This window comes from Panthera pardus, unplaced genomic scaffold (assembly GCF_024362965.1).
Source record: "Panthera pardus isolate Hobbes unplaced genomic scaffold, ASM2436296v1 HiC_scaffold_25, whole genome shotgun sequence".
Taxonomy (NCBI): Eukaryota; Metazoa; Chordata; class Mammalia; order Carnivora; family Felidae; genus Panthera; species Panthera pardus.
In genome coordinates this window covers 33814131-33876216 of record NW_026526821.1, presented here as the reverse complement: position 1 = coordinate 33876216, position 62086 = coordinate 33814131, and the positions used below count along the sequence as shown (strand labels likewise).

Here is a 62086-nt window from a genome sequence, read left to right as displayed (position 1 = left end):
CTGCATACCTGTCGAGTTCTATGGTTCAGGTTGTGCAGATTGTTGTGTTAATCCTCAAATCAGTTTCCTAGGTGTGCAAGATGGTTTAGTGTTGATCTGGCTGCATTTCAGGGATGAGAGATGCAAAAAAAAAAAAAAAAAAAAAAAAAAAAGCAAGGTGCTTATAGTTTTAACAATTATTAAAATTGTAATGAAAATGTGTTTTAATCTGCAAATTTTGAATTAATTCTTAGCAGAATTAAGATTCCTTAGTCAACTTTCTCAGTAACTTCAGTAACTATAAAATTGAGTTATGTTTTGTAGGACTCTCTTATCATATTAACAGATGTTTACATTCCAATAGCAATTAAAAATTTTTTTAATGTTTATTTTTGAGAGAGAGAGACAGAGCATAAGAGGGGAGGGATAGAGAGAGAGAGGGAAACACAGAATCTGAAACAGGCTCCAGGCTCTGAGCTGTCAGCACAGAGCCCAACGCAAGGTTCCAATTTGGGAACAGCAAGATCATGACCTAGGCCAAAGACAGATGCTTAACCAACTGAGCCACCCAGGCATCCCGTTCCAATAACAATTTTAATGTCATTTTACCTATTGCCACACTGATGCAAAAAGTACTTTGGGAATGAACCTATGTTCAATTCAATGCCCAATCCTGACAGCTTAAAGCTTTTAATTAAATTAAGGGGTAGGAAAGTGAGCCCACAGGGTGGTTTAGCAACCAACTCATACTGTGGGCAACTGAAGGCTGCAACAGAGAATACACACCAAGGAGGGATATTTATGGGTATTTATGTACCAGCTCCCTTGAGTCTTTGATTGAAGACTTGATGGAGGGCTGTCCCTTGGAGCATTGACTCCATAGCACTGTGGTATGACAAGTGGATAGAAAAGTAGGGTCCAAGTCGAAGAGAACATTCTTGTGCAGAGACAGGCAGTTGGAATGCAGCTGCTGAATGGCTGGTGAGCAGCTTAAAGTGGAGACTCCTGGACTGAAACCCAGGTCTGACTGATGTCAAAGCCATTTTTTCTAATTCAAATCTTCCCCCAAGTATTCCATGATTGAGTGAAATTTTAGATGGAAACCACAAGGTCTTTGGAATGGCACCTCTCTACATATTCCCCAGAGTGAGACAAGACTCTTTAAAATTAGCTGTAGGAGTGCCTGGTGGCTCAGTTTATTGAGCATCCAGCTTTTGATTTCAGCTCTGTTGTAATCTCAAGTGTAATCTCAAGTGTGATCTCAACGTTCATGGGATGGAGCCCCCTGTTGGGCTCTGTGCTGACAGTGTGGAGCCTGTTTGGGATTCTCTCTCTCCCTCCCTCTCTCTCTCTCTCTCTCTGCCCCTCCCCCACTCACACGTGCATACTCTTTCTCTCTCAAAAGAAATAAATAAACATTAAAGAATCATCTGTTAAATGTGGGCTTACTGTTCCTTGCTAAAGCCAAATTTTTGTAATCAGCCGAAATCGTATTACATAGAGACCCTATTTTTACAGATCCTCCATTCTATAAGCTCTTTGTCACATGATATGTTCATGGTCCAAATGTGGAAGAAAACTGAGCCAGCAGCCCATTCTAGGTTCCAAGCAAAGTGCAAACATACATATTGTGTGAAAGAAGCAGCCTTAGTTAGAACTGAGCCAAGAGGGGTCATGCAAGTACTTCTCTAGATCCTTCAGTTTTGATATAACAGCTAATCCCCTTCTGCTCCTCCCCAGGCCCTCCTCATGGCTTAGATGTGGCTGTTCTTTGGCAGACAGCTGTTACATGAAATTGCAAAATCTAAGCACATATTTGCTCACTTAATGTAAGCAACAGAGAAATAAATCTGAACTTTGGAAAAAGTCTATTAATAATTAACAGATAGTGAAATTATCAAGATATAGAATGCTATGCAGGAAAAAAAATCCCAAATCTTGGGTTTGGAATAAACTGTGAAAATGTTTACCCGGTTAGTTTGTATCAGTGATTATGAACAACATGCTAAATCAGTACTTCAGAAGTCTGTATATGACTATTACAGGTCTGGGGCAAATGATCAAGAAACATTGGCTGATAATGTTGCAGCATTTTCCAGGTAAGAAAATTTATTTATTTTTAAATCATGTTTTTTGTAATTACACGAAGACATTCTACCAAAATAAGACCTCAGGTTTTAATGTTGATGATGTGAAATTATCTGTCTAGATAGATGCTTAGTAGAGAGGGAACAATTCTTGGGCCTGTGAGAAATTTTGGGCTATCAAACTGTTTAAAAATATCCCAAGCCTGGGAATCTCAAACCATTGACTGAAAAAGCCAACCCTAATTGTCCTCACATGGAATTATGTGGATAATTAATTTGACTACGTATAGAAATAGTGATGCATTCTAAAGACTCTATTTTCTTTTTCTCTGAGTTGGACAGTGAGGGTCTATGAGCATGGTGTAGGAAGTGGTTAGCACTAGGTTCAAGATAGCCATCTTACCTGGTTAAACCAGATCGGATTTTGCCTCAAATGTTCCCATCCTGCTGGCTTTCCCTTATCATTCATTTTGATTATTGTTGTCTCAACTTTCACTTTAGATTTCAATTTGTCTATATAACATTAATCTTTCAACGTTGCTGTTTCATCCATCATCCAAAGTGCTTCACCTACCTCTGTTTCCAAATTAGTTTTCCCTTGCCTTTCATATTTCAAAGCACAAGATGGTAGGTGTCACGGTTTATGTTTTCTGTTTGTAATAAAAACAATAAACAAAATAACTTTAAAGGAGTGTTTTTCTCTCAGCAGTTACAAAACGGTTTATTTGCTGGAGTAGGGGAGGAGAACCCCCCATACACTATACTCTCTCAGGCTCATCCATCTTACATTATAGCCTTTAGTAAAGCTAGTGAATATTGTGGGTGTTCATTGATGGTGATAAATTAAAGAAAAAGGGTAGAAAATATCCAGAAGAAAGAATCTGCTTTCCTGCTTGGCTTCTTCTGTCTAGAGGAAAATCTCTCAAAAATCACTTTTCTATGTGTAAATTAGGAAAAATGAGATGATTCTAACCAAGGTGGTCCCTGGCAAACAGCACCGATGTACTCTCAGGAGTCTGAGAATGAGGTGAAGGATGGGGCCTCCCCCAAACTTCTCTAAGCCTTGACTTTGTCTCAGTCCTTCCCTGGAACCCACATGAGCTCCACCAATGCTAGAAGAGACACAGAAAGGGAAAATTTGGCTAAGAGTGGAGGGGCTTAAAATTCTGTATGATCTTTTTCAATCATTTAACATTCTGGGTCTCTCCAAACTTTTCTGTTCCTGGAAGATGTCCCTTCCTGGGCCCAATAGCAGCTCCGTTCACCGGGTAATACGGCTTACCTCCTTGTAATTTCCTGAAAACAACACTTTAACCCAAAAAGGTTATTTTAACCAAGGAAATTTCAGGCCCTTGACAGGTGTATGGAGTTGGTGTCTCCTTGCATTTCTTATGTCATAATGCTCAGGTGACCATCTATTTCCTCAAACCCCCTTTAACACCCTTCCGCTCATGCTACTTAATTAATGGACTCATGCTTATTAGGAATCTCTATAGGCTAGGTTCTATACTACATGCTGAGGATAGAGCAATGAGCCAGACAAAGCTCCTGTTCATAGGTGCTTACATTCCAATGGATGCACATTGACCTTTGACTTCCATAATGCTGGTGGGTTGAATTGATGCAAAATGTACCCCGAACAACTGGCCAAATAGAGGCCTTAAAGAGAGAGCAAAGGGGTGCAGCACATACAGGCACCTCTGCAACCCTAGAAATTCTGGAAACTTTGTCAGACATAGAAGGCATTGTTGACTTCCAAGTTGTGGACTGGAAGAGTGCCTCATGCTTGTGTGGGTTTCATGGTACTCCAGTAAGTATTCCCACCCTGTGCATGTACTCAGTAACTTCAGGACAGAGCATAGATAATGAGAAAGTGTTTGCAATGCAATCCTTTCCATGAACCTTGATCTTTCCTTTTTGTTCAGCTTGAAAAGGAAAAAAACATGGATTAATCAACTTTCTCTGGAGGTTGGCTGATGCTATTTTATGATCAACCATTTGAAGAGTTTTTATATTGCAACAAACGTTAGCGGCCATTGCTTATCTAACACCTCAATTCCTCTTTTCTTGTGTAACTTTCTGGGTGACCCTTCATTCCTCACCTTGTATCATTGAGCTGATCACATGGAACTAAGAATAGATTTTCTGCCAGAGTTGTGGTGGCTTTGGGTTGACGGGATGAAGGAAATCAATCTGAACTCTCTCATTCTGATTCAAATGAAGACTGCAAAACAACCAAACCTCAGATAACCTGTTGTGACACAGTGTCAGGGCATTTTAAAGACATTTATGAAATGTGTACACTTTCCCTCCCACAAGCACAACAAAAGGTCATTCACAGTGACAGCTGTTATCTCTCTGTGCTCAGCTCTGACAATCACATTTTGGAGTTTTGGGGATATGGCTCACTTATGTGACCTAGCAGTTGCTTGTAAACGTTTCTGGGGTAAGACTTGTGACTCTAATGTTATCATGGCTAAAAACTGATAAAATAAAATAAAATACAAAAAGACACATGAAGTCAAATAGATGGAACCATACTGAAGAACAAAGTTACCTATTGTAAACATTTCGAGAACAGTAGGTGTTAGCTTGCAACATTTTGCATGATTGGAATCATCATGACCTGATTGGAGTTAACTTAAACACACACACACACATACACACACACACACACACACACACACACACACACACACAGTATATTGTTTCTCTTACACATTAACTCAGTGTATCCTTCTCAACCATGGTCTGCACTTTGTGGCTTCTGGTGAAATCATCACTAGTGGAAACTTAATTCTATAATTTGGGTGTCTAGAAGTCCTGATGAAGTTAGAAAATGAAGCTCCTTTCTTTTCTGTTGTGTCACTTACTGACACTGAAAATGGGGTGATTTTCTTTTAGATAACAGGTGATAAAGTGATGTCATTATTCCTTTATTGCAGTGCCTCACAGGTTGATAGTGATCCAATTAAATGTTTTAAAGATGTCACAATATTAAGAATTAAGGGTAAAAAATAAGATTACAGGGGCGCCAGGGTGGCTCAGTCGGATAAGCGTTGGACTCTCAATTTCGGCTTGGGTCATGATCTCAATGTTCGAGAGTTTGAGCCCCAAGTTGGGCTCTGTGCCGACTGTGAAGAGCCTGCTAGGGATCCTCTCTCTTTGCCCCTCCCCTGCTCTCCCTCTCTCTCTGTCTCTCTATAAAAAACTTAAAAAATGTTTTAAAAATAAGATTACAAAAATTGTGCTGTTTTGTATACGTATTTACATACATTTTATTTGCTTTAAATAGTTTAGAGTAAACGATTAATGTGAAGAAATTGGACTGCAGTATAATCATCTTACAGGACTTATGAAACATTAATTCACTGTGTTCAGTTGATGGGATTCAGTAACAGCACTTGGCTTTACAGCTGGGTGGTAAGTGTCTTCCTTCAAATACAGTATCCCATCTTGGGGAGTGTGTATATCACCAGATTTTTTTGTAAATTAAATGTGAGGCTTTTGTTGGATGTGAAGTGTGGGTCAAAAGTTCTGTGAAAAGATCCCCACCTTTACCCCCTACTTCCTTTACTCGGTCATCTTATTTTCCATCCTTCGAAAGAGGTTTATTATTTGATTGGTTCAATTGTTTCGTCCATCTTCATATCCTTTTTCCAAAGTAGAGGTCTCACAAGAGCACAGTCCAAGGTTATATTCAGCTACTATTTGATGTAAGACTGTGAAAAAAAAAAAATCACTTCTATTGGGGGTGGAGTCAGGTGGGACTCGGAAAGCTATTGGAACTACTTGACAAGGTTAGTTGTAATTGTTCTTTGGAAAATATCAAAAAATGGAAAACTTTTTAGAGAACATACACTTCCCACTCCATTGATCTTATATAATTTTGCCTGAAACTTGCATTTTGTGCATTGGTTGGTGAGTCTCCGTAATGTCACCATCAGAACAGAAAATAATGTGTGTGGGAAAGCCAAGAACACAGTTATTAAAGGGACTGCGCCACCACGTGGACAAGCATAAATAAAGCTACTGTCTGGAGATAGAAGGGTTGAGCCTTGCCTTCTACATAGGAATTAACATTTAACAATGTCCTTTCACACACACACACACACACACACACACACACACACACACACACGATGCCCAGCAGCTCTGTGTGTGCTCTTCATAAAAGCTTTCATTGTTTCCTCAGCTCTAAGTAAATATTAATGCCTTCCAAGGCCAACAGCTGCTATTAAAATCGTTTTCTCTCATTCTCATAATACACTTAGAGATGATTGGTAATAAAAACTCTCTTCAAGGCTTCTGCCTTTCCCCCTTCAAAATGGAGATCAAAGAAGCATGCTGTGAGGGTCAGTCCAAAAGAAAAGACTTCCAGCAGCAAAGCATGTGGTGTGACAGAAAATAATGACAATTATGATGTTCAAAGGAATTGCAGAGAAATCACACAGTAAAACTTCTTTATTATGCTTTTCAAGGGCTGGATGTTTTTACTTTATTATGTGGGGAAGGGTTAGATTACAGACCCAAAGCAACATGAAGGCAGAATTTCTTCTTCCACTACAGGAAGTAGGCTCCAGTTAAGACCTTGGAGGTTCAATTTATTTTGGTTACTACATTTCTAAATCACACTTCAGTATATTAACTAAAAATCTTGTTCTCTCTGGAAGCAAAGTAAAATCTAGGTAATAAAAGGTGAGGACTGGTTAGGTATGTATGTATGTGTTACACACATTTTTGTTTCTTAGTGCTCATTAGAAAGACAGCTGTATTTTCTTCAGTTCTAATGAGTTACTAATGAGAAAAATAATCCTGAACAAATAGGACATATAAATTTCGCTGAGAGGAAAGAGAACTTGTTCTCCTGTAAATTTTACAAGTAAAGTTTGTGGTTCTTGGTTTATTGATAGTTTTCATTACAACACAAAAGAATTGCAGGAAAAGTCATTTAAGATCGTGTTCAGGAGTCAAAAATTCTTCAAGCCGAAAGTCCAGTTTCTGCCAAATACCCTTTTAGAAGAAAATGCACAATTAAACTAAAAAGAATTATCTTCCCTCATCACCATACTTCAGTGGATACTGACTTCCATTTAAGAATTTTGAGGAAACCACATTATAATTTTATTTTTTAAGTTTTTTTAATGTTTATTTAATTTGGAGAGAGAGAGAGAAAGAGAGACAGTGTGAGTGGGGGAGGGGCAGATAGAGAAGGAGACACAGAATCCAAAGCAGGCTCCAGGCTCTGAGCTGTCAGCACAGAGCCTGACCTGGGTCTCAAACTCACCAACCATGAGATCATGACCTGAGCCGGCATCAGATGCTTAACAGACTGAGGCACCCAGGCACTGCACCACATTAAAATTTTAAAAGTAATTACCTGAAGTTACTGTCTGTAATTTGAAAAGAAAAACAAAAAACAAAAAGGACAAACTGTACATAATATATCTTTTTTTTAATTTTTAATTTTTTTTGAGAGAGAGCAAGTGCACAAGTTGGGGAGAGAGGCAGCAGGGAAGGGAGAGAGAGAGGGGGAGAGAGAGAGAGAGAGAGTGTGTGTGTGTGTGTGTGTGTGTGAATCCTAAGCAGGTTCCACTCTCAGTGAGGAGCCTGACTCAGGGCTCAATCCCACAACCTTGGGATCATGACCTGAGCCAAAATCAAAAGTCAGATCCTCAACCAACTGAGCCACTCGGGTACCTCTCTTCTTAAATTATAATCTAATCCATGTTTTTGTATACCATCTTCAAAATGACCTGGAGGAAGTGAAATGAAAGCTATGTTCACACAAAAACATTTACATAAATGTTTACAGCAGCTTTATTTAAAATTGCTTCAAACTGATATTTGCAAATGACATATCGGACAAAGGGCTAGTATCCAAAATCTATAAAGAGCTCACCAAACTCCACACCCAAAAAAACAAATAATCCAGTGAAGAAATGGGCAGAAAACATGAATAGACACTTCTCTAAAGAAGACATCCGGATGGCCAACAGGCACATGAAAAGATGTTCAACGTTGCTCCTTATCAGGGAAATACAAATCAAAACCACCTCAGATATCACCTCACGCCAGTCAGAGTGGCCAAAATGAACAAATCAGGAGACTATAGATGCTGGAGAGGATGTGGAGAACCAGGAACCCTCTTGCACTGTTGGTGGGAATGCAAATTGGTGCAGCCGCTCTGGAAAGCAGTGTGGAGGTTCCTCAGAAAATTAAAAATAGACCTACCCTATGACCCAGCAATAGCACTGCTAGGAATTTACCCAAGGGATACAGGAGTACTGATGCATAGGGGCACTTGTACCCCAATGTTTATAGCAGCACTCTCAACAATAGCCAAATTATGGAAAGAGCCTAAATGTCCATCAACTGATGAATGGATAAAGAAATTGTGGTTTATATACACAATGGAATACTACGTGGCAATGAGAAAGAATGAAATATGGCCTTTTGTAGCAACATGGATGGAACTGGAGAGTGTGATGCTAAGTGAAATAAGCCATACAGAGAAAGACAGATACCATATGGTTTGACTCTTATGTGGATCCTGAGAAACTTAACAGAAACCCATGGGGGAGCGGAAGGAAAAAAAAAAAAGAGGTTAGAGTGGGAGAGAGCTAAAGCATGAGACTGTTAAAAACTGAGAACAAACTGAGGGTTGATGGGGGGTGGGAGGGAGGGGAGGGTGGTGATGGGTATTGAGGAGGGCACCTTTTGGGATGAGCACTGGGTGTTGTATGGAAACCAATTTGGCAATAAATTTCATATATTGAAAAAAAAATAAAAGAAAAAAAAATAAAATTGCTTCAAACTGGAAATGTTCCCAATATTTCTTAGCTGGGGAATGGGCAAACAGACTGTGGTACTTCTGTACAGAAGAATACTGTTCATCAACCAAAAGGAACAAATTATAGATGCACATGGCAACATGGATGAATCTCAAATGCACTGTGCTAAGTGAAAGAAGGCAGACTCAAGAGGCTACATACTTTATGATTCCATTTATATGTTCTTGCGAAGTAAAACTATATGGACAGAAAAAATATCGGTGGTTGTGAGGGGGTTGGTGGGAGACAGAGTTTCACTGTTAAGGGAAATGGGGAAATTTTTAAAGATGGTGAACTGTTCTTGATTGTCTTGGCACTTATACGACTGCATGAATTTGACAAACCTTCCCAAACTGGACACTCACGTGGGTGAATCCTACATATGTTAACTACACCTCACTAAGAAGGATAGCTTGTGAAATTCATTATTATCTTATTGCTAACATGCTATCTTAACAAGCATTGAAATTGCCCCTTTTCCTTCAATTTTGTTATTTGCCGGGTGGGAAAAATACAAGAATATTTTCTCTTTTTAAACTAAAATGTAATGTCAAAGCTTTGGTTATGATTTTAAAATTCTGAAACTCTTTTTTAAAAATTCTAGATGGAAGCTGTATCCGCGGATGCTCCGGAATGTTGCTGAAATAGACCTGTCGACTTCTGTTTTGGGACAGAGGGTCAGCATGCCAATATGCGTTGGGGCTACTGCCATGCAGTGCATGGCTCACGTGGACGGGGAGCTTGCAACTGTGCGAGGTAGGAAGAAAGTCCTCATTCAAAAGGACAGAAGAGCACTAACATTTAGTGACTCTTTTCTGTGTATGCATCAAGCAAGCACTTCCCTAGATATGTTTATACTCACAAAAACTAAGCTCATTGACTCTGCCATTAATATACCTGTTTTTGCACCTTCTGCTCCTCTATTTTCTAGCTGTATGACTCTGGGCAAGATACTTGTGCCTCAGTTTTATCAGCTGCAAAATAGGGATAAAAATAGTACCCACCTCCTCAAGTTACTGTCAGGATTAAATGAATTTGCACAAACAAAGCACTTAAAATAGTGCCTTGCACAGAGTGGTGGTTCAATAGCTTTTAGTTATATTATGTGTATTAATACCCGTATTTCAGAAAATGGAGGTCTGAGAAATTGACTTGGCTCACCCATGGTCATACAGCAACATAGTGGCAGAGATGGGATTCAACCTCATGGCTACCTTATTTCAAAGCCCTTCCTGCTTCCCCAAACCATGTGAATCTCACAGGGAAACAGCAAATGCAGTGACCTGGTTGGTTGCATTTTCTGCCATGGCTTTGGACCATGATTCTGTTTTACGAATGGGTTAGATTCCCAATAGAGCATTTCTAACTGCCTTAGGAGAGAGATGAGAAATTCAAATATGATGTAAAGAAATTTCTTCTTAGGGCTAATTTATTAACTTTCAGTCCCCTAGCAACCATGAACATTTGAAAAGGTAGGTACAGTGATAAATCTACCCACCCCCCCCCCCCCAACTTCAAAACCTCCTATAAAACTCCTATCTGACTTCTTTTGATACTAAGCAGGTCAGGAAATTCAGGCCCAAGGAGCGGGAACTAAATACTATTTTAAAGCATTTCAGTTCTAAGTATTACCGATCTTATGGATTTACTTCCCTTCTTGAAATGTCTACCATAGAATTCTGCTAGGGACATCAGCATGACAGAGATTTTGCTGGACAGACTTAGGTTAGAGTCTAGAACTTTTTTTTTTTTTAATTCTAGGACCACACACAGAGAAGTGGCCTTAGGACCCAGCCATTTGTCTATGAGAAACCTGAAATATGGGCAGGGAGAAGGAGAAGGGAGGAGGAGAAGAAAACCAGTATCTGTCTATTTACAGTTGGAATAAGAAAGGCCTTTCCTTTCTTATGGCTTTCAAAGGCCATAGACAACAACCATTAAAACAAAAGCCAACAAATCAACACAAGAACCCAGAAACTTCTATGCTGTCAAAGTTCTACAAAAATTGATAAAACAAGTGGCAAACAAAACAAATTGAAATTATGAGGCTGCAAAGCGTTAATGACATTTCTGTGTGAAAAGCCCCTATACTTGAATAATGAAATAACATCTAACCCCAAATAGATGAAGAGATATAAGTGGAAAAGGACAAATAGGAGATTCATAAATGGACACATAAAAATGGCCAATAAACATATGAAAAGTATTCAATTTCCCCAATTATCAAATGCATATAAATTATAACTATATGTTTTATTTTCTGAATATCAAGTTACCATTTTCAGGTTATACAGTGTGATGCGGTTGTTTTCAAATATTGATAAGAAGAGTGTAAGGTAGAATCATATTTCTAGAAAATTGTTTGACAATTGTTTATCAAAATTTTAAAGTATGAATTCCATGTGATGCTGTAAGTCCTCTTCTAGGCATTGCAAGGAAATAATTATGACTTTGAAGAATAACATCTCTGCATGGATTCTCCTGCCTTTGTTATTTTTAATAGGAGAAAAGTTAGAAAAAAGAAAAACCCAAATGTCCCCATATTTGGAGATTGGTTGTAAAACAAAATAGGGTGCATTAAAAATGAAATCAATTTTTTTAGTGATATGAGAGAAAGAGTGTGGTGGTATGGAAAAATGTTGTGGCATGTTTTTTAAAAAGCAGTTACAAACAATAGTCAGAAAGATAAATATATGATTTCACTCATATGTGGAATTTTAGAAACAAAACAGATGAACAAATATTAAAGAATCCATCCTCAGAGCAGCCCAAAGAATAGTACTATATTAAGCCCATTTTACACCTGGGAAACTGAGGCATGCAGGAGATGAATAACTTGCCCAGAATCACACAACTCATAAATGGTAGAAACAGGATTCAGACCTAGACAGCTTGGCTGAAGAGTCGTGGCTCCTTACCTCCCTGTACTGCTTTTAATTTCCAGAAAATCCCATAAAATGTCATGAGAAGAAGCCCATTTATCTGTCAGTTACAATTCCCTAAAGATAACTGATTTATCATGTTATGCACATGCAAAGCAGCCCCCCCCCCTCCCAGGGGAGTGAGATACATGATAAACATTGGGACAGGGTGGAACAGTAAGAACGAAGAGGATGTTGTGACACTGAGGACACAGAGGAACTGGCAATGACATGTTACACACAATGCCCTTGAGAATCTAAGACCCTGGATCAGGTTGCTGTGAGGGCAGTGATATCACAGTTTAGATCTAGATTTGTAGTAGAAATCTCCTGTAAGGATTTTGACATTCCTAAGGTTTTTTTCTATGGTCCAATTACCATCTATCGATTGATGATTTATTTAATATTTAAATTAACCCTGGGGGTGCCTAGGTAGCTCAGTCTGTTAAGTGTCCACCTATGGCTCAGGTCATGATCTCACGGTTGGTAAGTTTGAGCCCAGTGTAGGGTTCTGCGCTGACAGCTCAGAGCCTGGAGCCTGTTTCAGATTCTGTGTCTTCCTCTCTCTCTCTCTGCTCCTCCCCTGCTTGTGCTCTCTCTTTCTCAGAAATATGCAAATAAACTTTAAAAAAGTGTAAAAAATTAAAAATAAAAATGTATCCTTAAATTAACCCTGAAAGACGATGGTGATCCCCCCATAACCAAGAGTACTCCTTGGTTGGTATGTTTGGGTTGTGAGATGGATAGGTTACTTGGAAGGAAAGAAAGTATATGTACCTGGAGCAGATGCTGTTGGTGTTCAGGTTACATCCCCTTGTTACTTATCATTTCTATAAGAACTTGCAACTTTTTTCCTGTATTTTCTCTGGCAACAGGAGCTGATAGATGGGTGGGTTGGGGGTTACCTTCCCATTAACACACCCTTCCTTGACTGCCTTCCCTTCCTTCTTTCACTTTCCTATTCTTCAACTCACCTTGTGATTATTCCCAAATAAAAGACTTGCACTCATATCTTTGCCTCATTGTTGGCTCCTGGAAGAATGCAAATCAAGGTGAGGACCATTCAAATCCCCAGGGAATGATCAGGCTTGAATAATTAGAATGGACATCCAGAAAGTTCTCAAAGCTGCCACAGTACCACAATCTTGCCTTCTCAATTGGCTCTCTAGACTTCACAGCACCTTGCTTAAAGGGTCTTTTGGGCTTTCTTTTCACCACTGTGGAGCACATCCCCAGTATAACTGGGCCTGAGAATGGAGCTCTATTTTCTTATACAGCTTTGTGGTTGTAGAGTGACCAATGGAGCTACTCTTTCTTTGTTTTCAAAATGGCAGTGAATATAAAGTTACCAAATAAAATGCAGGGAACCAGTTGCATTTGAATTTCAGATAAACAGCAAGTCATTTGTAACTGGGTCATCCTATATGTTTATTTGCTGTATCTGACAACCTTAGTTGAATAAGAGCTCTTACTTCTAGGGGTCCTTTGAAAATTACCTGAGAATAATGCTAGGAAAAGCTTCCCAAAATGGGGTGCACTTTTTATTTGCCCCTCAGAGTCCCAAAAATGTCTTCCAAATATTAAAAAACTTACTTTCAGAAAAGTATACTCCCGGGGTGCCTGGGTGGCTCAGTCAGTTAAGTGTCCAACTCCTCATTTGGGCTCAGGCCATGATCTCAGGATTTTTGAGTTTGAGCCCCACGTTGGACTCTGTGCTGACAGCGTGGAGCCTGGTTGGGATTCTGTCTCCCTCTCTCTCTGTGCCTCCCAAGCTTGCTCTCTCTCTCTCAAAATAAATAAAAATTAAAAAAAAAAAACTTAAATAAAAGTATACTCCATTTACACTTTAGTGGGAATGAAAGTTGCTCTTTTTACTTTGCTAAAGATATTTTTAATTTAAGCTTTATGCAGGGACCTCAAAAATGACTTTAAGGGTCAGATTGGTAACATAAATACCCAGAGAGGGATGAAGTTAGGAAAACAACAATGCAGGCTCGATGGTGGAGACTTCAGCAAACCTGAGATTGCAGGTTCCATAGAGGGGGGCAGCCACATTTTAGTGCTAGCTAACTACTGTCCCAAGGGATTGAGGATGTTGGGCTGCCAAATCTCCAAAAACTTTAAGAGAAGCCAAAACCCTTGATTTTTATGTGTAATCTCCTGGTTTTTAAATGTTGGCAAATAAATCAAAAATTCTCTAAAACACTGTTTGGGGCAGTAATGTGTGGGCCAAAGCAAATACTTTTGCGGGCTACAACTGTCCCCTGGGCTGTCAGTCTGGGACATCTGATTTATGTGGAATTCACCACTAACTAGTTTCACTTCTGTAGCAGGCCATTTTCACTCTCTAGGAGGATTACGTTTCGTCACTGATAAAGTCAGCTGCTCAAGCAAGATCAGTGGTTTGCTTATCATGTCGCAAAGAGGTTGGGATTATTCCCAAGAGTCTTGGGGAAGTGAGGTGTGTCACCAACCACAGAGCTACTTGTGTTGCATGTTGGGGTTCAAAAAGACAGTTAAAAAAAAGAGTTCTGCTGTGAAGGCAAGAATGCAGACAAAATCTCTACAATGAGAAAACTCAAAAACCCAAACCAGAAAATTCCTAACAGGAAGATGATTTTACCATTTTTTTTCAGATTAGAAATGAATGGTTCTGTCCTTTAAGATTTCATGAACTAGAGAAACCATTCAAGGTAGAGAACTGTCCTTCTGAAATCCCACCCTTATCCTCTACCTTCTTCCTCCTGTGCCAGCTCTGGAGAGTGTGGACGGTGGAGTGAGCATTTATATGTGATTGCTTTTCATTTCTCATAGCTGCATTCTTGGGATAGAGGAAAGCAAGTAGACCTATATATTTCCGGCTCTTGCTGAAAACACAAATAGATGTTTAATAAATGCCACAGAAATTAACTGTTGTGAAAAATGATGATAGCCAACATTTATTTGGCAATTCATGTATGTCAGGCAATTTGCATTTATTAACTTATCTATGTCTTACCCATCCTAAAACATGAGTGTAAAACTCTAAAGATCTTCTTTTTTAAATGTTTATTTATTTATTTTGAGAGAAAGAAAAAGAGTGTGAGCAGGGGAGGGGCAGAGAGACAGGGCAGAACCCAAGTAGGCTCCACACCGTCAGCACAGAGACCGATTTGGGACTCAAACTCACCGACCACAAGATCATGACCAGAGCTGAAATCAAGAGTCAGACGCTTAACTGACTGAGCCATCCAGGAGTCCCAAAACTCTAAGGATCTTTTTCCAATTCCTGTGGTTGTGGACACTGAGGCTTGCAGAGGTTAAATACCTTGTTCAGGGATATTAATCACTTTCTCAATGCTGTGTATAAGATCCTGATCAGTGACTGATATTTCCAAGTATCATTAACTACAGCAAGAAGCCTAAGGCAAACTCTATGTTATAGTCTCAGAATATTAACTGCAATTATGTTTTGCAAATATGTTAATTATGCAAATATTAACTGCATTCTATGTTTTTATAGTTTTATCCCTTTGATTTTGAGAGGATGGACTAAGCCACCGAATATGAAACTTATTAGGAAATATGAGCCTTGAGCAAAACTCAGGAGCATAAATAAAGGGGCTTGAATTTTAAGCAAAAATTAAAACTCCTAAAAATCTTTTAAGATGGAAGGAAACTAACCAAGAAACACTGAGTGGAGAGCAGTTTGTCATGCATTGTGTTATGAATAAGGGATTTATTGCAGTAGATGATTTAGTTAACATTTTAATAATTGACAATTGTTATAATATTTAAGGAGCCATATAAACACCTCTACTCATAAACAGCGCATCCATCTGAAACCCTATTAGATTGGTTTTTGATTTACGTTTTATTCCTCTTATGAGCTTCAGGGATGATTACAGAATCATTTCTACAAATACTTAAAGTAGTGAAGGAAATATCAATGATAAATATAAATGCTAGTGTAATATAAAACAGGTAGTCTCATTAGGTGAAATTTCCATCTTGCAAGAGAAGTAAAACATCTCTGACTTCTCACAGAGCAAATTAACAAAATGCTTACTATGCCACAGAGGCTTTTAGGACATTATCATAGAAATCTCTCTGGTTTTATGCACAGTGGCTGTAATGAAATTTTATTTCAGCCTCCATGGAACTACATTAGCTCCTTTGCTTCATTTAAACATGAGAAATAAGAGGAAGGAGGAGATTGAGTTACTAATTCATCCCTTTGCTTCTGACTGTTATATGTCCACGCGCCACATGAGGGAGTGCCAGGACCTCAAATAGAGAGAAATTGAAACCACCTAAGGCGTTCTAGGAATGCTCAGTATATTACAAATTCTTAGTAAAGTGTCAAAAAAAAAAAAAAAAAAAAAAAGAAAAAAAGATTTTAAAAGAAATTCCTGCCCCTGGATGCAATTAGAGGCTACCACACAGGATTTGATAGGCCATAAAACCATTAAATCTAAACACTTTCTTTTTGAGCCTAAAAGGCTAGAACATTCCAAAGTGAAGTTTTGGGACTTGGCTATGACTTGACCACCTATTAAGACGCAGGTGGAAGAGATGGCAGAGTAGCACAAAGAGCCATACAGACCCCAAAGAACTGAATTAGGGCATAGGTGAGAGCTTTAGCTGTTGGATTTTCTGGATTTTCCGAGATTAAGTGATCGATTTTGACATTGAGTGAAAGACCATTCAGCAAGAAAAATTGTCATTTCCTTTGCTCCAGACCCAAATGATATATTTTTGAAAGCTTTATTGATTTATATATTTATGTGTTGTACTAGGTGACCGAGCAGATATACATTTCAGCATACCTATGAGGAAAGTATCCCATTATTCTTAATTTTACCTAAATACAGGAAAGCGTGAGATATCTTTATGGAGCTTTTTTTTTTCCCCCTGAAGTGAGTGAGTGCCTTTTATGCACCAGATACTGGACTTCACAGCCCCATCATTAATCCTCACAATAGACCTGTGATGTAATTATCATTTATCATTCCCCTCATTTGACAGTGGAGGAGAAGGACGCCCTTGACCAAAGTCTAGGGCTGGCCCATGATCAAGATGGGGCTTGAACAGCAATCTGCCCTCTAGAGTCTGATCCAGTTATTTGTCTTAATCCATTAACAAAACTAAGGAGGAATAAGAAGAAAGGACAGTTCACTAAAACTTTGTCCAAATTATATCATTAAACATTTGGAAGAGAATACCTCTTTGCTTCATTGTAGTAAAAATCAACCAATTCTCACCTTTATTTTCAACCTATTTCAGCTCAATTTTATGTTTTGGACATTCTTTTCCCACAATCAAAATTCAGTGGACATGCCTATTCCGCACACACAACTCACACACAACACATAAGCATAGACACACACACATATATACACGTATACATATATATACATTCACACATATTAAAAGATTATGGACCTTTTTTATATATATACATAGGTATACAAAAATATATAAAATGTATATATGTGCATAGATATATCAACACTTTATATCTAAAAATTTTCCAAGAAGTGGTAGATTCGGGGTTGAAACCACTTTGCAGTAGGACAAACTTCAATCAAAAACAGCTAGTAAAAAATTAGCCTCCCACTACATTAAAGACCAACATCAAGTGGTATGATTTTTAGTATCTCGCACCAGAATTTAAGCTATTGGGCAGCTTTCTTGAGAACATGAGATTGCTTCTTCTCAAATTATAAGTGTGCCTGATGACATTAAAGCATGATAATCCAGAAGTCAGAGGCTCACGTGTGTGTTTCAACACCGAGGTTGTTATACTGAGGGAGGTTAATTGAGGTCAAGTGCAGGCTTGATCTGCCTTGAAACCATCATAAAAGGCATCTCACTATGGTGTGGTCTCCATGTGATCTGTCAGTTATATGCCAGGACCTGACAACTTAATAAAATGACAGAATAATAACCTGGGGATCATTACAGTAAAGTTAATGTTTTAGTCTAATGCAGAGTTCTACCCCAGAGACACAGTGGAAGCAAGAAAGGGAGGGCACAGATGTCATTGGGACTAGTTATTTCTTGGAAATCTTTCAATGCAGACAAAAAGAGCTCTCAAAGTTAGTGACAGTGTGATCACTCAAGGTTAAACTGCTCCGGATTTAGACAATGGACCATCTTGAAAGCCCTGGAAAGGTGAAATCTGGTTTTCTGGCCTTTCTTGGCAGTGTTGAAATTGCTTAAGTTCCCTAAATCATAAATTAAGATTTGTTTGACCACTTCTAAGTATTTCACAGATAATTATAGTGGAAGTTTCAAAACATTATTTTTCTAAGTAATCTCAAATTGTAATTTTAGACGTGCAGACAATAAATAATTTTTACTCCATCTTTAACAACTCTGTAAATGGCAGTTCCTGTGTGAAGAAAGGTGGGCACACCCAGTGGATGTTAGGGTGCACATTTATGCAAACACCTTAGTGTGTCAGACCCTGAGTTTTGAACCACACAACTGCTTGGTACTTTGTCATTGCATATTTTCCCCATTGCACAATGACTTCCTGTGCAGAGGACAGAATGCATTTTCTCAACATTTTCAGCACAGCTGTCTTGGTGACTAAGTTTTGCAGGAGCTTTTTAATCAAATGCACCTAAAAATAACTTTAGTCACTTTAATCATGTTATCCTTTTTTCCTTTAAAAACACAATTTTGGAAACATAACTCACCTTTCCCATAAAAGAGAGCTATTTTCAAAGAAATAATTTGGACCCAAAGTAGCACATTGCTTAACCATTCTGCTCTAATCTGGAAATATGATTGACCCACATGAATTAATGTTTCAAATAATAGACGTTTACTGCCACTGGTAACTACTAGTTTACAATTTCCTCTGTGGTGGTGGTGGTGGTAGCTGTGGATGAACATCATCCTCAAATGTATTATAATTCCCCTCCCTGTCAAGCCTAGCATGATAAGCTTTAGTTTTACTTGGTGATGCAGCATCTTATCTATATGTGTAAGATTGTTGGACAAGACATTAAACATTTGGAAGCTATTTTATAATTGGTGAACTATCTCATCTTTCAGTAACTTCCCTCTCTCTTATCTTCTGCAATTTTATTTTTATTTTGTTGTTAATATTTGTTTCTAACCCCAAATCTAGGAAGCTGGGCAAGTCCTAGATAAGGAAGGTTCTAAGATACGTCTGATGATGGGGCACCTGGTGCCTCAGCTGGTTGAGTATCCACTCTTGATTCTGGCTCAGGTCATGATCCCAGGGTCATGGGATGGAGCCCCTAGTTGGGCTTCATGCTGAGCATGGAGCCTGCTTAAGATTCTCTCTCTCTCTCTCTCTCTCTCTCTCTCCCTCTCCCTCCCTCCCCCTGCACCTCTCCTCTGCTTGAGTGCTCTCCCTCACATGCTCTCTCTCTCTCTCTCTCTCTCGGTATATGTGTATATATATATATATATATATATATATATATATATACACATACGTATATGTATATATATCTATATATATATCTATATATACATATACGTATGTATATATATATATATACGTGTATATATGTATATGTATACATATATATGTGTGTATATATATACATATATATGTGTTTATATATGTGTATATATGAGTCTCTTGGCACATTATGTATATATATGTATATATTATGTATATATATGAGTCTCTTGGCACATTTAACCATTACCATATATATATATATATATATATATGGTATACCACCATGGTGTATATACATACATATATGGTGTGTATATATATATATATATATATATATATATATATATATATGGTATATATGGTATATGGTATTTGATATATATGGTGTATATATGGTGTGTGTGTGTGTGTGTGTATATATATATATATATATATATATATATATATATATATATGGTAATGGTTAAATGTGCCAAGAGGCTGTTAGTATAATGCAATTTATTCCTTGACTTTAAAACTAGTAAGGGATGGGGCGCCTGGGTGGCTCAGTCGGTTAAGCGGCTGACTTCGGCTCAGGTCATGATCTCACGGTCCGTGAGTTCGAGCCCCGCGTCGGGCTCTGTGCTGACAGCTCAGAGCCTGGAGCCTGTTTCAGATTCTGTGTCTCCCTCTCTCTGACCCTCCCCGTTCATGCTCTGTCTCTCTCTCTCTCAAAAATAAATAAACGTTAAAAAAAAAATTTAAAAAAAAAACTAGTAAGGGATGAATGTATAAGAAATAAGAAAATGTGGCAGATTTACCTGTGCCCTCCTCAAAGGGACAACAATGTAGAAGACAGACAGATTCATTGGCAAGATGTTTCTGGCAACTGGCAAGCTGGGAGCCAGACACTACCCACCCTACCACCACTGGTCAGTTTGCTGTAAGTCCTAGCTTTACTTATGCCATCAGTTATATCCAACTAACTTGAATGAGTCCTTGAGAAAGAAAACATCCACCTCATTGTTCTAAAAGTATAGTCCACAAAACAAAAACATTAGCATCACTCAGGAGCTTGTTAAAAATGTTAGATTTCACATCCCACACCAGAACTACTAAGCCAGAATCTGAATTTTATCAACATCATCACATGATTTCTATGTATATCTGAACTTGAGAAGCACCGGACAGAGCCTAGAATGAAAGTCTTTGGTGGCTCCCAGCCAATGATGTAGTTTAAATCCTCAAAGATGAAACAGTGTTGGATGTAGCATGAATATCATTCCCACCTGAAGACCCTATAAGATCTTCTGAAAGCCTGTTGATACCAGGGTGACTCGAAACCAAGGAGAGGAATGTGTACAAAGTGGTTTTTGATTAAAGAATTTGGACAGGTAGGCTTAGTGTCCCCTAAAATTTAAGTCCACAGTAGGCTTCCTGTCTTCTCTCCTCTACATCCAGATTTCCTAGATAAGAAATGAACATTTTTATTAAGGCTTGCTTGATGGAAAGCAAAACACTGCCAAGATGTACAAGCTCAATTGCATTTCTTAGCCATACAGGGGATTCTGCCAGTTCATGCCACTTTGCAAAGCTACTTACTTGTTCTAGCCCAATTAAATCACTGTACATTGGAGCTTAGGGTTTGTATCAACTCCAGAAGTGGTTGCATTGATATCTAAGATGAGTTGATGTAAATAAACCTCAGTGGTTGATTATAGGTTCCATAGTGTAGGAAATTGAGTTAGATCTACTGAATGGCAGTTTGGGGAGGCAGAACTACATTTGACTAAGGTCAAATCTTATACCAGATTATTGAAGACCCTTGTAGCATTTCCCCAGACTAGGGCATGTGATTTCACTCTAATAAGAAATTTGTTGTGGGTGGGTTCTAGGATAACTTTTATTCTGTTAACCAGAACGCACAAATGTTTTTCACTGTCCCATAGCCAGTGTGGGAGGGACGGGATTGTGGGTGACAGTAAACAATGATATTAAATGCATTTATTTCCATATTATTATACTTATGGTTTTATTGCAAATAATGCAAAGAAAAAAATATAGTGAGAATTTCTTCCAGGTATTGCTGTTGTTGTCTTACTAAGGAAATGCTGACAGCCTCTCAGATCTACTCTGCAGACTCTCCTCAGAAATCTGTAGACAGATAAGGGATAGAGGTGGGGAGTGGGGAAAGGCATGTTTTTGTTGCACCTCTCATATTATTTTCTGTTGTCTTGTCCCTGGCTTTTCAAAGGAATGTACACCCTGGGAATGTAGGAAGTATCTGCTTTGATATTCTTTTCTTATATCAGCCCTATCATGGAGTTCCTTGGCCTGGAAAAGATTCCTCTCTCCTTTGAGAGCTTTCTTGTTTAAGGGAGTGAGCATTTGACACTCTCTTTGCAAAGAGGAATGGGTGTCTTGATCATCAAAACCAATGCTGGGAAAAGCTGGGTATAGAGAAGATGATGAGTAATGATAAGAAATCCAGGTCCTTGTCAAAATTCTGAGTTTATAAGGCTATCTAGGACTTCTTTTCCCATGTAGTGTTAGGCATTCTCTCACTTAACCCTTTAAAATCGCATGGCTTCAGAGTTTACACAGAAAATGTTCACAAACCTTGCCTCAGTGTTGACTGTCTAGCAGTGTTATGAAGCAGACAAGATAGCAGCTGTGGTTACAGATATTTTGCAGATGAAGGGTGCCTCATGGATGGCCAGCCTGGGACAGTAGCCCAGGCTTTCTGACTCTCAACCCATTATAGCTTGTTGTTTTTTCAAGAAATACATATTATTACCTAGGTCATTTCCAGGGCTTTATCTTCAATGCTTTATAATTTTTTAAATGTTTATTTTGAGAGAGAGAGAAAGAGACAGACAGAGCATGAGTGGGGAAGAGGCAGAGAGAGAGAGAGACAGAGATAGAGAGACAAAGAGACAGAGAGACAGAGGAGACCCAAAACTTGAAGTGGGCTCCAGGTTCCATGCTGTCAGCACAGAGCCTGACATGGGGCTCGAACCCACAAACTGGGGGATCATGACCTGATCCATAGTTGGACACTTAACCGACTGAGCTACTCAAGTGTCCCTATCTTTGATGCTTTAATGTCTACAACCTTACTAATGTCTCTTTTAGTGATATGTGTGTGTGTATCTCATATGCATTTTTTAAAAAATTTTTTTAACGTTTATTTATTTTTGAGACAGAGAGAGACAGAGCATGAACGGGGGAGGGTTAGAAAGAGGGAGACACAGAATCTGAAACAGGCACCAGGCTCTGAGCTGTCAGCACAGAGCCCGACGCGGGGCTCGAACTCACAGACCACGAGATCATGACCTGAGCCGAAGTTGGCCGCTTGACAGACTGAGCCACCCAGGTGCCCCTCATATGCATTTTTTATAACAATGGCATAATGTACTACTGCTGTCTCTAAATAAAGAAGAGGAAAAAATTAAAATACGAATACATCTAGAGCATTAAAGCTTTAGGTTTTTATTCTTGAAAATATATCTTAGGGATGATAAAAGAGGGAGTGGGTGAAAGTAAGGAAACAGAGTCGTGGGATGTCATATGGGATCAGTGTTTACTTGATTGTGTATCCTCCTGGATATTGTACCTCTAGGATATGCTGGCTATAATGAAAGCCAAGATTTTTAGACTTGGATCAACATTAGGGACTTTCATCTTGGGCAAGGGCCAGGCCTTGTCTTTACCACCTCAGATGTGATCTCCATTTTGCTAGGAGTTATGAAAATGCAACATACGCTGGAGTCTTCTGTTGCTACACCACAAGCTGGACACACAGCTCCACGCAAGTGAACCACTGTCCCTTGTAAAATGAAATCTAACAGTTGCTGCTTTTGAGAGCAGGTCAGAGTTTCATTGCAGAAAATTAATATGGAGTGAAAACGGGCTTCAAAAACATTTATGCACTGGACTAGGATAACTCTAATTAGAATTTTATAACAAAGTCTGACTATGCCAAGTGATTTATAAAATTAAAAAGCTTGTAGTTTTTGTCCTCAAAGAGCAATGTGGGCTAGAAGGGTATTTTCTTTATCAGGCAAAAATGACATTTGAAACATTTAGCAACCAGTACAACGAAAGACTTTAACCAATTAGAAGAGATGCTCAGATGCTGGTTTCTAGTGCTCTAACAGCATTCTGGATGCCCAGCAGCCCTGCCAGGCATTAACATTTGAATTTGTGGGTTGTAGGGGTGGGGGTCCAGGGATTCCTTGAGGAGAGAAGAGAATGATGCCACAATGAAGGGACTCAAGAAGGAGGGTCATTTCCTTCAGAGCCATGGTTATTTGCCAGTTAGAATGGAAGTGTTTCAATATTTTAACAGGAAAAGTTGTGATTGTCTCTCTGAATGGTCCTTGCAAAATCCCAGGGTGCTCTATCTCATTCAACATAAAACTGTGTTGAAAACCATAGATGTAATTCATCCATAATTGTCTTTTTTTTTATCACAGCATATGATCACAGGTGAATGGGGATCACAGTGGGCAGTAATATATGTTCCAAGGATCATGAAGCCTTCTAAGTTTTGCTCCTGTTCTCTCCTGGGAGTAATATATAGCCTCAACTCGTAGTATGTCAGCACAGTCTCTGAAATTCTCTCTGCATCCAGCATTTTCTCCTGAAGTAAATTCGTTAAATCACCAAATATTTATTAAATGCCTACAGCTTGAAACATTGGTAACTTAGAAGTTTAAAGGTCCCTGATTCTCAAAATTTCAGCCCCATATGATTTAATCATTGAAAAATAAACATTGAGCACCAATAGCTTCAGGAACCATTAGTATCAAAGCAGTAGACTCAGGAAATAGATTACATGAACTAACCTTGCTTTTCTCTGGACATACCCATCCAAGGGGACTAGACAAAAGGTTTATGAAGGTCAACACCTCTTGCACGTTTGATAGCTTAACAATTTTAATGGTCTTTGTGGAGTGTCTGTAGATATTTCTTATGAATTCAAGATCTTTTTGAGGATTCTTGATCTTTATTGACAGAGGAGCCGCTCACCGACATGATGCCTTTGTATACACTACAAAAAGGTGTCCTATCATTTGATGGTCCTCTTAGCTGAACCCCTTTGTATAGCCACACTCTGTACTGCAGTATGTGGTAGGCCCTACACCCTGGTTTCCATTTCCATGCCTTCCCAGAGCTGTTGGCATGGTAGCATCCTTCAGGGATCTGGCAAACCTACTCCCTTGGGGATGATGGCTCTGAAGGATTGGGAGAACGCATTTATCTATGCTTGATACCAGAGAGTCTTTTGGGCATCTAAGAATTCTATCTAGAAAGATCATTGCCCTGCAGAAGTAGTCAGACATGCTGGGTCCTCATCCCACTCAGCTCTCCATTTCTGTGCGACCTTAGAGCACATCCTCTTCAGGGCATATTTTCTCTATGATAAATTGATGGTTAGGGGATTCTGACCCAGTCAGCGTTCCCTGGTGTTCCTTCCAAACAGCAGTAGATGACCTGGAGCTATTTTCCATATTTATAAATCTTAATGAAAATCATACAATGGTCTAGATGTGCATATGTGTTATTACTTAATAAGATGTGGGTTGTGACAATATTTTGCAACTCATGAGCCTCTTGAGAGCAATTCTCAAGGCACACTTGGAGGGAACAAATTAGCTGCCCACAGACAAGATAATCTCCAGTTTAGGTCTTCTTTATCTGAACTGTCACCTGAACCACAAAAATGCAGCTCCTACCATAGGAAAAGTAACATTTGTCCAGAACAAAATCCATTTTATTACCGTGTGAATTTAGAATTTTACTACCAAATGATAATGCTACTACTTAAATTTCAAAGTGTGGTACAGGGGACTGGCAGCATCAGCACCTTTGGGAACTGGTTGGAAAGGCAAATTCTCAGGCCCCATCTCAGACCTACTGAACTAGAAATTCTGGGGGAATGTTTGCACACTATGTTTTCACAAACACTGAAGGGAGATTTGAAAATGCACGGAAGCATTTTAGCTTCTCAAAGTCGTATCTTAAACAGCACATCACTTGATCTCAACATCACCCAAGGAGTGTCACTTGGACAACTACTTTTACTGCCATTTGATATATGTCAGGCACACAGATAAGTTGAATGACCCAGGGCCATATGATTAGTTTACATATGGTTAGAGACATATTGTCTCTTGCCATGTTTGGTATTTGGCGTACAAACATTGTATCAGTTTCTCCTCCACTAAAGATGACCCCAATTCTACTGCCCTTTACCCTTTTTTCGTTGAAAAGCTTATCCCCCATGTTCTTCCCAGTTCTCTAAGACTATTGGTTTGGTGAATCTATCTAATTTATTACTTATTTTTCACTTTCACTGTGCTCATTTCTTGATATCTTGCTCAAAAGGTTGTGAGGGAGCTGCTATGTACTTGGGATGTCTAGCATACATATTTTATAATATTAAAAAGTACAACATAAACGGGAGAATGCACCCTTAACAAAATGTTTGAAGATAAAAGTTAAAAAGTTAAAAACAAAGAAAAAAATTAAACTCTCCAACCTCTCATTAACAATTAGTTTGTTTAGGTTTATAAACCAATAATCACACTGGTACAAATGTGGAATTATATGTGTCATTTTGTAGACGTTCAAAAATATATCTTGAAATTCTTTCTGTATCCACAAATAATATTATTCTTTAATAACTGTAATAGAAACAGAATATGTACATAGAAAGAGAGGCAAAGGTAGGGGGATTTATTTGTGGACCCTGGCAAGTCTAAAACCTAAAGGGTAAGCTGTCAGGTTGGAGACCTAGAGAAGAGTTCATGTTGCAGTTTGGGTCTGAAGGCAGTCTGCTAACAGAATCCTCAGGGAAAGCCTTCAATTGATTGGATGATCCCTATTCACCTTATGGAGAGTAATCTACCTTACTTAAAATCTACCTGTTTGAACGTTAGTCTCCTTAAAACATACCTTCACAGCAACAACCAGATGTATTTGAGCAAATCCTGGAAACCATCACTTAGCCAAGTTGACACACAAAATTAAACACCACAAACATATTGCCTTTAATGGGTGTGTACCTTTCATTTTATATATGTACTGCAGTGTATCCAATCCCCTAAGGTTGGAGATTCAGGTTGTTCCAAATTTTTTCATCCCTACCCATAGTACATCTTTGGCTATTTGACTCATTTTTCTCTTCAAGATCAATTCGGAGTGTAGAAAGGAAAGCATATTTCTAATTATTTAAAGAATTGACTTCTTATTGCCAAATTGCTCTTATAGATGTTTCCACCCCCTTGAGCCACAGCCTGAAGGCTTTGGAGTGAGGAAGAATGCTGGGCTTGCCTTTATCTTCTTTCTTCCTCAGCCTGCAGGTCACTGGGAACCGGGATGATGCTGAGTTCCTGGTCCACTTCCTCAATTGAAGAAGTGGCAGAGGCCAGTCCCGAGGCACTCCGCTGGCTGCAACTGTACATCTACAAGGACCGTGAGGTCACCAAGCAGCTAGTGCAGCGGGCAGAACAAAGGGGCTACAAGGCCATATTTCTGACAGTGGACACTCCTTACCTCGGGAACCGCTTTGACGATGTGCGTAATAGGTTCAAGCTGCCACCTCAACTCAGGTAACCATGGGTCTTTCATCACCTCGGCTCCTGAACTGATCTTCTAATTCTCTTCATTTTTGTCATGTACCAGCTCCAAAGGTTTTTTCCCACGTCTATTAAGATAAAAAGAAAGCTTTTTCCAGTGTCTATTAAGACTAAGTAGCTAAAAGAATGGAGACAAAAGAAACCACATGTTTGATTCCCTATCTCCTACTCTATTCAGCAATGTTCCTCTTTCATTGTGGTTTATCAATGGGTCAAGATTCATTCATTCATTCACTCACTCACTCATCTAGGCAAAACCAATTTATCTAGTAATCTAAAATTAAACTGTGGTGGTTTTATCAGGTCATTTAGCCTGTCTGTTAGCAAGGAATTGTCCTTTTCCCTGTAATATTTTAGGACTGGACTTATATTGTGTCAAAGCTAGGAACTCCTGGAGTTTATTGAGAAAGAACCCTCGTCTCTTTAACCTGGAGGCCTTTTTTCCCCTTTGTTTTTTCCTTACCCTAGTTCCCGCCAAAATCTGCTCTTAGGTTTTTCATATCAATATGTGACTGATAGCTTTTAGGGATAAAGCTATCTGAAAAGGAATCAAAATATTCATTTTAATGGAGGACATTTTGATGATGGGATTTCAAGGCATCCATCCATCAGAGTATGTGAAAAGATAAAGGATCCTTCCTAGGATCCTAGACCTCATTTTACAATGGGCCATTGCTTACTCTGTATATGAAGTGAACACTTCTAAAAGATCCAAATCCAAAAGATTCTAAATCAAATCAGCATTCCATATAAGGACAAGAAGATTGTTAAAAGGTAGGAATTCCATATATGGTATAGAGTAACATGTATCTCAACCACCACGTAAGTCCATGTATAGTCTTATCTGAGTGTCACAGAACTATTATATAGCTCTGCTGTGTCTATATCTATTTGAGTATAAACTACCATGCATAAAATTTTGCCATCATTGAACGATATGTAAATTAACTGTGTGGTGCTATCTCTGTGATACTTCTAGGCAGATTTAGGATATTGTTTGTGTATGTGGTACCTTCAATAACCCAATGACAGAAAGAGAAAGTACTCTCCTTGACAGAGCTGTCAATAAACCTGTTCCGTGTATCCCAGACACTGGGTTACCCAAACACTCTGTCTTTCTAAGAGAACAGAAACAAAAACAAAAGTCCTGACATATTCCCACTTCTTGCCAAATCCATCAGAAGTAGACGGCTTCAAATTTCCCTAATATGAAATCTGTATTCACCTTACTTCTCTATTTTGATTACCTTATTTATTAGACTTTCTAAAATAATTAGTTTCCCGCTATTCAGGCTTCTGACAGGAAACATTCTACGTTATTTTCCCTTTGGCCATTTGAAAGAGAATTTGGTATTCCTTTTTCTCCTCCCCTCACAACGACTACTACTGACAACAATAATAAATAATACATTAGGGTGTTATACACCCTACTGTATACACTTGTTAATTAATTCTGGCTGATATCGCTTGCTTCTTTGGTGCCAGGGCCACTCTGTCAGGAGCAGGAGGGTTGATTTGCTTTCTCCCCCTTGTCCTTTGCTCCTGGGCTCCTGCCCAGATGACTAGAAGGACCAAGAGACAAAGGCCCTTTTCAGCTGTCCATGTGCTCAGGAGTGGCCACGACTCCCCGGCTTGTCACATCTCCCATCTGAAGATGATCAAATAATGAGCAACACATCCAGGTTACAGGGAACACAGGAAACACCCCACAGCCTGGTGCCCTGGACCCCTGGAGTGCACACTGGCCTTGTTTGTTCTCCTGGGCTTCGGGGCAGGCCAGCGCTCTCTGGTCCGCTCCTCAGCAGCTCACATTCAGCAGTCGAAGGCAGAGTGCACTAATGGGAGGCCCAGGCTTCCGCCTGAGGCCACATACAACCAAAAAGCTCATCTGTTACAGCCTGATATGAAATCAGGTTTTTTTCCGCAACTGACCTGACTCATAGAAGGTGAAGCCGGGCTTTTCAGAAGTGAGGTTTGGCAGGCGGGGGAGGCAGGAAATCCAGAGAAGAATGAGTCTGTAAAGCAGTGGCTCCTTCCAGCCCTAGCTACTTCCTCTGCTGGGGAGGAGAGGGGGAAGGGTAAACAGGGTGGGGGAGGATCCCGACTCTTGGCATGTGAGACCAGCCAGAGTTCAGGAGTTTGGTAGTTTCTGCTTGGTCTATATGCAAAACACATGTATGTGTGTATTATGAATGGCATGGAGCTTCCTGAAACTGAGGGAGAATAAGGGGAAGTCTCATCTGCTCTTGGAAGAAACAAAGAATGGGGCCAGTTCACTAGATTGATTGCTCAGGCTTTGAGGCAGGGGCCTTCTCCTCTCTCTACCCCCTGGAGATGGTTCATTTACCCTGAGTAAAGATTTGGCTCTTTAGTGCAACACCAAGGCAGTTGAAAGAAAAAAAAAGAAATTTCCAGCCATTGACTAAGATCAAGGTAAATCATGACACCTATTCTTTTGGTGATTTGATTATAGCCCGATAGCCCTAAAAGGACTTATTAATCACACCAGCCAGAACATATCACAGGGAAGAAGATCAGATTGCCATTATCTTCCCAGGTCTGTCATGATAAAAGTGGCCTTCAGGGCTTCCCAGGAGCAGGACCCCGTTATCTCTTTTCCCTTATCACCTGGCACCCTCACCTCCATTCACTCTTCCCAGCTGTATGGGCTTGCCTACTGTTCTTTCAACATGCCAGGCTTGCTGGTTGGTGCCTTACAGCCTCAGAAATGACTCCTCTCTCCACCTTATATGTCTTTCCTCAAATCCATGCACAACTAACTTCCTCACTTCTTTTATACTTTGACATCAAGGATGGATCTACATGTCTTTCTAGTGGAAAACCCAAATAAAAACAAACAGTAGAAATCAGAATGGAGATACAGTATGTTTGGGAATCCTGGGTGGGGTTGAGGGGAGAGAAAGATTTGCAAAGGAGAACTTGATACAGGGCCAACAGCCTCTAAATTCTTTGGTTAGGAAAATATTCAAAATGTAACTGTGTTAAACAAAATAATAACCTCCCAAAGACATTCATGTCCTAATCCCTGGAACCTGTGAATATGTTAAGTTACATGGCAAAATGGCTTTTGCGCTTGTGATTAAGTTAAGGACCTTGAGATGGGAAGATTATCCTAGATTATTCCAGTAGGCTTAATGTAATTAAAAGTGTCCTTAGGGAAGCAGGAGTGTCAAAAGTCAGAGGAGATATGATGATAGAAGCAGAAATTGGAAGGGTATCATCAGAAGTCAGGGCATGTAGGTGTCTACAAGCTGGAAAAGGAAAGGAAAAGATTTTTCTCTAGGGCCTCTGGAAGGAAAACAGCCTTATCAACACCTTGAGTTTAGTCCAGTGAGATACATTTTGGACTTCTGACCTCCATAAATGTAGTATAATAAGTCTGTGTTATTTTAAAATCCTCATCTGTGTCATTTTAAAGGTTTGCAGTCATTTGCTATAGCGGCAACAGGAAACAAATACAATAACAATGCTCTGCTGATTTCCTCTACCAGGTACCTTCTCAGCAAGGCCAAGTCGGATTATGATATCTAAACTTTCAGTTAAACCTCTACCAGCTCACATCCCTCTTATTCTGCTTTACTTTTTTTTTTTAAATTTTACATAGCACTTATGTTCTAACATACTCCGTAAATTACTTATCGATTATGTTTGTTGTTTGTTTTCTGTCTCCCCTTGCTAGAATGTCAACCCTACGTGGCCAGGTATTTTTGATTGTCTTACTTACTGGTATCTCCTAAACATCTAAAACATATAGCAGGTGCTCAGTAAGTAATGTTGAATCCATCAATGAAAATGTACTAGATTACATGAGATTTACCCAATGAAACATGACTACTAAGACATTGAACAAGAATTAGAGCTCAAACTTAAAATCCATGCCCTGAACATTTCTTCTAAGTGCCCAGAACAATGAGGAAGAAATTAGCAGGGTTATGTTCTTGATATAAATGTTTTCCTAACCAGCATCAAAAGTTAGTGGCCCATGTACAAATTTCTATATGTATTATGAATCTCTCTCCCTTTCATATTGTGTAGATATCATGGGCTCTACTCGTTATTGTTTTATATTTTGTTTCCCACCATGGAGACACAAAGCTTTGTCTTTCATGTCACTCCATCAGTACTTACAGTAAATAATATTCTCAGGCATTCAAGGCACAATGAGTTTCTTACAAAGCCAGTTCTTTCCTTTGCTTTTGGGTCATTAAACAGGGTGGGATTTGGAGAATTAAGTCCCAAGTAATTGTGTTATTACTTTGACGTTGCTCCTCTCCTTCCTTGAGAAATGGAACACTTTGGTTATCAGCAGCCACTTTAAGTGTTTCTTGTGTATATGTCATAATTCAAATAAAAATAGTATTCATGGAGGTTTCCTTCAGAAGCACTGGTAAAACACTCCATCGTGGGTCTCTGTCAAGATATCTGAAAACTTTTTCTTGGCTTCTGGCTTTGAACAACGTTTTAGAGTAACAACAAGGCTTCATTGTGCACTGAATTTTCTGTAAGGCAACATTCATTCAAGTGTTGATCTGCATTTCACCATCCAAGAATAACAACAGTTATTTATATAATTTTATCCATGTTTCTGTTTTTTCCTATCCATTTCACCCTTCCACCCCGCCTCTGCTGAAACACTGTAGCTTGTTTGGGATGGGGGTGGGGTGCTATGCAGAGTATATATACATACAGATGTTTTTCTTCTTTTCCCCCCTGGTCTTGCTGTGGAACAGACAGACCTAACCTTTTTCTTATTAACAATATTATTTAAAAGTTCGGAATTTAATATCACTTAATACCATTTCTAGGTAATATTCTGGAATAGGTCTTCATAATAAGGGTATGTTTATAGACCAAAAGCTTAGCTTAATTCAAATGAAGATGAGCACAGAATACCAAAGGCTGTGATAAAATGTACAACCCTAAATGGTTTGATAAAAAGAAATGCCTAGCTAGGTATTTCAGCTAAAATCCAAACCAAATCTCAACAAATAGATGGGTACCAGTAAGACTCTCATGAAGTTGGAATTTTCTATGATCCTTAATGGTCAACTGAGTCAATGGTCTATAGGACAAGCTGTTCAATCCTTATTGAGAAAATGTTGCCAATGGCTTGAATAGAGTTAGGTGGGATATGAATGTTCATGTCCTTATGAGAATGTATGCCACTCGAGCCACACAAGGAGCTATTTTAGCTGAAAGTATACTAAAAACATTAAGCCTAGTTTGTATTAAAAGAAGTCTTATGATTCTTTTGAAAAAATTAAAAATAGTGTGCCTATGTACTTTTAGGTTTATATAAAAATTGTTAGAGTCGTTGCTTCAAAATCCTTTATATGTTCAATGGCAGAACTAGTAGAAAGAAAGAAAGTGTTATGACTAAGCCAGAGAATAATATACAGCTGTATTTTATCCAAATTGGAGATTGACTAGCAAGGTAATTTATAATGTGCAGAAAAGCAAGGTGAATCCAGGTCACTGTCATCATTCAAAGATACCCTTTCGGAGAGATGAAGTTTACAATTGGATTTGGGTCTGTAGGCAGCTAAGTCACAGGGGGTGATGCCATTGTATATCCAGATGGTCATCTACCCAGTTAGTGATCAAAGGTACAGGCAGAAAAAACTTTGTCCCTGGTTTAGGGAACTGCCAAACTGTAGTGAGGATATCAGGATATTAAGCCAAGAGAAAAGACTTCAGGTATAGAATGAGCCAGTAGCAGAGTCTTACAAGTATGTCAGAGAAATCCTGGTCTAAATTGGTTCAATAAAATTAGACACAGGGAGAAGCAGCAACTCAGTGAGGTTGTGTGTCAATTTGGGTTCCCCTAGGGGGAGACTGTGAGCCAGTGATTTAAATGCAAATAGTTTCTTTGGAAGATGAAGTGAATACTGAGTGGGGAAGTGGTGTCAGGGAAAGGAGGCAATGAACAAAGGGCCTGTTACCAAGACAACTCCAACTGCAGGCAACTGAAGCTCAATCCTGATTGGAAATTCTGGGATATGTAGAACTTATCTCAGGTTTAGCCTGCTTAGGGGTGAAGGAGCTGGGGTATTTATATGCCAACATTCCTGACACTTCAGATCTCCTGTGTGTGTGGTTACTAGGGCTTCAGGAGCAGAAGAAAGTCACATGTATTAGATTCTCCAGAGAAGCAGAATCAGTAGGACGGACACACACACACACACACACACACACACACATTATGAGGGATCCACTCACATTATTATGGAGTCTGAAAAGTCCCACAATCTGCTGTCTATGAGCTGGAGGCTCATAGACTGGTATACTTCCAGTCCAAACCAGAAGACCTGAGAACCAGGGGAGCCAAAGGTGTAAGTCCCAATGTGAATCTAAAGGCCCAAGAATCAGGGGATGATAGTGTAAGTTCTGGTCCAAATCTGAAGGCTTGACAACCAGATGTTTCAACGTCCAAGGGTAGGAGATGATGGATGTTCCAGCTCAAGCACAGAGAACACATTTGTCCTTCTTCCACTTTTTTGTTGTATTCAGGACCTGAACAGATTGGATGATGCCCACCCACATCGATGAGATGAGAGTTATCATCTTTGCTCAGTCTACTGATTTAAGTACTAATTTCACCCAGAAACATCCACACAGACACACCCAGAAATAACATTTTACCAGCTATCTAGGTATCCTTTAGCCCAATCAAATTGGCACATAAATTAGTGGTCGTACCACAGGCAAAGAAATGAAGATCTTGGTAATTGGAAAGCTCATGCCCTGCCAGGATTGTCTGAAAGATTGGTAAGTTTGAGTCGGTAGGCAGACAGCCTCAGAGGAAACAACTAAATGGAGGAGGAAAAGGCAAGAGCTGAGAACCCACATGCTGGGAAACACTTCCCACCACTCCCTGTGTCCACCATCACCACCAACAACATAATAGGAGGGCAGGAGAAAGAGTCTATAATGTTTGTCACACTTAGTCTGGAATCTTACCTCAAAACATGGGAAATATGCATGCAAGCAACCTATAGATGGTTGAAGAACATCTAATTGATTTGAAAGGCTGACATTTCATTTTTCATTGAATGAGTCTTTGTAAAATTATCTCTAACTCTGGGAAATTCTCATTTTATGTATCTTTATTTCAGAATGAAAAATTTTGAAACCAATGATTTAGCCTTTTCTCCAAAGGAAAATTTTGGAGACAACAGTGGACTTGCTACATACGTAACTAAAGCAATAGACCCATCCATCAGCTGGGAGGATATTAAATGGCTGAGGGGGCTGACATCACTGCCAATCGTTGCAAAAGGCATTTTGAGAGGTTTGTGTTTTTCTCATACTGTTCTCATGATTCTTTGTAGATATGATCATGATATTTTTAAGAGAAAATAACCAGGAAAAATTAATGTGGAAATCTAAGGAGACATTCCATCTCTCAATTCTCCATATTGTTGTTTGTGAGTAAATATTTCCTCATTCTTAGGTAATACACTGAAGACCTTGTCTCTCATGAAGTAAGAAGTTAACCTTTTTTAAAGTGTTGGGTTTCCGTTGCCTTATCTTGGAGCCATCACTAAATCATGGAGCTTGACAAGGTCTAGGCAAAATGTCTTGAGTTCATTGTTTTGGCTAAAAGCTACAACAAGCTGCTTCTAGACCAAGAAGAAACCCAAAGATGATATTATGACAGCCAGACCTGTTTTAAGAGCCTTTTCTATTTTTCTCCTGTTCCTTGCAAGTACCAATGACTAGGACTGATTTTTGAGTGTGGTGAATCCCACATGAAGAATGGTTGACTACAACATTAAAATCCTCAAATATCAAGCCATGATTATTAAGAAAACTGACTGCTTCTCCAGTATCCACATGTATTCAAATCCCACAGGGAAGTACCAATGACTTGGATAATTTGGAGTATAAGTATAAATGTATTCTCCCACAGAAATGTTTTCCTGCCTTTGAAAACATTTTTTTTAGTTAATTATATAGAAAACTGCCAAGACCTTATTATTTAAATGTGAATGTTTAAGTAAGTGGCTCTGAGATGAGATATTCTATTAACTTATCTCAGGGTCAACAACAACTTCTTTTTTTTTTTTTTCAACAACTTCTAATCAAAACATTTTCATCATATTTACTTGAATATGTGAGTCACATGGCCCCTATTTATAAAGCTGTAGACTTGCCCTTGGCTTTATCTATATAATCTTAAGTGTGCAGAAATAAAGTTAATAAAAGTAAAAGAATGGGTCCAGCAAAGCTTTAAAATAGTGGAAATACATTTGAATCCAGACCTATCTTCATTTGTGCTTTTCAAAAATATGGTTACATTCTTTCCTGTTGATCATTGTACTAGTTCAAAATTTCTGTGGATTCCACTTCAAAGAATAGTTCCTAGTGTTATAGACATCTTTAAACAACAGTTTCACTTACTTAACTGGCATACATGTTGTCATCCATGATAGTTGTTAGCACTACTTCCTATACTTACATTCAACTGTAGATACTATAGAATATTAACCCAAAGGTTCTGCCCCATTCATTCATGCATCTATTCAGTTACTCACTCACGAAGGCATTCATTTTGTAAATATGCATCATGGTTATTGTGTGCTGAAGTTAAAAATGATAGTAATTTGAGGTCTTTGGCCAAGAGGAGAGCCCATTCTTGTAGGAGACAGACATAAAAACAAGAATTTGGGGGCAATAAGATGTTACAAGTGCTGAGATAGAAATCTATGCGGTATTAGGGTGGGGTTTCAAATAGGGCATGGACACTTATAAAAGCAGGTTAGGGAGTTTCATTTTAGAATGACAGATAATGTTTGAGTTTTGCCACAATATCAAAAGACTCAGACTGAAATAATAGCAAAATAAAGCAGTTCTGAGTAACAATTTATAAAACATATTTGAGAACCACTGAGATTCTTAATCAGGGAAGCAACCTCATCAGATTAGTATCTTAGAAAAATCCAGCATTGTATCATGGACCTGATGGATGGAGGTGGCAAAATTGTGGTGAGGGAGACACTTAAGAAACTTGTTGCCTGGGCAAGAGATGATTGTGGCTGACCTCAGGAAACTGAGAAGGTGGAATTGAATTAGAAAATTAATGTAGTTCCAAGTATTTAATTCATTCTCATCACAAGTGTGGCCCAGGGCAAAGGGCTTAAAACACAAAGAAGAATGAAGTCTTAGTATAGTCCCATATTTGTCTAATAGAGAACATATATAAGAATGAGGTTATTTACATTTTAAACAAGCTTTTCAATTTAGGATTCCCAATATATATCATTTTCTCCAACTCTGTCCTCTAGGATATGATGTATGTCTATTTAATTAGACTTTACTATCATGTGTTATGTTGAAAAATACTCTGGCTTCTAGAACTTCCTTCTGTGGTCATCTTACCTAGGACCACCACCCTCACCGTCACTTCTCTTTTATTCTCATCCATGTGAATCATATCATTTGTTTCCACATATTTCATAATGTTTTACACATAGTAGATAGCCCAAATGTTTATTGACTAAAATCCTCAGTGAAAACTATGAGTCTATATAATTAGAGAGACCTCAAAAAGCAAGAGAGAGATGGAGCATTTGGCATTTGAAAGGAAATAGCTTATTTACAAATGTACAGTTTACATTGTCTAGTTCCTCTGTGACTATTTGTTTCATTTATTTAACAAACAAGAATTGTCTCCATGACAACAACTGCATCAAGTAGTGCAAAAGCTCAATCTTGATGGGGGCGGGTGAGGGGGGCAGTTCTGGGAAATCCAATTCTGTTTCACGGATCTTCTTCCAGAAGTCACATGGATAGACTAAGCATCACCCATCCTCTTTCGTTTTCTTTTGATGAAAAAGGTATAGATGATGTTTGCGGGAGCATGAATTCACATATGGTGGAAAGATCTCAGTGAAAATTCCCCCCTTACCACCATTTTAAGAATTGCATCTTAATGAACGCAAATTAAAGTGCAAGATGTAATCTCTTGCTGTGGTTAAACTCTGCCCTTGGAAAACTTCAATACAAACTCTAAACATGTATTTGAGACAGGATTTGGTCTTCACCAAAACTCATGCTAATAAACAAATGGCTTTATGAGCAAAGGCATAATGCTTTTCAGAGTTGTTTTAAAATAAAAAAAAAAAATTAAACTTTTCTGTGATATTTCCATAGTGGCTTTTTTGTTTCTCAAAACTGTAACTAGCTCTTTTCCTATACACGTTTTTTTCTGCAACACTCTCAAAGCTATTCAGAGTTTCTAGATTGTGCTCAAAACTGCTGCCATGCAACTAGGATTTAGTTACTAAATTCCTATGAGATAGCAGAGTCCTGAGTCAAAAACTCCATGAGCTTGAGGGTAAATCTTGAGTACTTAATTAAATATAAAAATAATATATCAAGAAGATAGCAAACAGTGCTATTCCCCATTGACTATTGCATTTGTCAATCAATTAATGTATTAACTGGCAAATTAACATATGTGGAATGCCATAGCAGTAAACGTTAAGGATTAATGAAAATACCAAAAATTCATGAACTTTTTGCAAAGCCAGAACATTTTCACCCTCCTATTAAGGCAACATTGTTTTTCTCTCTGGATTAAAATAAAATGTGAAACTTTGGACAAGGCTTCATAAGCAGTTAATGAAAGGGGTTCATATCTGGTCATAAATTATTCTTACTTTGCTTCTCCAGATACTCAGGATCTTATCTTCTGAGTAAACCATTCTATCATTTCCCCCTACATTCCCAGCACTGCCTAGAAGAACCTGGAAAACCACTTGAAATGATAGGAGATAACAAACTGTTACTTAAGCAGTGCTTACTTCAAATGAAAGGCTCTTTATAATCATAATCCTGACCAGGATGAAAATTTATTGTTATAAACAAAACTCAAACAGACTTGCCAAAGGCATCCAGCAAACGAATTTTCCTCCACTTACTCATCTGAATTTATACTTCCTGCACCATCAGATGAAATTAATAGTAACAGTTAATATTTGAGTCCTCAACATGTGTCAGGCACTTTCTAAACACTCATTCAACTACTTTAATTCACAAGCCAATCTTATGTGAATTACTATCCCTATTTTATGACTTAGGAACCCTGATGCACAGAGAGGTTAAGAAGCTTGCCACTTATGTAGCAGGCAAGTAGCAGATCCAAATTCAAATTCAGGTGGTCTAACTACTAACCCTAAGCAGTTAATCATTTTTTTTTTCATATTGTATAGGATCGGTTTACTGATAATATTCAGTTTCTGAGAACATAGGTTGTAACTACATGTATTTTGATTTTTTTTTTTTTTTACTTTTGATGTTTGGTATCATGCACACAATTAGATAACCAAAGCAAACCTCCCCAATCCCACATACACTTTACATTGTATTAAGGCCATATTTTTAAAGAACCATTTACCCAAACAGAGTTTAAATGATAATATATTGGGTTTCTGGTTCCAAATAATGGACTGAGTAGATATGTACCCTCTCATCAAACCCATTAAGCCACTGAAAATAAAGTAGAGACATACAAAACTGCATAAGTCTTATGACAGCAGAGGAATGAAAGATAAGGGACACACACAACAGAGAAACTTCAAGAGATTTATGAGAGACACAAAATGTAAGGGAACGTGTTTATAGGAGGAAATGCAAAGAAAACTCCCCCTCATGATAGGCCCAGAGGAAGCCCTGGAGGAGACAGGAGATTCTGTAATGATTGTCTGAGAGGCACCCAGGGTCTAGTCTGCAAGTGTGACAGAGATGGAAGATGAGAAGCGGAGAAGAAAGCCAGGAGATTCATGAGAGTTCTGCTTGTGAAGCTCTTACAGAAGCCAGCCATCCTGTCCTCCCTCATCGCTTGTGCAACAATGGGCCACTTCACATGGTAGCTCCATCCTTTCTAAAGAAATGAATGAATGGCTGGGACAACCTATGGGTGGAAAACATTGACAATATGACATGATGCTGTTCTCGGCTCTGACACTTAAGGAGCTCACAGTCCAGTAGCCCCTAGTTAACAGTAAAGTTCCACTGTGTGCTCACATGACGTGTTCATTGTTATGAGTGGAGATTGGGTGGGCAAGTAAGTTCTCTGATCTTTTCTTATAAGGGCACCAATACCCTCATGAAAGCCCCACTCTCATGAACTCATCTAACTTTAATCACTTTCCAAAAGCACCATCTCTAGATACTATCACATTGGAGGTTAAGGTTTCAACATACAGACTTTGGAGGGATTCAAACATTCAGTCCATGAACCATGAGTTTAACATTTTCATGTACATATAGTTTTAGAAGAGAAATAATACTAGCATCATTTATTTAAATGGATATACTTAAAAACTAGCACTCAATAAAACACAGGTTCGAAAATGATGGTTTAGCATACAGTTTAAAAAAGGTCAGAATTACAGATTCTCTTATGAATCTTTTTTCATTATTCTTGGTCAGGTCTGCCCTTGATCTCCATTGCTGGATTTATGAATGTATACAATGTTTGGTACCCATTTGGTTACATTTCCTAAATATGCTTTTCACTACAATCTTAGGCCAACTATTTCTGAGTGTTAAATTTGAGTATTAGTGTCATTTGCCTGATTCTGTTAGCAAATGTGTTTTTATTGGGAGCATGCTGAAAACAATAGTTTGAAATATAAAATATAAAAAGTGTGCTGGGAATTGATTTGAGAGAATGTTAATCTATTTTAAAACTGTATTTTCAGAAGTTGATATATTTTGAAGCATGATTAGAGACAGCATATAATTTTAATTTTTGTACATTTTCATATACTTCAATGGGTGAAATACATTTAATTATAGAACAATACAACTTAAGATAATTATTGAAGACATAACTTTGTATTAAACAATGTTTTTGGAATAGATTTGTCCCTTTTCTGTTACACTTAAGGTGCTTTCCACTGATGTATTCTTTTATGCTATGCAAATTGCAAAGGGGTAATTCTGCTAAACACTAAATGGTATTATCTCATTAATAATAATAAAAATGCTTAGTAGGAGTACTTCCTTGTGAGACTAAATAAATTTTAACTGCATATCAATTTGATATCTATTGAAAATTTTATGCCATCATTAAATTGTTGTCAATGCTAACACTTTGGTCAAGGAAACTATCACTACTATTCTAGACCTAACCCTTGGTGTATTCCTATGCTAAAGATTCTGAGCAAGGTATGAGGTCAGCCTCCCTTTGACTGGGACCTTTCAATTTCTAAACCCATGTCTTCTGTTAAATTGCCTTTTCATATACAATGGCTGTCTTTCTCTTTCTAGGTGATGATGCCAGGGAGGCAGTTAAACATGGTTTGGATGGGATCTTGGTGTCGAATCATGGGGCTCGACAACTTGATGGGGTGCCAGCCACCGTGAGTTTCAGCAAATGCTGAGATTTCCCTTTGGAGGTTTCATTTCTATCACAGTTTGGGGTATCTCTGTATTTACCTCTACCCTGTGTATTGTGTGTGTGTGAATACTCAAGGTAAAATATGTATGAATATATGAGATCTTTGATTTTAAATGTAGTGGCATATAACTACCTAAATTTGATCATTAATTAGTCCAGTACAGTTATTTGTAAACTTTTAAAAGTCATCATTAAAAAATAAGTCATTTGTGGGCAGGAATTATCCTTGTATTCATAGGTACACTGAGAGGTATAACGTAAATTAGAGTATAAGAGAAATGGTTATGTCCTGAGAGTTAAGAGGAGCTAACAGACTCATTGTAATTATAAAAGACTTGGGTGGAGTTTGACATCATTGGTATAAGTGGTCAGGAGGAAGGAAAGACTGAAATTTCCTGTGACTGTGGGAGTTGAACAGCTACAGAGAGAGGTTGGGTGGGTGGGGAAAGGAATAGAAATTCTACAGCCCAGGTGAGAGGTCAGCTGCAAATGGGCTACTTTGCTTGAGCTGTGCATGACCTTGGCTGCATATTAGAATCACCTGGGAAACTTCAAAGACTCCTGATGCACAAGCTGCATAATACATCAATTTATCAGAATATCTGGGGACAGGGGGCATAGGCACCAGTATTTTTTAAAGCTACCCACGAGATTCCAGTATGCATCTATGATTTTTTTAATACACTGTACAAACTGTGCCAGGCAAATCAGAATCCAGAATGTAGACATAAAGTAAACCAGGGACCCTGGGGTGGTTCAGTTGTTAAGCATCTGACTTCGGCTCAGGTCATGATCTCACGGATTCCTGAGTTTGAACCCCACTTCAGATGAACACGAACCCTGTTTGGGTGAACACGAGCCCTGCTTTGGGTGAGCCCCACTTCTCTCTCTCCATCTCTCTCTGTCCCTCATGGGATTCTCTCTCCCTCTTTCTCTGCCCCTTACTCACTTGTGCCCTCTTTCTCAAATAAATAAATAAATAAATAAATAAATAAATAAAGTAAACCAAATTGGCTTGAAAGCTGTGGGACTGAGTTAAAACTGTGAAGGAGAGCAGTTAGTCCCAAGAGGGCCAAAAGCATTTGACCCCTGTTATCAGAATCACTCAGTCATGGTTATTATATGGATGGCTTTAATTAGGATGACCAGTGAATTTACTCAAACAACTGGAAGTACAGTAGGAGAAATAATTTAGTTAAGTAGTAATGGATTACTCTTCACTGAACTATCAGGGAGATTTAGATAAGTCCATAGACTAGTTGTGTGGGTCTTGGGACAGACTAAATGATGACAGGGGAATACTGGATGTCGTCCATGTTTGTACTCCATTTTTCCTAAAGCATCAATGGTAGGAATGAACTCATCTTTGCACACTGTAGGATCACAGAGTCAAGAATCAAATCACAAAACTGGAAGTTTTCAGTCCTTTCTAATTCAGCTTTACTTATAGAGACCAGTCTTCTTAAATGTTGCCTGCAGGGAAAGGGAGGTGGAGAATGAAGACCCCCTCTGGGCAGGGAGGAGAACCTGGTCACAGCTCAAGGCTCTTTTGCAGATTTATGCCTCTCTTGTGTATGAAGACATAGACTTAGTGTGCAGGCCAAATTAAGTTTGTTTTCTAAAAATAAAATCTAAATCTACTGAAATCAAATCTAACTAGATTTTAAGGGGAAAATATCTAAATGGTGTGGTTTATTTCCCTCTGGCTGAGGGGATATGGAAACTTATCTAAAAGGGCTTTTTGAGCTGTGGTCTCTGAGACTTTTAAAAAAAACAATGACACTCCCCTTCACATGCTGTGTGCAAGAGAGGAGATGCTTGCTTGACTTTTGCCTCATACTTTAGAGCAAATTTAAGGCCCATGGTGGTGAGAGAAATGTGAGATTAGATTCAGCTTACACTGAAGATGTTTTTCCCTCAGTGTGTAGGTTTTGAGATGAAGAGCAAATAGTTACAAATTAAGTTTAGGCCAATGTCCTTACACTCAAGGTAATAATGTGGCCAATATCACTCTTGAAGAGGGGCACCTGGCTGGCTCAGTTGATAGACAATGTGACTCTTGATCTTGCGGTCATTAATTCAAGCCATACATTGGCTGTAGAGCTCACTCAAAAAAAAAAAAAAAAAGAAAAGAAAAAAGAAAAGAAAGAAAAAAAAAGATTGCTCTTCCTTTTGAAGTAATTAGAGATCAAAATGACAGCATCAAATCAATTTTCAAAACCCATTGTACTGGAATATCTCAAACTGGGGTCCAAGAACAGATTCTCTGGAGTCTTTGAATTCTAGAAGCATTTTTTTCAATTTTTCATTTTTGTTTTGATGCTAACTGGACCTAAACTACCTTAAGCTTAAAAATATTCTTGGGTCGCCTATGTGGCTCAGTTGGTTAAGAGTCCAACACTTGATTTCAGCTGAGGTCTTGATCTCACAGCTGGGAGATCAATCCCTGAGTTGGGCTCCGCATACATATACATATATATATATATATATATATATATATATATATATATATATATATATGACACTCTTTTTTTGTGAAAATGTTCGTCTACAAAAAATTTTCATAAAATAATATTTGGGTTGTTAAGTCAAGTGTTTCCAAAATTGAGTCCTTGAGCACATTCTATGAGATCCGAAATATATATATATTTTTTTAAAAGGGATCCATGTAATTCTACCTTTGAGATACGCTGATGTATCAGTTAGCCTTTGCCGTGTAACAAACCACTTGGAAAGTTACTGGCCAAAATTCAATAGCTGTTCCTTCATGTCACAATTTTGTGAGTTGGAAATTTGGGCTGAGATTGGCTAGGAGGTCTTTCTGGTCTCGGCTGGGCTCACTCATATGCACGTGGTCAGCTGCTGGGTTGACTAGGACAGGCTGGGGTGGGGTGGCCTCAGTAGGGACAGCTCTGCATTGTCTCACATTAGGTAGGTTGGTTCTCACAAGATGGCAGGTTTCCTAGAGGGTAATTGCAGACATGTAAGGCCTCTTCAGACTGAAGCTTAGAATAGGCACATTGTAGCTTCTCTCCATTCTATTCTCTCTACATTCCATCGATAAAAGTAGGTCACAAGGGTAGTTCAGACGCAAGGGATGGGAAAATAGACTCTCCTATCCCCATGCCCACCGCCCCCCTCCTCATGATGGGAGGAGTAGAAATGTCACATTGCAAGGAAATGAAGTTAGGGAGGAAAATAATTGCAGGCATTCTTGCGATAGTAAATAGTTAAGCCTATAGGAACCAGTGATTTCCTAAACACGCTTAGTAGAAACCCCACCCAGGGCGTCCTGGTATGATGTATGATGAGTGGAGTGGGGTATAGGGTCAGAGGAATATTTCCAGACAGTAATGTGAACGCTGGCTCTTTTGCTTTTAACTAAATCAGCTCTGATTTTATATGCTTTGTCTGTGTTCAATTGCTTTGGTTTGAGACCTTTAAAGGGTTCCATGCCCCAAACGTCAGCCATCAGAAGTATATTGATGGATGCTGTGGGAAGATAGAAAGGTGAGAGCTCCCTGTGAGTAGAAGTTTTGTGGGACAGGGAACATCCTGGAGAAGTGTGACGTCGGCAAGAATGGGAAAAAGTTTCATTGTGAGTCACAACCCTGTGGGATTCTTTTTGGCTCCCTTAGACCGTCTGCATACTGGTTTGAATAAAGCATGTCCTCAATAAAGTGTTTAGTAAGCCAGTGAATGGATGGATGAGTTAGCAAGTATATTGGGATTTTACCACATTTTCCCTTAGATTAACCCCACCAGAGGTGAGCCCACAATTAGTTGTCTAAAGAACCACTAAGGAAAGAAAAGCCAAAATGAATGGTCTCTGAGATGTGTAATAAGCTGAAAAAAGGAAACATAACAGTCATAAAATAGTGGATTTGTCTACTGTATTTATTTATTTAATCTCCTCTGATCAGAATTATTCTCTGAAATATATACCCAGCAGAACTGTAGCTACTGAAAGAAAAAAGGGGGAAGACAGAAAAACTCAGCAGTGGATAGAACATCCTTGTCCACAGACACACAAAACACCAATCTGGGTTCCGTTATACAGCCCAGAATTCACATTTTAAGTATCCTTATTAGTTTCCTTTTAGGCCAGGTTGGGCATTGGAAATAACGTAAACAGACTTGATTTGCGTGACTTTGAAAATGTGTATTGAACCCAAGCTAGCTAATATTTTTCTTTGGTTTTGGTTTCAAATGGGGAAATACGCTTAATTATAGCTTGCATCATCTCTTGGAAATTGTAGCATTTATATGTTGATGTAACTTGCCTGACTGTAAAAGGAGGACTATGTATAGGTAAAGGGGCACATGTAAATGGATCCAAAGCATGTTTGGCAAGGCAGAAAAGCCAAAAGGAAAAGGGGAAAATCACATTACCTGCCAAACACTTAGGGGCCGCATGCCAAAAGTTGCCTTCACTTCCTCCAAATGTGTAGCCGGGTTTGGTCTTCAGCCCTTTACATAAAACTCTATTTAAGTTTAGCCTCTAAAATTTCAGGGGAAAAGTGGGAAAGCCTTTGAGTGATTTCAGTACAATTATATCTAGGAAAACTGCACTCGAACATATGGTAGCTTCTTCAGCATGCATTTTAGATGTGGATTGGACTTAATTTTATACTTAAATATTTTGGAATGAATGTGGGTTATTTCTACAGATTTTGGCCTACAGGTCACCTTGTGAATTGTTTGCATTCTCAAGTGCAAAGATTTACATAAAAATAGACAACTGTATCAGCTATTAGCTACTAACTGTATTGGCTATTAGCCAACTGCATTAGCTATTACCACATAATACTATGAGACAACAGATTCCAGACTCAGCGACTTAAATCTGCAGTCATTTATTCCCATGAAACTTTGTGTCAACTGGAAGGGGGTGGGGGCAGGCTGTTGATCTGGACTTGGTACTGGTTAGGTGGCTGTGCTCCAAATTTCATGTCCAGCTGGGCTTAGCTGGGCTAGCTTTGCTTCCTGAATTCCTGAATATCTATTCTGGGGCCCCAGGAAAGGGAAAGCATTGCCCAGGAGGTTCTCCTCTCATGGCAAGTGGCACATGTGCCAGAGAAAGTTGAAATGTATGAGGTCGTTTAAGGTCTATGTCCAGGAATGGCACTCTGCCACCTCTGCTCACATGTTATTGGCCAAAGTAAGTTGCAAGGCCAAGGCCAATGTCAAGGAGTAGGCAAGTGCACTCTGTTTCCTTTAGAAGGAAACACTGCAAAGTTACCTTGGAAATGGAGTGGTTTCAGAGTGATGTGAAGGATCAGGAACAATATTGCCATCTACCAGATCAACCTCTATGAGTCTCTTGTGTTCTTTGGTGCTGATATAAGTCCGTCATCAATTGCCAATCCAGATGAGGACCTTCAAGGTGCATGTGGTCTTGGTCCTTTTAAAGCAAAGAAGGGCACTGGGTGGCTCAGTTGGTTAAGTGTCCGACTTCGGCTCAGGTCATGATCTCACGGTTCATGAGTTCGAGCCCCGTGTTGGGATCTGTGCTGACAGCTCGGAGCCTGGAGCCTGCTTGGGATTCTGTCTCCCTCTCTCTGTGCCCCTCCCCCACTTGCATTCTATCTCTCTTTCTCTCTCAAAAGTAAATTAGCATTAAAAAATAATAATAAAATAAATTAATAAACAAACAAACAAACAAAAAATAAAGCAAGAAAAATATTTTCATGGAGAGTTCCCTAATAGATGGGTAGATGCAAAATATATTGGATGAGGAAATCAGAGACTAGGTTTTTCATTAGTAGCCCTGCTTGCATTTTTATGTACCACTGCTTCCATGGACAATTAAGTATTAATTTTAACAATTGCTTTTCAACAGGTAAATAATATACAGAATAATTTACATGAGCTAGTATTTCATTTGTTTTTATACATTTTATAAAGCATAGCTATAAAAGGTCATTACATGTATTAAAATTATGCTTATATTTTATTAAATCATGGTCTTTAAATTTGAAAAAAATTTGAAAAAAGTTCAATTTTGAAATAAAAATAAGCCACTCAACTGAAAATTTAGTTGGTTTTTACTTACTAACATTTGCACCCTACTCTTTCAGGAGGGAAAAATTTTAGTGTTGATTCCAAACCTGCTTAGCTTCCTTAACGCTAAATCCTGTCAGATGGTCAATGGCTGTGGAGATTGAGTTGGGTAACAATTTAACATGCATACCGTCACATTATTGACCACTTCTCCCTACAGATTGATGCCTTGCCAGAAATCGTGGAGGCTGTGGAAGGGAAGGTGGAAGTCTTCCTGGATGGGGGTGTTCGGAAAGGCACCGATGTCCTGAAAGCTCTAGCCCTGGGAGCCAAGGCTGTGTTTGTGGGGAGGCCAATCATTTGGGGCTTGGCGTCCCAGGTAATTGGAGGATGAAGAAATAAATATATAAAACAGAACTACAGTGACATAAATGCATGAATTAAGTCAGACTGACTTACCTGAAAGATCTGTATCTTTTTACTTGCTTAGGGAGAGAAAGGTGTTCAAGACATCCTTGAGATCCTAAAGGAAGAATTCCGATTGGCAATGGCTCTGAGTGGTAAGACTGGCCATTCTCCTTTTCAACTTTCTTTTCTTCTTATGGGCTTTAGGCCAGGCTCCTTGGTGGAGAGAAGTAAACTTGAGGGGGAAGAAGATGGACTCATTTGGGCTGTAATTAAATTTGAAGTTGGTTCCATGTTTACATCTCTAGCGCAGAATCCTCTGAACAGAGGAAGTGCTCAGTGTACACAGCCAGCAACAGTCGCTAAGCCTCTACCTTTGACAGTCTCACCAGGGATATGTTGGCGAGTGTGAGTACCTGAAGGGTGAAGCCTACACTATACTCTTCCTTATCTCATAACACGTGAACAAAAAATCTAACTGGCTAGTCAACACCTTCACTGGGATGTCTAAGTGGCATCTCAAACTCTACCCGTCCCAAATGAAACTACAAACTTTTCCTATTGAAACTACTCAACCTGCAGACTCTCCAATCTCAGTTTATGTTAATGCCATTGTTTCAAAAACCTTGAGTTATTTTTGACTCCTCATTTCCCTCACACCTTCACATCCACAGGACCTCTATCTGCAAAATGTTGTCAGAACCTAACCTCACTCGCTATTACAAGAGTTTCTCTGTGTTTCTTTCTAATCAGTCCCTCTGTCCCCTTGATATTGCAGGTCTGTCTGTCTGTCTGTCCTTGCCTACCTCACCCTCCCACCCTGATCACAGCAGTCAGAATGATCTCTTTACACGTTAATTCAGATCATGCCACTGTTCTGATAAGGACCCTCCAATGGCTCTTGGTTTATTTACTCAGTGTAAATTCCAAAGTCCTTACAATGGTCTACAAGACCTTTATGTAGCTTGACCTCTGTCACCCCTCTGACCTCATCTCCTGCTGTCACCTTTGCTTATTCTGCCCAGGCCACATTTACCTCCTGCTGTTCCCTATGTCAGACATGTTTCAGCCTTAAGGCCTTTGCAGTGACCATTCCATCTTTCCAGATGCTGTTCCCGGGTGTCTACAAGGCTAACTGCCTCACGTCCTTCAAGTCATAACTTAGATCACCTTTTCTCAACATCCTGACCACCCTATGTAAAATGGCAGTCCATCCTCCACCCACCTGCTCAGCTTCCAGTTTTCTTTCCCTGTTACTATTTCATTCTTCTCCCACAGCACCTATCACCTTCTATAAACCATCTATCGTTTCATTTACTTTTTAAATTATTTGCATCATGTATTATCTTTAGCTCTGTAGAATACAAGAAGAATGAGACAGGGATCTTTGTTGTATTCAATTCAGCATCCCCAGTGTTTAGAGCAGCTCCTGGCACTTAAATAATATTTGCTGAAGAAATAAGTAAAAAAAATTAAAAAAAAATCACCTTATTACTAGTGGCTGTTTTGAATCTGACTCAGAATGGACCTTGAAATGCAAAGAATGACATTGAGTCCAATGATCAACTTCCAAAGGTAATGAGAGTTTCCTTTTCTGTGATCCATGTCACCCAGATTGTCCTCATGGATAGAATTCCTGAGATCAATGGTCTACTCCTACTGTGCTGAGCCTGTGTGGACACAGCCTCAGTGAGCAGCATGCCATTCTGTGAATCCTCACTCTGCATTTTAATTTGCTGCAGACATATCCTAAAAGAGAGCTTTCAGCCACTGACTCTCTATTAAATGTGGCAGAAAGAATATACTCTTTGTGTTAATAAAAATATGTGCCAGTCATTTTGTGTTAAGGACTGTTTAGGTAATAAAAATGGTCTCGTGCCACATAAGATTTGGCAAGCCTACCTTGAATCATAAACCTTACATTTGTCAAGTTTTACATTCCTTGGGAAAACGATTACCTGCCTGATTATTATTGCATTCATGTCATATTAAATGTATGCATTATTTTCTCAGGGTGCCAGAACGTGAAAGTCATCGACAAGACATTGGTGAGGAAAAATCCTTTGGCCGTTTCCAAGATCTGACAGTGCACAATATTTTCCCATCTGTATTATTTTTTTTTTCCGGCATGTATTACTTGACAAAGAGACACTGTGCAGAGGGTGACCACAGTCTGCAATCCCCACTTCAATACAAAGGGTGTCGTTCTTCTCCAACAGAATAGCAACCCCTTTGAGCTCATTGCTTTTGACTTTTCAATGGGTGTCCTAGGAACCTTTTAGAAAGAAATGGACTTGCATCCTGGAAATATATTAACTGTTAAAAAGAAAACATTGAAAATGTGCTTACACAACGTCATCCCCTGGCAGGCTAAAGTGCTGAAAAACAAAAGATATCCTTTGGTAAAATTGGAGGTAGCTACCACTGAGGTAAAAAGATAATGATCTCACTGTTTATTAATTTGCATTGTGTTTAGATATCCTTAAGCCAGGTTCTTAAGTTGTAAGCTCAGGTTCAAAAGGTTGGACCATGCCAGGAGAAACAGAAGATTTAGATTCCCAACACGGAGGAGGTAGCCCTTGATAGAATTGGGTCGAGCTGGTGGGAATATGTGACTTTCTGGATACTTTTTAACACCCTGACTTATGCTACTTCTTTGAACGTAGATTTCTGTTCACATCTTTAGTGCCTGCAGGTATCTGAATATTTTATGACATCTATATCTATATCTATATCTATATCTATATCTATATCTATATCTATATCTATATCTATATCTATATCTATATATATCTTCTTAATCAGAAAAAAATAAAGCATTTTTGAAAAGAGTGTATCTGGTCTATTCATAACAAGATGAAATTCAACCATTTAATCTCTGAACCCTAGTAACTGCCCTGTTCCCCCACTAATTCTCTTATACCTTCTAGCTCTTCTTTATTCTTTTGCTTCTTTTCCACTTAGAGTCATAAGCAGGGCCAGTTGCATAATTTATGAGGATTATGCCAGATGAAAATGTGATGCCCTTGCTCAAAAAGCAGGAAAATGTCCTTTCTTTCCTTCCACAGTTTTTCTCTTAACCTGTCGTGGTATCCTTTATTTGCTATTTAATGTCCTGTTTCCTTGGGTACGAGGTTACTTACAGAGCAAGTGTAGACCCTCACAGGTGCCTGAACACTGCTCTGTGATATGTTCTGACTCTCCGATGCCTGTTCCCAGGACTCAGCCAGAGGTGGACAGTGGCACTGTCACTGACAGGTGGGTGAGCCAGCTGTCAAGGACTCATTTAGGGGAGGTGGGCAGATGGCAGGAGATGGGACATTGTGTGATTCTAGGCTCCAAGCCCTTAACACGTTTCATTGTCCCAATGACTTTTACTTATAAGACACAAACTCAAAGGTAAAATTATTAAGAATTTGAATCCAACAACCACAGAGCATTAAACCCCAGTGTGAGGCCCCCTTCTGAGTGTGGAGGTACTGTGTAGCTGTACTGGCCTTGCACTCTAGAAGCCCTGGTCATGTGACTTTTAAATTTGTTCCTGAAACCTGGCATTGGCAGATTAGTGGTAAACTTGGTAGCCAAAATAACTTTGAAATTTAATTTTTTGCCATCTCCCTGGTTGTTCAACCCCTGTGAAATAGTAAATGAAACAATGGATAGAATCACTAACTAAAAATACGATTTTTATGTTACGTTTTATCACTTTGTTTTATTATTCTCGAATCTCTCTCTCTCTCCCTCCCTCTTTTCTCCCTTTAAATGCTGGGCCATTCCCAAATACTATGGAATGTCATAGTTGGAAAGATGGAATGTCATAGCTCTTTCTTTCTAAAATTATTGACTTAGTCTGATAAAAAATCGTTTAATCTGATAGAAAGGAATAGTTACCCCTCAATATTTTCTCCAAATGCAGAGAAGGAATATCATTGTCATATCATGTAACTGTTTAATGCCTGTACGATTAATGTTACTTAATAGGCATATAAGAAGCACCTCTTTGATTCCCACAACTGATTTTGAAATGCCTCTGCTGTCGGCAAAGAATGTCTACTTTGACTACATCATAGTATGTGGCCGAGAGGTGAAAATAAAAAGTTGATAACTTTCCCAGCAAATGGAGATCCACACATGGCATTCTAAGAAAATTTTATGCAACTTATGTGAGACTGGGGATTCGTGGTCTTAATTTTTGAATTTCTGGACACTTTTATGACCTCCTCAGCCATGCTACCTACTTGAATGTAGACTTTCAATTTTCCTACAGAGGTATAATATCACTGAAGCCTTTATGGTATATATTATTTCCATTACCAGAAAGATACAAAGTCATTTTTACTTTCCTTTGAGAGTGTCTCCAGTCCAGGTGTAATAATACTAACACTAAAGCTATCTGATGGCTGAGACAGAAATGGAGCATGTTGGTTGCATGTCTCCTGCTGAGAATTTGTTTCATGAACTTGATAGAAGTTCTCTGAAGAAGCCACATGACATTTCTGTTCTGAGTTTTCTGAAATATGTTGGGAAGGGGTCAAAGGGAATGGATAGTTGAATATAGACCAACCCTGCTTTCCTTGAATGTCACTAATTTAATGTGTATAGTGCTCTAGAGTAGTATTTCTCAAACTGTAGAGTGTATCACAGTCACCCAGAGGACTGATTAAAACAGAGTGCTAGGGGGGTGCCTGGGTGGCTTGGTCGGTTAAGCGTCCGACTTCAGCTCAGGTCATGATCTCATGGTCCGTGAGTTTGAGCCCCGCATCAGGCTCTGTGCTGGCAGCTCAGAGCCTGGAGCCTGTTTCAGATTCTGTGTCTCCCTCTCTCTCTGCTCCTCTCCTGTTCATGCTCTGTCTCTCTCTGTCTCAAAAATAAATAAACGTTAAAAAAAAAAAAAACAGAGTGCTAGGCCTCATGCCTATATATTCTGATGCAGTAGGTCTGGGGAGGGGCTGGAAATCTGCATTTCTAACATGCTTCCAGGTGAGGCTGATACGGCTCTTCTGGGCAGCACACCTTGAGAACCGCCCATCTAGTTGAGAAGGAAGCATCAAATCAGATTTGCCAGGCACATCATGTAATGAGCCAGTTGTTGGTTGTGGACCACGCCCCACCTATAAAGGGCAACTTCTCCTTAGCCAATCGATTATTTTTGTTGAATCTTATTCCTTATTGAGGTAGAAAGTGCTTCCAGTGAGGTGTGTAGAGGGTTGAAACCTAAGTGCATAGGTGAATGTATTTTACATATACACCCTTACCACCACCACTACCACCCAGATCAAGATGCTGAATGTTTCCATCATCCCCAAAAGTACCTGCTCTGCTAGAAGTAGACTTATGCTAACTTCCAACACCACAAATTAGTGTGGGCTGTTCTTAAACTTTGCATAAGTGAAACCTTACAGTGTATGCTTTTTGTTTTGGTTTCTTTTGCACCATGTATGTGAAATCCATTCGTGTTGTTGAGTATATCAGCTGTTAGTTCTATTTATTGCCCTGTAGTACATCCAGTGTAGAAACTACCACAATTTGTCTCTCCATTCTCCTAGAGCTACTTGGTTGGGTTATTTGCAGTTTTTCTGCTGAAAGCCGATTCCAGCTGAATATAAGCACAGTATTATTTTCTGGTTTTTCAAGAAAGGAGCTAGACATCGATGTTGTTACATAAACATTTTAAATGTTGGTGAATATTTAACATTTTGAACATTGAGCAGGTCATGTTAAACATGGTTGCGGCCCATGTCTGGCCCACGAGTCACAGGTTCTCAACGCCTGTAACATCTTGTCCTCACAAATGTTTCCCTCATGGCTAAAATGCCTCTTATGCCCCTGTACAGAGTCATGCCTGAGACATGTAACGCTGATGGGTGCCTGCCAGCAGAATTTCTCAGAATCTCTTTTGTTTAAGCTTACATAGATTCTGCTCCCTGGAAGATTGTGGGTGTGAAATAAACTTCCTTTGCTCCACCAGGCTTGGGGAGCCCAGGTTCACGGTCCTATAGGAATGAATTGAATGGTATTGATGCTTCTTAGCGTGCAGTTTGCAAAGTGCATTCTGTGTCATTGCTGTGTTATTCATTCATTTATTTATCTTGCCAAAACATTAGCATTTGTGAAACAGCTTTAGAGGGTTGTGGTGGATTAGTACAGCATGAAAGGAAGTTGTGGCTTGTTCTCGAACAGGGAGAAAAGACTTTTCATTGTAAAATTCATAATCTATTTACTGTCTGATGGACTGTATTACATGTCAGTTGCATAGCAACAAAACAAAGTTTGTCTGTTTAGGAAAATCTGAAGGTTTCTTGTAACATAAAGATAGAGGATGCTTTCTGAACTTACATTTGCTTCAACACGCACTCTGTCACATGCCAATAATAGAACAACATCATGATGAGAGTTTATTTTAGGTAATATAAATGTTAACCCAAATGATGGAAGGCTATTATTATATGTTTATGTGATGGGAAATCTTATCTATTTTAAAAGATGCAATTTCCTGTCTTTATCCAAATCTAACTTGAGCAATAGCTGTCTTCTTTTTTCCCTAATGTGGTTGCCCATAGTTGGTTGGGGGGAATAAGAAATGTTTATTTTTATCCAGTTTATCTTTGTTTCTCTACTGATTTTTTTTTTCTGAATATCATTTTAGATAATGAGCATAGGTTCAGCTGAAGATTTTCCAGGATCTTCTACAAATCAAGAATTGTGTTTCCCTGAATAATGTCAAAACAAGGGCTGAATTCAAGCAAACAGTGAATTTGATTTTGTTTGTTCATTTGATTCAGCATCACTGGGGCAGAGATTCTGACTTGGTTTCTCAGCTGTTATTCTCTGGTTAGATCATCCATCTTGAAAGCTGATTTGTTTTCCATTACAGTCAAACTCCTCAGTCTGTTTCTAAGAGTGGGATCTTCTCATTGATCGAGTTGTTTATGGTAATATGCTTCTGGTTATATGCTAGAGCCTCATTACTAACCTCACGAAATGGTCAGGGCCAACCTGCCCAAAAGCACTGGATTAGGATCCTGAAGATCTGAGTGACCTAGCAGAATGAAAGCTGTGAAATGAAGACATAGCATGGTGAACTATGTGAGAACAGATCATGGATTATTGGCGTTGCAAGTCTTATTAATAATAATTATTAACAGGAGACATAAGGTAACAAATTCTGATATGTATTTTGTTTTTATATTATTTATTTTGGAAAATTAACATTTTTTTGGTGAAAAATCTTTAAGGATTTCAAACAATTCAACAGAGTAGAAGAATCATATATTTTACCATGTAGAGGTAATTGTTACTTATGTTAGGTGAGTACTATTTCAGATATTGTTGTACCCATATAATAAATAGCAGTTGGATAGATAGAAACAGCTTCTATAGAATGGGACAACACAATACATTTTACATTTAAGTAAAATATTCAATCTAGTTGTACCTGAATTTAGTAGAAGAGAAAGTGAAATTGAAAGGAATTCTTAAAATTAAGGTAAATGCTTCTTTCAAAAAATAAATGCAGCATAAAAGTGCCTGTTCATCATATTTTTTAAATTATGAAAAACTTAACAGGTTGGAGTAATTTTTTGTTCTGGCACACACATGTTTCATTTGTAGACAGTATCAGTCAACTTGTTGCTATAAAAAATGAAGAAATTATCCTCTTATACCTACTATCCTCTTTTTCTCTCCCTTGCCTCTCAATTTTCTTAATATATTATTAGTCTTATACCATCAAAATAGAAAACATCTTCCTATGTAACAATAATTTCCAAAATTGTTGAATTGAGTACAGGTGCAGCTGGAAAAAAAATAACATATTTATCAATAGGTTACCAGTTTCACAGCTGGTAGTGCCCAGGAAGAAAAGGCATTGAATGAACGGCAGCCAGACTCATGCTGCAGGGTGAATGAAACTCCTTTGGCATGAACCCTGTGGAGAGGGTATTCAGGAGCCTGGAAAACAACCTTTAACTTTCTTTTAATGTATCAATTTTCATTGAAATGGGTTTAATACTTACTACAATATTCAGAGCTTCCACATTCCCTGGTTCTTGACTTTGATTCATGTGTTCTTGGTTTCTTGCATTTTTTTTGGAAATTGTATTTTCAAAAATAGCTATATACCTTGAGTTTGTGTGTGCTTAAAACTCTGCTGCATGCTTTTACATTTGAATGACGGATGAATATATTTTGGGATCACACTTGCTTTTTGTAGACATTTTGGATTGCCACCTGGCATTGAATCTGATGTGGAGAAATGGACATGGGCTGGCTTTCTTCCCCTTGCTGTTTACTGTGTCCTCCTCCCAAAACAAAACAAAACAGAACAGAACAGAGCCTGGTGTCTGAAAAACTATTTCCTTATCTATGAATTTTAATAGTTTCAGGTGAGGTAATGTGAAATATCACATGACTCAGTTTAAAAAGAGAACTATGCCAGGACACCTGAGTGCCTCAGTCAGTTGAGCATCTGACTCTTCATTTTGGCTCAGGTGATGATCTCAGGGTTGTGGAATCAAGCCTTGCATCAGGCTCCACACTGCTTAGTGTGGAGCCAGCTTAGGATTCTCTCTCTTCCTCTCCCTCTGCTCCTCTCCCATTCTCTCTCTCTCTCTCTCTCTCTCTCTCTCTCTCTCTCTCTGTCTTTAAAACAAAACAAAATAAAATAGAACTATGCCTAGAATGCTGTTTTATTTTTAATTTAAATGTGAAAAAGCCAACTCAACCAATATCAACTATTAACATATTTTTACAGCACAGCCCTCTATTTTTATGTTAGCTTGACCAATAATGGTATAACAATAGTAATATCAGTGGTTATTATAAATTTTTGGATATTTGTTCCATTAAAACAAAGTTATTTAAAGATTCTTATTATCCAGTCCAGGGCTACTCCATGAATGTTCAATGAGGATGAAAAAGTTTTATATATGTGTTGTCTAACATAATAGCCATTAGCTACATATGGCTGGCTATTGGGCACTTGAAATATACCCAATATTAAATGCTTCAACTTTCTTTAATTTTGATTAATTTAAATTTAAGTATTCACATGTGGCCTATTGGTTCCATACTGGATTGAATACATCTAGACATTCAGAACAACCTGAAGCATCAAAGAAACTTTATCTAATAGACTCCAGACCAAACTTGATACCTTGTTACCCTGGGCAAGTGATATAAGGACTTTTCAATGCAGCTTTCCCAATTAAATAATAAACTGTTAAAGTAGCTCTTACCTATATGGCAGGGGCATCAATTGTAATAATAAATGTAATATTGTTTTTAAATTATTTTAAAGGAAAATACTCTTTTGATCTGAAGCAGCTTTGTGTTTTGTTTTTCTTATTAATCTTTCAGTTGTGGTTTATGGGAAGATCCTAAGAATTTTGCTTTAAAGTCTTGAATTTATGGCTCAACCCAGCCACTAGCGAGCATATCTTGAGAAAATAATCTTGAATGTTAATTTTCATACTGTAGGCGGAATAGTAATATTACTAGTCAATAAGATGTAATAATGAATAGTGACTCCCTTTTAAACTGTAAGGAATGATATATATATGTGTAAGCTATTATAAAAATAACAGTAATAAGAATATATGCCTTGTAGTGTAATGACTGATGTCTTGGAAATCTGAAAGGAATGAGCAAAGTTTGTTAGACATAGTGAAGTATGTCCTGTAGAGTAGACAAAATCCAGTATCCTAAATAGCCAACTGGCATTAATAAGGAGTCTTTCTCTAAGCAAATTTGGCATCTTCTTGATCCAGGAGCACAAATTTCTTTGCCATATGAACAAGTAGCATTGCCAAAGTCAAGAACACACTTTGGTTCTGATTTTTCTTTATTGTTGTTGATACCAGATTATCTGGTTTTAATATTAATGAGCAAACCTCTCAGATTTTTGGAAAATTTCTGAATAATAGTAGACGATAGGTTTAACATATTCAAGAATATGGTTTTGGTTTCAATATTAATTAACATTATAGCAATGCTTCTTACTTTAAATATTAATACGCAATGACTTAAATTTTTGAGAATTTCTAAATAACAATAATTTAATATTTGTTATAATGTGAACATTCCTGTTTTAAGTAGTGATTTTTTTATTTTTCTATTTTTTATTTATTATTTTTTTAATGTTTATTTATTTTGAGAGAGACAGCACAAGCGACGGAGGCACAGAGAGAGGGAGACACAGAATCCGAAACAGCCTCCAGGCTGAGCTGTCGGCGCAGAGCCCGATTCAGGGCTCAAACCCATGGACTGTTAGATCATGACCTGAGCTGAAGTCAGATGCTGAACCAACTGAGCCACCCAGGTGCCCTAAAGAGTAATTTTTTTAAATGCACTAAAAAAGCAGTCAGGAAGAAACTCTTTTAAGATATTCTTCAATAGTCTAACTGAGTAAGGTTAACATTCACTATTTCCAGCACTCCAACCACACACACACACGTACACACACACACACACACACACACACACAAAGGCAACAATCTTATAAACCAAGAAAATATTAGAAGATTCAGGCATTAGTAAACTGTTAATCTGCAAAAGAGAAGAAAAGTTTTAATTTATGTGATTATTAAATATCCGTGATTATGGCAAGGCAGTGTATATGAAAACCAGAATCCATAACTTTGAAAATGCAATCATTGGATCAACTGGTGGTTTTGTCTGCACAACTGCATAAACAATTTGCCTACTTTCCACTAAATTGACCAGATGCTTTGTTGTCATGTAAACACAATCTAAATGAAATCCACAGATTCCCCCCCCCCCCCAAAAACCTTATTTTAGCTAAATGTTTCTTGGCTAATCTTATTCCAGGTCTGTTAACAATTTATCCAGCATGATTTGATTGGCTTTCACTTCTTTTGCCACCTCTTGTCCATCCTTTATTGATGCAAGTGTAAGTAAATAAACATAGGAAGAAAGGTCTTTGGAAAGCCTGACACTCCTTGTTGGCTCTTTCACAGGAAGGGCATGGTTAAAAGGGCATGGGAGGTTCATGCCCAAACTGGCTCTACATTTGAGATGCCTACTCTAAGGAGCTTCTCTCTGCCTCTAAATATCCTCTCTGTTAGCACCCCTACTTACAAAATACTTCAAAGACTTCAGGTAAGTAAAAACGTAGCAACACATATTTTTTAAAATTAATTAATAATGATATATGATGAATTAATTAAGCTGATGTAGTCTCTAGTAATTTTCATAAATGTTCACATTCTTGTTGCTTATCCAAACCTTCCTGATGGTGAAGGTTCACAAGGTCCTGGGATATTTTTTATCTTGCCCAATAGAGGGGAATGAGAGATGATAGAGCTGCAACAACAAGAGAAGACTCACATCATGCAAGAATCAAATTCTCCATATCAATTTCAATTTATGTTATGGGCTGCTGACCCTTCTGAGTTTTTTAACTCTCATTCAGAAATAAAGCATACATCATGTTTTCTCAGTGGTCCAATCCAGTATAAGAGACAACATTGTTTCTAGTATAGACTAATTTACATTTTTGCTTCCACCAAACTAAGAATTAAGAATGAAACTGAGAAATATGGGACCCTGTTAGAAAATGCTCATAATCATACCTTGTCTGCTATCGAAGCAGTTCAGTAAAATGAATAATTATGCTTGTTACTGGCTATCACATGATAACATATCAGTTACGAAAACAATATGTCATTAAAAAAAAAACTTTTAACTAGCTTTATGTGAAAGGTGTGAAGCATTAGGAGAGTGGAATTTTGTGGACATAACCTTTAATTTCCTAGAGGACCCTAGATGCCATCAGATATTTCTCTGAACATTGAGGTCATGCCATGATGAATACTGGAGTAAGGGATGCCATCCAGATCTCTGGGCTTGTGACAGAGACCTCCTTCTGTTATGGCACACTGCTTTCTGCACTGCTCTTTGGTGCTTTGAATATTCATCTCAGAGAGGTCAGAGTTCTATTATCACTAACTGTAATACTTATTAACCCTTTAGTATGACAGAAATGCAGTGTCAAGAACAATAGACAGTATCTCTCAAATGTGTTCTTTCTACTCATGTAGCATTGCTTCCAGATCTTGCCACACTGAGTGCATTCAGGGGAAAGCAAACAATATGGTAAAGATGTCTGGACATCAAGTCATGCTTATGGAAGGTACCACAGTCTTGGGGTTGACATGATAATCTTTACTTTCTTACATGCTATTAAGTAAATACATGGGTAAACTTACGCCACGTTGTCCTAAGTACAAAACAAACACCAATAAGGAAAAATCATGAGGAAATAGTGCTAGAAGCTAGATTTTCATGTCCATGAGAGCAGAGAATCTCTCTGTCTTGTTTTTGGTAGAATATTATCAGCACACTATCTGGAATTATATTAGATAAATGTGTGTTAAATTAATCATTGAAAATTTGTTGGGGATATTATAGAGATTTTTTTTTAGAACCAACTCTGACATTCTGTGTTTGGCATCAGATATAGCAAATACTTAGTGAAATTTTATTTAGAAATTTAAAATTGAAGTATGTAATGGAAAATTCTAAGAATACTGATTTTACATATATTTTATGATCATGAATAGCTATTGTGAAGTTGTGTTTGATTTTCAAAATAGAAATTAAACAGGAGATATTATACAATTAAGAAGTATAATTTTCTCAAGGATATATTTCATAATTTCAAATTTTTATCACATTTTATAATAAATAACTACCAAACTGAGTTTGATAAATTGTTGAAATGTTGCAAAGTCATAGAACTTTAGAGTTGCTTGGAATATGTCAGATCATGTGGCCAAATATTAGATGTATTTAGTAGGCAAGCCCTATGATCCACTCTGAATAATGACTCTATAGCCAAATAAGTTAGGTGATGTAGGTGTGCCATATCTCAATCATGCAATAGTTGGACCCTAAAACAGGGTGAGTAATTAATATTTATTTAGTCCTTCTGAGAAAATGAATTTTTGTTTAATCATCCTAAAAATGTCCCATTGAGATTTTATAACTCATGACACTTTATTGGAAAAAACAAAACACAACTTGAATTAGGTCAAGCAAAAGGAGGGGTTTTTAAAATCTCACTAAATCATAGGAAGTGTTAAACACCAAGCCACAGGAAAAACATGAGTACAGTTCAGCCTTGAAAAACTTGGGTCCAGGAATTTGAAAGCAACAAGGACTCATCTTGCTTTTTTTTTTTTTTTTCATTTTGGTTCTCTCAGAATGTTGGCTTTATTGCTTTCTCACTGCAGATAGGCGACTTCCAGATGATGGGTCATATGGCTACCTGTTGCTCACTAGATTCACATCTCTTGGCTCTGCTACCAAGAAGAATTCATGTTCTTGTTCCAGCTCCAATTCAAGATTATCTGAGAGCAGAATGCTAATTGGGTCACTTGTGCATTCCTTGACCAAACAAACATGGTTAGAGAAAAGGTCCAGTAGGAACATAAAGCCACACTGAACCTCAAATGCTGCAATACAGAGAAGAGGGAAGAAAAGAAGTGCTGCTGTTTCCAGAGTAAGGAAGTTTAATTGGGAACAAAACAATAAGTGTTCCTTTAAGAAACAAATGCTTTCGTAGTATAAGTTTATCCCATGCAGTATTTGTTACGTACTTATCTCAAAAGATTATTTGTTTTTTTATCTGATATTCAATTTCAACTTGGCACTTTGTTTTCTTTGTGTGTGTATGTGTGTGTGTGTATGCACGCATGCACTAAATTTGTGCACATCTTTACAAATTAACAATGTTTTATGGTCATATTTCAATTAAAAAATAGAAACAGGAAACATATGAGTTATTTGACCTTAATATTATGACATCTGAAGGGTACACAATCAATTGGCAACTGGGAAATTTGATGCAGGCCAGAGATTGCCTCGAATCCCACTGTGAGCAGTGTGTTACTTTGTTTGCTTGACCATGCGTCAATGATCCAGAACCATACTGTCAGTTTAAGACCACAGAATGTTTGATGGAAATTTAACGTGTTATTTCAGAGCTAGTGTGTCCAGTCTTGCAAATTTAACTTCTTGATTGCTTTATTGTTGAAGTTCATAAATTAATCATATAAACTTAAAGTTGAGTCTTGTGGTTTAATAAGACACATCTGCCTATTAATGTATCTCAAGTCTTATGTTAAAGACGTCTAGTTACTTTTGTGAAACTAGGTATTTTCCATAAAAACTTTGTGTATGTCTATAATTAATATAATAAATGGGGCACTTGGGTGGCTCAGCAGATTAAATGTTGAACTCTTGATCTCGGCTCAGGTCATGATCTCATGGTTTGTGAGATGAATCCCTATGTCAGGCTCTAAGCTGAGAGCGTGAAGTCTGCTTGGGATTCCATCTCTTCCTCTCTCTCTGCCCCTCCCACTCTAGTGTGCTCTCTCTAAGTAAATAAATAAATAAATAAACATTTTGAAAAATATATAATAAAGAACTAAAATTCTGTGGAATGCAGTGTAAGAAAAGCTAAAAATCCAGCCGTTTCATTTTTAGTGTAGAAAATTGACCCAGAAAGATTACAACTCATCCAAAGTCAGTCAACTAACAGTAGCCCAGAGCTAGAGATAACTGATAAAGTTAAAAAAATTTTTTTTAATGTTTATTTATTTTTGAGAGAGAGCAAGTGGAAGAGGGGCAGAGAGAGAGAGGGAGACACAGAATCTGAAGCAGACTCCAGGCTGTGAGCTGTCAGCACAGAGCCCAATGCGGGGCTGGAACTCACAAACTGCGAGATCATGACCTGAGCCAAAGTCAGACGCTCAAGCAGCTGAGCCACCCAGGCACCCCATTGATAAAGTTTTAATAACAAAATAAATCAAAGTGTAATGGCAAGAAATTTAAGAACTTGTTTAATGCAAATCTCTGCCAGAATGCTCCTCATCAGTTGAAATAATACTTGTAGACTTCAGGTAATTGTTACTTCAAAAAATTAATAAACTTTGAAGTGGCACAATTTTATTTTCCACATCACAATGCTGAAGGAAGTGCATGAAGCAAGAGAGATAACAGTGATTCTTCAAGATTGCCAAATAGTAAAAGGAATTCACCACAGAGGACATAGAAGTCAGCTGGCATCATGGAGCACAAACCAATGTGATGAAGTTGTCATTCTATTAAGGTGTCCTTTTCTAACATCTGTGGACACTGACCCCATGAAAGTAGTCCAAGGGCCATTTATATGCTGTTAATTATCTTGATCCTGCTATCAGGAGCTAAGCATACTTCAGTACAGAGAACCAACAGTTGGCTGTCTAGTATACACCAAGTAGTCTGTCAGAAGAAAGGAAAATAATCTGATCTTTTTCTTTTTTTCCCTAAGTTGATTTATTTATTTTGAGAGAGAGATGAAAGAGAGAG

At 38.4% G+C, this 62086-nt stretch overlaps 1 protein-coding gene and 1 long non-coding RNA gene across 3 annotated transcripts; both read left to right on the top strand.

Moving 5' to 3' along the window:
* Positions 1–1902: 1902 nt before the first annotated feature.
* HAO1 (hydroxyacid oxidase 1) lies at positions 1903–49424 on the top strand. The gene is made up of 8 exons (XM_019462550.2): positions 1903–2078; positions 9504–9655; positions 26592–26847; positions 34011–34186; positions 40177–40268; positions 46530–46688; positions 46800–46869; positions 48728–49424. Exons 1-8 carry the CDS (start codon positions 1942–1944, stop codon positions 48796–48798), a joined length of 1113 nt encoding a protein of 370 aa, XP_019318095.1. The 5' UTR covers positions 1903–1941; the 3' UTR covers positions 48799–49424.
* Positions 49425–56278: 6854 nt separating this feature from the next.
* On the top strand, positions 56279–60512 carry LOC128773491 (uncharacterized). 2 transcript variants are annotated; one of them, XR_008417773.1, is made up of 3 exons: positions 56279–57032; positions 57691–57832; positions 59968–60512. It is a non-coding gene; the product is annotated as an uncharacterized LOC128773491 (long non-coding RNA). The 2 variants fall into 2 exon arrangements; XR_008417774.1 differs by having other exon boundaries at positions 59938–60512.
* Positions 60513–62086: the final 1574 nt, after the last annotated feature.

Bases quoted from the DNA above. Each gene is read 5' to 3' on its own strand.
- HAO1 (XM_019462550.2), top strand. From the start codon at position 1,942: ATGTTTACCCGGTTAGTTTGTATCAGTGATTATGAACAACATGCTAAA. The intron at 2,079-9,503 runs GTAAGAAAATTT...TAAAAATTCTAG, and splicing joins AATGTTGCAGCATTTTCCAG to ATGGAAGCTGTATCCGCGGA. The intron at 46,870-48,727 runs GTAAGACTGGCC...TTATTTTCTCAG, and splicing joins ATTGGCAATGGCTCTGAGTG to GGTGCCAGAACGTGAAAGTC.